Raw genomic sequence first — 71,194 nt, 5'->3', positions numbered from 1 at the left:
TCTCCACAACACTTGCAACCCCTGCCAGGCTGGTCTCATCTGCAAACTCTATGAGTGTCATAATTTAAATCACTGATGAAGATATTCAACAGAATCGAACGCAGAATTGATCCCTGGGGAACCCATTTTGTAATATCCATCCAGCTTGAGTGTGGACCTCGATAACTAATCTCTGGGAATGGTTTACCAACCAGTTATGCACCACCTTTTAGTAGCACCATCTAGGTTATATTTCGCTCGTGTGTTTATGAGAAAGTCATGCAAGAAAGTATCAAAACCTTACTAAAATTAAGATATACCACATCTACCGCATGTCTCCTATCCACAAGGCTTCTTACCCTGTCAAATAAGCTATTAGTTTTTTGGAAACAATTTGTTCTGGATCAATCCATGCTGACTATTACTTATCTTATTATCTAGGAATTCTTCAAATGGATCCCTTAATTATTTGCTCCACTGTCTTTCAAGACTCGTGCAGATGACTTTGCTGTACATGTCGCTGGAGTTCCCAGCAGAGCAGAAGAGAAGAATGTTCTGAAAAAAGGAGAATTAGTCTGAAAGAGGGCTGCTGGCTCCATAATTAAGTCTCCGCAGAGTCTCTGTTGGAGAGTTTCTTTTTCAAAATGCTCAACAAAATGACTTTCCAGAAATATATAGGTTTGAACATTCATCCTTAGCCCCTGGCGGAGCAATAGGAATGGAAACGGGGATTGGTTTTGGCTGAGGGCTCCAGGGAAGAAATTAAGAACATAAGAAAAGCCAAACTGGGTGAGACCAAAAGTCTATCTAGCCCAGTACCTTGTCTTTCATCAATGGCCAATGCTAAGTGCTTCAGAGGGAATGAACAGAACTGGTAATCATCAAGAGACCCATCCCCTGTCTCCCATTCCCAGGTTCTAGCAAACAGAGGCTAGGGACACCATCCCTGTTCATCCTGGCTAATACCCATTGATGGAAATGTCTTCCTTGAATTTATCTAGGGTTTTCTTTTTGAACCCTGCTCTCCTCTTGGCCTTCACAAAATCCTCTGATAATCCAAAGGTTGACTGTGCATTCTGTCAAGAAATACTTCCTTCTCTTTGTATTAAACGTGATGCCTATTACTTTCATTCAGTGACCCCTAGTTTTTGTGTAATGAGAAGGAGTAAATAAGACTTCCTTATTTACTTTCTCCACCCCAGTCATCAATTTATAGACCTCTATCATATCTCCCCTTAGTCATCTCTTTTCCAAGGTGAAAGGCTCAGTCTTCTTAATCTCTCCTCATAGAGAAGCTGTTTAGTGTAAACAGCCTGCGTGTAATTCAGAATGAGTCCACATGTGAAAGCAAGAATGAGCACATGGCTGGAAAAGCCTTTGCACAAAGGGTCCTAAAGCGTAACATTAGAAATGCAGCATGGCTATCAGACCAAGGTGCTGAGCACACACAGCTCCCACTGACATCAAGTGGAGCCATGTTTGCACAGCACTTCTGAAAGCCATGCCCAAAAGGTCAGGGGTGAATCTGTTTCTTGCTGTTCAATTCCTGGTTCTTCCTTCATCCATGGCTGTTCCTGCTGGCTTTAGCATGGCCCACAGCTTCCACTGAGGTACCTATGGCAAGATACCCCGAAACTGCATATTCCCCCCCGGTAACCATAACCACACAGGTAACCGCCAAATCCCCCATAACCACATCTCCCATAACCCCAAGGGCCACCGTAACCACCATAGCCCCCTAAACCACACCATCCTCCGTAACGGCCTCCATAGCCGTACAATCCCCCAGGACCGAAGGAGCCCCCGAAACCGGGTCCGACCACAGGTGCTCCTATGGCTCCACTGTGTTGAGGGAAATTGCTGAGAATTGGTCCCGGGAGGGTCATGACCACCGGTGAGGGTCTGATCACCACTTCGGAGTCAGGACACTGCCGAACGCACGGCACGTTGCAGCTGCCAGTGACTGGACTGGGCCGGGCCACCCCGCATTCTGGATAGCCCAGGCCGGAGAAACTCATCCTTCTGGGATGGAGGTAAACCTGTAACACACACCAGGGACTAGAGTAAAGAAAAGGTACAAGTGCCAGTGGATGAAAGGCTTCCAATCTCAGTTACTATTGCAGCGAGGTCTTCCTGGGGCCCGAGAGAGAGAGAGAGGAGAAGTGGCCTTAGTCCCTATGTTCATGGCCACGTATTTCTCCTTATATCCTCTTTCTACGCCTCTTGTCAACTCGCACTAAACTTCCCTCCCAAACAGCCCCTTTGAGCCCCTCTCAATGACTTTGTCTAAAAAACACCGACTGGAATAAGGGGAACTATTTCTATGCTGGTCACCTAGGATTCTGTGTTCATTTGAGACATTTCTCAAAGAGAAGATGGCTGGGATCATGGTAATTGAATCCCTTCGTTTGAGGATTTCACCTCTGCATTGCAACTCAGTTGAGTCCAGTATCACAGTGTAGTTCTTTGATGAATAAGAAACAGAGACTTTGCTTTTCTCCAAAGAAATCACTAAGGACAAGCTAGGGTACAATGGGTTAGGTCCACTGACTTCCATGGAGTGACACTAAATTACACTATCTGAGAAGAAGCACCTCCAATGGGTATTTCTGCTCAGAAGAACATAGGAATTGCTTGATTGGATCACACCACTTGTCAGCTTCATCCATTCTCCTGTCACCAACAGTGAGGAGTAACAGCAGCATCAGCGTAAAGGAGAAGACCACTCAATTGGCTCTTTCTGGACTAACCTGAACAAGTTTCTTCCTAATTCAACTGAGTGAAAAATGTCTAAGGGAGTTCCTAAAGTTACCGAGAAGATGTAAATGGCCCAATTCTATTTCCAGTTAACAGGAATTATGATTCCCAAATGCATATGTTGCTCCTAAATTCCCCAATCAGCTTCGAATCATGAATCCTCTAGCACCTGCAAGTGAATAACTGCACAACATAATTATGGAAGGAAATCCTGATCGCTGATACAGATCACAGGGAGTAAGTGCAAGATTCAGTCCTAAATATAAATGCACCCTATTGTGACATCTCTATGGTTAATAAGAGATTGAGTTGAAATGGACTTACCCAATTCACCGAGGAGATGAAGTCCGGAGAAGTGTTTAGAAGAGCACTGAGTCTTGTGTACTTTAATACAGTCCCTGGGACTGCCTGGAGGATCTGTGACATCGTTTACGGAGGAGGTCCTAATTAGTTACAAAACAAACTCGATTGCCTTGCTATGTCCTCCTTTGGATGGAGCTCTTTTCCTCAGGGGTTGTGATGATTGGCCTAATCGCAGCCTCAGTGGGTGTGACATGCACGTTGTACTCTTCATCTTTCTTTCATCTTAAAATTGTACAGGCCAACTGCGTTCCTCGTGTCATTCCACTGACTTCACGGGGGCTGCAGTGAGAATGAGCTTCAGGCTGTTTCTGAGTGGCATCAGTAGCACGACAGGCTCTGATGAAAGGAATCTAGTCTGGTCCTTTCCATTCATGCTGGTCGTGGTTAGGGGCATGGGGCAGTTCATTCTAAACCGGCTAGGAAGCTGGGAGCCACTTTTTTGAGTTCTTATGATCTAGGTCTTAACTCTATTTGAATGAAAATGAAACAGCCCCGACTTGTGTGGCTTTAAGTGATAACCTGATTCACAGAATGGTACGAGGGACCTTGGCCTCCGTTTCATTTATAACGACTCTCTTACTTAATGCACAGGTGTCTAATCCCCAGAACAATGTATTAGTGTTCCCAGAATACAGCACTTTTCATGTGTGAAACACCAGTGAGTGTTTGAGCGGGGCTTTGAAATCTTGAGGGAACTTCCAGCTTCTCACCCTGACTCTCTCTGTTGGATAGGGCTAGAAACAGAGGCAGGTTGAGGTGAAGGTCACTTGGGGATCAATAGCAGAATCTGAAATACACTTCTCATTCCTAATTCACTTCTCATTCCTCCTACCACAGGTAGAATGAGCCTCTGTAAGAGTTACTCCCAGGTCAGGGAGGTATCTGGAAGCCGTGGACGGTAAGTGTCCACCCAGGTTCAGGAAATAGAGGGTAGTATTGGCATGAAGAGTCCCACCCATTGGGGTTCATTTCTGACTCTGCCAATCACTCCTCTCTGACCTCCAACTCCATGTGTCACTGACTGGGGACTCATTTGTCAACCTCTGCAGCTCCACCAATGCGAAAAGAACATTGTGTCTGAAATACATCCCATTGAGGCCTTTGATCAGTCACAGCTCTCCTTGAATCACTGGAAATACATTCTTTCCGCTCTGTACTATTTCTTCCTGTAACTCTGTACTGCCAATTGCATTTGCATTAAAACCTATGCGGCATCATAAGATCAGTCTCTTTGTTCCTCCCTCCTCGTTTAAAGATCGAGCTGGATGAGATTCATCCCTTTATCAGCGGCAGCACCAGGTACTTCTCAAGTTGCACCTTTTCGAAGCCATGGAGTGATCGGAGCCATTGAAGGGCTTCAGTTCACAGCATTGTGAGAGCCGACCTTACCTTGGTGGAGTTCCTCCTTGGTTTACCTCTTTTAGCAAAGGCTCTTTTTCTGCAAAGACCAGACAGCTTTTTCATTTAAGAATGGAAGTTTTCCTATGGTTTGAAGAAGACCAGTCAGATGGTTCACTATAACAGTGTTTGTGAGTCTTTGCAGGATAGCGACCCAGGTTTTCAGAAGGAAAAGAAAAGTGGCCACCAAATGGCTTGGTTAAGGCCAGATTAACTAGAGCCTCAACTCCTTGATTGGCAGAGAAACTTTCAGGAGCGAATGACTTTGCTTCTAAAGTGCTTTGAAAGTTTAGCTCTTAACAAGAAAGGTTGTCTCAACCTGAACTCCACAGACCACCCTCCCTATTCAATGGAGCCTGCCTTCCCCTGGCTTTGTGGGTTTTAGCAGGGATTATTCATACAGACAATTGCTGGGAAAATTTTGCTAACCTGGCCATTAGTTATGTATACTTTATAATACAGAAAATATCATATTGCCTCTAGATATATCCATCCACCAACATTCTGAATGCTGCGTACAGATGTGGTTGCCCCCTCTCAGAAAAAGATATATTGGAATTGGAAAACTTTGAAAAGGACACCAAAAGGCAGTACAGCTTCCCTATGAGGAGAGATTAATAAGACTGGGACTTTTCACTTTGGAAAAGAGATGAGTAAGTGGAGATATGATAGATGTCTATATAATGATGTCTAATGTGGAGACATTAAATAAGGAAATCTTATTTACTCCTCCTCATAACACAAGAACTAGGGGTCAACAAATGAAATTAATAGTCAGCAGGTTAAAACAAAGAGAAGGAAGTATTTCTTCACACAATGCACAGTCAACCTGTGGAACTCTTTACCAGAGGATTTTTTGAGAGGCCAAGAGTATAACAGGGTTAAAAAAAACCCTAGATAAATTAATGGAAGTCAGCTCCATCAATGGCTGTTAGCCAGGATGAACTGGGGTGTCCCTAGCCTCTATTTGTCAGAACCTGGGAGTGGGTGACAGGGGATGGATCACTGATGACTACCAGGTCTGTTCATTCCTTCTGAAGCATTTAGCATTGGCCTTTGATGAAAGACAGGATACTGGGCTAGATGGACCTTTGGCTTGTCCCAGTTTTGGCTTTTCTTTTGTTCTTAATTTCTTCTCTGGAGCCCTCAGCCAAAACCAATCCCTGTTTCCATTCCCATCGCTCAGCCTGGGGCTAAGGATGAATATTCAGACTTTTGTATCTCTGGCATGTTATTTTGTTGAGCATTTTGAAAAATAAACGCTCCAACAGAGACTGTGTGGAAACTTAATTATGGAGCCAGCAGCCCTCTTTCAGAATAATTCTCCTTTTTTCAGGACATTCTTCTCTTCTGCTCTGCTGGGACCTCCAGTGATGTTTGGCACTTAGCATCCATCAAGAAAGCTGTCTTTTAAGACAATCTATTGGGAGGTGTAAATTCAACCAGGTCTGCTCCTTGACACTAATTTTGTACGCGCTTTGCAATGCTGGAGATGAGCTAAGAAGTTTTAGGGCAATGGGGCAGAAACAGTTCAGCGTCATATTGGGATTTTGGATTTCATTGCCCCAGTACAACTCAATTCAATTAATCTTCTCTAAGACTTTGCCCACATGTGTTCATCAACTGGTCAGCAGCCATGTCCACTCCTTGGTCAAATGACATGACCTAAAGTTGACTTCAGAAGGATATTGCAAATACACCTGACTGTGTCCGTTGTGCCCATATAGATAAATTACTCTACACCAAAGTCATTTGCAGGAGTCACGAAAGACAATGAAGCAAATAATTAAGGGATCAATCTGAAGATAATAAGAACTGACAAGTAATAGTCAGCATGGATTTATCAAGAACAAATTTCATCAAACAAACTAATAGCTTATTTGACAGAGTAAGAAGCCTTGTGGATAGGGGGCAAGCAAAAGATGTTGTATATCTTAATTTTAGTAAGGCTTTTGATAATTTCTTGCATTACCTTCTCAAAAATAGACTACCAAAATACAACCTAGATGATGCTACTAAAAGGTGGATGTATAACTGGTTTTCGTAAACCATTCCCAGAGAGTAGTTATCAGAGGTCCGCAGTCAAGCGGTATACCACAATGGGTCCCACCAGGATCAGTATAATCGCCAATAACCACAGGGACCCTGTAGCGAGGCGGTGTGGTTCCCCGCCTCCCCTCAGGGGGATGAGCCTTTCTGGACACCAAAGTGGGCAGAGCCAGTGAATCCTGCACCCGCCTCCCAGAGGTCAATGCGCAGGACAGGAAGTGCACCGCTACAGACTAGGGAACGAATGGCTAGGCAGCAGTTCTGCGGAAAAGGACCTAGGGGTGACAGTGGACGAGAAGCTGGATATGAGTCAACAGTGTGCCCTTGTTGCCAAGAAGGCCAATGGCATTTTGGGATGTATAAGTAAGGGCATAGCCAGCAGATCGAGGAACGTGATCGTTCCCCTCTATTCGACATAAGTGAGGCCTCATCTGGAGTACTGTTCCAGTTTTGGGCCCCACACTACAAGAAGGATGTGGAAAAATTGGAGAGAGTCCAGCAAAGGGCAACAAAAATGATTAGGGGTCTGGAACACATGACTTATGAGGTGAGGCTGAGGGAACTGGGATTGTTTAGTCTGCAGAAGAGAAGAATGAGGGGGGATTTGATAGGTGCTTTCAACTACCTGAGAGGTGGTTCCAAAGAGGATTATTCTAGACTATTCTCAGTGGTAGAAGATGACAGGACAAGGAGTAATGGTTTCAAGTTGCAGTGTGGGAGGTTTAGGTTGGATATTAGGAAAAACTTTTTCACTAGGAGGGTGGTGAACACTGGAATGCATTACCTAGAGAGGTGGTAGAATCTTCTTCCTTAGAAGTTTTTAAGGTCAGGCTTGACAAAGCCCTGGCTGGGATGATTTAATTGGGGATTGGTCCTGCTTTGAGCAGGGGTTTGGACTAGATGACCTCCTGAGGTCCCTTCCAACCCTGATATTCTATGATTCTATGATTAAGTATAAAAGCCCAACCCCAGAACTCACTAGAAGAACAGCTGCCGGAGAGGCCAGACACCTGTGGCCTATCTCCCTGTTCGGAGACCCCGGCAATCGGCAGCCGACCCGAAGACTGGCATGATCTGCCGATGCCCGTCACCAACCAGAGCCCGGAGGAGCTGTCAAGCCTGCCCCTTGCAAGTTACCCAGAAGAGCTGCCAAGGCTATCCCTCACCAGTTACCCTGAGTAGCCCATGGTGCTTGATCCCTTGGAGGACACCGTCCGGACCCAGGGACCTCTAGAGGGGGAGTTAGGAAGTAGCCTGGGGGAAGCCGATGACCCAAGTCTGGCTGCAACTCTGCCAGAGCCCATGTCAGTGTGTTGCGGCCAGGATCCCCACTGACTCAGCAGTGGGTCTTCTGCCGCTGCTAGGGCCCCGGGCTGGGATGCAGTGGAGTGGGTGAGTCTGTGTGTCCCCTGCCACCCAACTTCTGGGTGGCCATCTCCCCCTCTCCCAGGTGCTTCGGAGCCAAAAGTCTGGACTTGCTGTTTACCTGCGTTTGCTCAGCCCCTGCCTGAGGGCCTGAGCCATTGACTCTCTGTTGACCCACCCCATCCCAGGGCCGGGGCCTGCTCATTATAGAACAGTTGCTCAGCTCCTGTCTGAGGACCTGAGCCAGTGACTTACTACTGTCCGCCAACCAGGTGTGATAACTGTTGTGTTTTGCCTCTACAGCTGCCAGAGTGAGAGACTCCCATGGCCAGGCTAATTCCCCGTCACAACTGAAAGGAAATAGCAAGGTGGTATGGTTCTCCATCTCCCCTGAGAGGGCCAACTCCTCTACAGACCCCCATAAACGTAAATTCTTCCATAAGACTATAAGCCTCTATGACCACATTTTCCCCCATCACCACCTCCAATGTCATCTGCTCCTGGGGATCCCACTACACGTTCCTGAGGGAAAGAGCTGAGAATTGCTCCTGGGAAGATCACAACAGACAGCGGGGCTTGGATCAGCACTGTTGAGTCAGGGCACTGCCTTATGTCTGGCTTCTTCCAGCTGTCCACACATGCTTTCTGGAATATCACTCCACACATTTGTGAAGCAAGACAGCTTTCTGCCATTGAGATAAATCTGAAGCATGCAGCATGGAAGACATTAAACTTAATTTATATGGGTCCATTGAATAAAAACTTTAATGATAAGCTCCTATTGCAATTGAGGACATGAAAAGAAAAGAAAGAAAGAAAGAAAGAAAGAAAGAAAGAAAGAAAGAAAGAAAGAAAGAAAGAAAGAAAGAAAGAAAACCTTAATCAGCTCTTTTGAATCCTTGTTACTTCCTTTGTCCTAAAAAAATACTCTTTCAAAGAAGTATAAATGTGTAGAATTTTTAGCATTAATGCTTGGGATTCACAGTTCATTTTTAAAAAAACATATCACGCAGAACATGGCTGGGATAGCATTAATAATGCTGGTTTCCTTCTTAGGATGTAACTTCTACTTGCAAATGAGTTCAGTCCAGCATCACAGTGCAGTGCTCTGGTTTGTAAACCGTAACGAGACACCAGTACTAGCTGATGAAAGAACAAAAGTGCGATTTTTTCTCTTTACAAAAAAACCCACTAAACATCATCTCCTCCCTGGGTGTAAATCTGCAGTGTGCCGCTGGCTTCACTGAAGCTGCACTAAGTTAGACGAGATGAGGCTCTGCACGTATAATTACTTCTGCACACGAGAACATAATTGCCAGGCTGCAAAAGACAAGTGGCCCATCTATTGCAGTATCCTGTCTTAATGGGTGTCACTTAGCAGTTGCTTCAAAAGAAAGCAGAAGAAAAATGAATTCGGCCCTTATGTGGAAAATTTAGGGAGTTTCTTCCTAAACCCTAAATTAAAAATTGTGGGCGAGATTTTTCAGAGCTATGTAAGGGATTTGAATGTCCATATTCCAATTTAAATAAATAAGGTTTGTGGTCCCAAATACATGTCTTGCTCTGCAAATCGAAGTCTTAATTTCTAAACCATGAAGAAATCAACGCCTGAAACTTTAAAATGGGGGAAAAAATTGAAAAAGAATCCCAGCAAAAACCAAAAACCCTTCTCACTGCTATGACTCACAGAATATATGTGCAAAATTCAGTTCTAACACATCACTAACACATCATCTGAATGGTAATGGAGAGATCAACTAGAATAGGACTTCTCTAGTTCACAGAGGAGGATAACTTAAAGTGGTTAGAAGACCTCTGAGTAATGAGTGGTTTTTTGACAGTTTTTTAGGCTGTGGGAGGACTTGAGAGGCATTTGTTCCTGAAGGCCCAATTAGTTACAAACCAAACTTTGAGAACTCCTTCAATGGATGTATTTTTTTCCTCTGTGTTTTTGACTATCAGTTTGTTCTTAACTCCACATGGGATGAGGAACACATTACACGCTGAAGCTCTCTTTCCTCTGAAATCTTTATGGGCAAGCTACATTCCTGGGATCATTCTGCTGACTTCATGGATGCTGCAATGGGATACTCAGAAGCCTTGAATGGAAACAGTCCAGTGAAGTTCAGGAGCAATGGTGAAGTATGTGGCATGAGTAATCACTATGACTGTGTTTTATGGCTGACTCTGCCGCTTGCTCCCTGTGTTACCAAAGTCCAAAGAAGAACAAAAAAATCATTAAAGGTCTAGAAAATATGACCTATGAGGGAAGATTGAAAAAAGTGTGTTTGTTTAGTCTGAAGACATGACTGAGAGGGGACATACCTGTCAGGGTGGTTAAGCACTGGAGTACATTGTCTATGGAGTTTGTGGAATATCTGCCATTGGATATTTTAAGAGTAGGTTAAACAAACACCTGTCAGGAATGGTTTAGATAATACTGAGGCCTGCCTTGAGTGCAGGGGACTGGACTAGAAGACCTCAGGAGGTCTCTTCCCTTCCTACTCTTCTACAATTCTATAATTCTTGTATAAAAGTCCCTGGATGTACCATGGCTTGATATTGCAGAAACTGCAGATGAAAAGATTACATTTCCCACTACATTTTTCTTCAACATTTTTGTGGCTCTTCATTCCCAGAAGACGAACATATTCCACTAATCAATTTTTGTTATCTGACTACACAAAAGGAAAAATGTATCCAGACCATTCTGACTCTTTAAGGACATGATATAATACTCAGGTGGTGAGGGGAGGTTTAGCCATCTGGCTGTGGGTTTGGTTTAAGAGCGATCCAGCTCTAATCTTCTATATATCAGACCAGACCCATGGACTCCTGCTTCGAACAGAAGAACACAGGCATTGCTACAGAAGATCAGGCCTCTCTCCCACAGTGGTCAGTACCAGATGCTTCACAGGGAGGGGCAAAAATCCAGCAGAACAGAGGTTGGGGATCACCTGTTGTGATAAATGACACCAGCCAGTTAGCAATAAAATCCCTCTTGGTAGCTGTTCTCTACTTGCTTTACCTGAAAAGGGTTAAAAGTCACTGCTATGCATAGGTAAAAGGAAGTGAGAGGGCACCTGGAAAAAAGTGCCAACCGGAAGGCTAGAACTTTTTTAAATTGAGAAAAAATTCCACTTTGTCTGTCTGTTGTTCTCAGGAAGAGGTAGACAGGGCTGCAACCATGCTGTAAGAAGCTTGGGGCCAGGTATGAAAAATCATCGGTATCATACCTAGAAACTACTATTTGAAACCCTAGATATGTAAATAGATCAGAAAATATCTAGGAAGACGTGATCGGGTTTGTCTCCTTTTATTTCTTTATGGCTTTTGGACTCCTCTGTGCTAACCTCAAATGCTTTTGTTTTGCTTGTAACCTTTAAGCTGGACCTCAAGAAAGTTATTCTTGATGATTAATCCTTATAAGTTTTTTTTTTAAATCCAGCAATAGCCTGAGTTTCCAGATGTATTTTTGTTCTTTTTGTTTTTAATAAAATTTACCCTTTTTAAGAACAGTGTTGGGTTTCTGTGCCGTAAGACGTTTGTGCATGTGTTGTTGAATTAGCTGGTGGCAACAGCTGATATTCTTTGTTTTTCTTTCTCAGCTCTTCCACAGAGGGGTGTGTGTGCGAAAGGTTTTGAGGGTACCCCACAGGGAGAAATTCCCGCGTGTGCCTTCTTGGGTCCTCAGAGGGGTTCTGCACTTGGGTGGTGGCAGCATCTACCCATCCAAGGTCAGAGAAAAGCTGTAACTTTGGGAGTTTGGGAGTTCTGTGCTCGAAGTGCCAGAGTGGGGAATGAACCTTGACAATGGTAAACATGAGCTACTCCATCTCTATACGTGAGTAGCCAAGAGAACTGGGTCTTGTGAGATACTTCAGCAAATAAAGATAAGGAAGAAGCACAAGAAAGATAGAGATAAGGAGAACTTCTTCTTCCACGATCACATTGCTGTGGGATTAGACACGATTAAATTACAAGACTGACCAACCTACAGAATAGTACAAGATTCTTCTCTGACAGAAAGCTTTTCAGCCATTATTAGAGTGATTTTTAAAATGGAAAGTACGCCTCCAACAGGTTTGGTTCTAACCCGAGCAGCATAAAATGCCTTAGCTCAGCTTTAAGGCACAGAAGTCCACTGAATGCATCCTATGAAGTGAGCTGTAGCACACTGGATGGACTTGTGCCTTAAAAAGGCAATGTACTGGATGGACTTGTGCCTTAAAAAGGCAATGTACTTTGAGTGGGGTCAGTGTACTTAAAGGAGCAATGCGCATCTCTCTCACACACAGTGTGTGTCTCTGTCTCTCTCTGCCATGCTGTCTCCCCTCCCTCCATTCGTGCTGCCTTGTAGTGTGTGAGGCTACATAAACAATAATGTGTTAACCCTTGAGGGCTCAGCTGATTGCTAGTTCATCATTTAGCAGTAAGGCATTCGCTGGAAAATATCCCACCCTCTTCCACCCTCTGACTTCTCTACCTCAAACAAGTTTCACAATCATAATCATCATCACTGTGTACAGTATTAAATTGTTTGTTTAAAACTTAAATTGTGTCTGAGTATATATATATATATATATATATATAATATAGCCTTTTGTCTGGTGAAAAAAATTTCCCTGGAACCTAACCCCCCCTATTTACATTAATTCTTATGGGGAAATTGGATTTGCTTAACATCGTTTTGCTTAAAGTTGCATTTTTCAGGAACAGAACTACAACAATAAGTGAGGAGTTACTGTACTCAGTTCCTGATTTCTTTAGCCTCTGAAACTGGGGCTCTTTGATTTTCATTACTATACCTTTGCATTACCCTTTTATATATATTTTAAAGTTTAAGGGTCGATGCTGAGCAAGTGAAATCAATGGGAAACATCAGCTCCTGCACCTCTATCCATGAGTAGCCAAGAGCACTGGGTCTTGTGAGATACTTCAGCTAACAAAGAGAAGGAAGAAGCACAAGACAGACAGAGATAAGGAGAACTTTTTCAACAGTCACATTGCTGTAGGATTAGATGCGATTAATTGGAAGACTGACCAACCTGCAGAATTGTGCAAGACTTCTCTGACAGAAAGCTTTTTTCAGCTATTATTAGAATGATTTTTGAAGTGGAAAGTACGCCTCCAGCAGATTGCTTCTAACCCAAGCAGCATAAAATGCCTTAGCTCAGTTTTAAGGCACAGAAGACAATGAAGTCTATGGAGCTCTACTAAGGTGCAGTGGCTCAGGATCTGCCCCTTGAGCATTACAAGGGAATGTTTGTTAAAGAAATGGAAATATAAAACTTTTTTGAATGAAAATCAAATAGTCCCACAATCTGAGGCTAGGAATCATCACTGAGTATTGGTATGACATCAGAAACCTTAACGTGCATTTGTAAAGTTCATTTAATCATTTAATCCAGCATTACTCAGATGTGGTCACTAGAGGATCTATCTATCGGTCTTGTATTTCTTCCTTACCTTTATTAGCTGAAGTATCTCACAAGACGCAGTGCTCTTGGCTACTCATGGATAGAGATGCAGGAGCTGATGTTTCCCATGGATGTTTCCCATGCAGTAACTGATGTTTCCCAGGAGAGTTATAATTATACCTGTTTACCCCGCAGGTCAACGGAGACACATTGAGTTGGAGGTCAGAGAGGAGTGACTGGCAGAGTCAGAAATAAACCCCAATGATTGGGACTACTCATGCGAGTACTACCCTCTATTTCCTGAACCTGTCTGGACATAAACCATTCATGGCTTTCAGATACCACAGGGTGAAATTCACCCCTGGGCAGCGGGTCATGACAACGGCCCAGGTTCCATTTAAGACCCTGATAAGACCTAGTTTATAAATTCAATGCCTTAAGTTGTCTATAGGCTTCGTACTATCTGCCGTGCCAAAGGGTGAATTTCAGACTTAAGGTCCTGACAGGAAACACACTGGAGGCAATGAATGATTCCCATTAACTGCAAAGGGACGTGGATCTGACCCACGGGGGATGGAGCTGGTAAGAATGCAAAAAGGTGGCTCTCTCCTTCCTAGCAGGTTTAGAATGAACTGCCCCATATCCCTAACCACGACCAGCATGAATGGAAAGGACCAAACTGGATTCCTTTCATGACATCCACTTGTGCTACTGATGCTGCTCAGAATCACCTTGACATTCATTCTCATTGCAACTCCAATAAAGTCAGTGGAATGACATGAGGAATGCAGTTGGCCCGTAGAATTTTAAGATGAAGAGTGCATCGAGCACATCGTGCCCTCTGAGGCTGTCATTAGCCCAATCATCGCAACCCCTGAGGAAAAGAGCTCCATCCAAAGGAGGACATAGCAAGGCAATCAAGTTTGTTTTGTAACTAATTTGGACCTCCTCCACAAATGACATCGCAGACCCTCCATGCAGTCCTAGCGACTGTATAAAAGCACACAAGACTCAGCGCTCTTCAAAACACTTCTCCGGACTTCATCTCCTCGGAGAATTAGGTAAGTCCATTTCGACTCAATCTCTTATTAACCATAGAGATGTCACAGTAGGGTCCATTGACATTTAGGACTGAAACTTGCACTTACTCCCTGTGATTTTTTATCAGCGATCAGTTATTCACTTGCCGGTGCTAGAGGATTCATGATTCGAAGCTGATCGGTGAATCTAGGAGCAACATATGCATTTGGGAAACATAATTCCTGTTAACTGGAAATAGAATTGGGGCATTTACATCTTCTTGGTAACTTTCGGAAGTCCCTTAGCCATTTTTCACTTAGTTGAATTAGGAAGAAACTTGTTCAGGTTAGTCCAGAAAGGGCCAATTCAGAGGTCTTCTCCTTTAAGCTAATGCTGCTGTTACTCCTCACTCTTGGAGATTGGAGAATGGATGAAGCTGACAAGTGGTGTGATCCAATCTATCAATTCCTATGTTCTTCTGAGCAGTAATACCCATTGGAGGTGCTTCTTCTCAGATGGTGTAATTTAGTGTCGCTCCATGCAAGTCAGTGGACCTGAACCCATTTTACCCCAGCTGAGGAACTTGTCCTTAGTGATTTAGTTGGAGAAAAGCAAAGTCTCTGTTTATTCATCAGCAATATTGATGACCCCCCCCCCCCGATCTGGAAACTCAAAGAACTACCCTGTGATACCAGACTCAACTGGTTTGCATGCAGAGGTTAAACCCTCAAACAAAAGGATGCAATTACCATGATCCCAGACATGTTCTCTTTGAAAAATGTCTAAAATGGACACAGAATCCCAGGATTCCAGCATAGAAATAATAAAAAGAAAAGGAGGACTTGTGGCACCTTAGAGACTAACACATTTATTTGAGCATAAGTTTTCGTGAGCTACAGCTCACTTCATCGGATGCATTCAGTGGAAAATACAGTGGGGAGATTTATGTACACAGAGAAATAGTGACACTTATTCCAGTCAGTGTTTTTTAAACAAAGTCATTGAGAGGGGCTCAAAGGGGCCTGTTGGGAGAAAAGTTTAGTGCGAGTGGACAAGAGCCATAGAAATAGGATATAGGAACAAATACATGGCCATGAACATAGGGACCAAAGCCACTTCTCCTCTCTATCTCAGGCCCCGTGCAGACTTCACTGCACTAGTAAGCAAGCTTTGAAGCCTTTCTTCCACCGGAACTTGTACCTTCTTTTGACTCTAGTCCCAAAAAGATGACTTTCTCCAGCCTGTGCTATCCACAATGTGGGGTGGCCCAGCCCTGTCCAGTCACTGGCAGCTGCAACAAGCCATGCGTTAGGCAGTGCCCTGACTCTGAAGTGGTGATCAGAACCTCACTGGTTGTCGTGACCCTCCCGGGACCAATTCTCAGCAATTTCCCTCAGCACACTGAAGTGGGAGCCGTAGGAGCACCTGTGGTCAGACCCTGTTTCGGGGACTCCTTCAGTCCTGGGCGATTGTACGGCTATGGAGGCCGTTACGGAGGATGGTATGTTTTAGGGGGATATGATGGTTATGGCAGCCATTACGGTTATGGGGGATTAGACGGTTACCTGGGCGGTTATGGTTACGGGGGGATATGCGGTTCCAGGTTACCTTGACATAGGTACCTCAGTGGAAGCTGTGGGCCATGTTAAACCCAGCAGGAACATCCATGGAAGAAGGAAGGAACTGAACAGCAAGATACAGATTCACCCCTGACCTTTTGGGCATGGCTTTCAGAAATACTGAACAAACAGGGCTCCAGTTGGACTCAATGGGAGCTGTGTGTGCTCAGCACCTTGGTCTGATTACAAAGCTGCATTTCTAACGTTACGCTTTACGACTCTTTCTGCCAAGGCTGTCCCAGGCATGTGCTGATTCTCTTCTTCACATGTGGACTCATTCTGAATTACACTCCAGCTTTTTACACTAACCCCAGAGGGTGAAGGAAACAGGGGCCTTAACACAGGAACCTCTTACATTTATTATCACTTTAAGTTCCTGGAGAGTGTGAAAAAGAGACCTTGGTGTCAAGGAGAATTAGGCCCTACATGTTTTATCCTTTTCATTCCTCTGTACCTCTAGCATCTTGCTTTGACCTTTGCTGCAGCAGATGTCTAATGGAGAAGCTGCGTAGTCTCTGCTTCTCTTTGGCTTTGGCTCATTTCCCACCGACTGGGGTAAAGCAAGACACTTAAAATGGTTACAAAGGGGACTTGTTTGTCAACCTCTGCAGCTGCCACAATGCAAAAAGAACATTGTGTTTGAAATACATCCCACTGAGGCCTGTGATTGGTCATAGCCCTTTTTGAAACACTGGAAACACATGCTTTCTGCTCTGTAGTATTTCTTTCTGCAACTCTGTACTGCCAATTGCATTTGCATTAAAAACTCTGTTGCATCGTAATATCGGTCTTCTGGTTCTTTTTGTTCCTCCCTCTTTTTTTGAAAATTGCACTGGATGAAATTCCTCCCTGTGGAGCTGGCAGCACCAGTCACTTCTCCAGTTGCATCTTTTCAAGGCCATGGAGTGATAGGCGACCTTGACATGGTTTCATAGTATTGTGAGGGCCATCCATAACAGGGTTACCTGTTTCATCATAGAGTCTTTTCCTTCAAAAACTTACCCAGATTTTCACTTTAAAGAATGCAAGTTTTTCCTTTGGTTTCAAAAATACGCATTTCTTGGTTTGCAGTAAGCGTCTGCATGAGTCTTTGCAGGATAACTGCCCAGGTTTTTGTAAATGTCACCTTGCCTCAGTGCATCACAGCTCAAAATACCAGATTCAGTACAAACTTCTGAGAAATAGAGCAGACTCACCCCACCGTGTTGGTTATTCTGTCACTAGATTATACCAAGCCAGTAACAAAAGTAAACTTCTGTCTCACCCCACTGGTTAACAAGAAGTAAAAAATGCAGTCTTCTTAGTCATTCCAGCCCTAATTTCACTACCCTGACATCAGACTTTATGATGAATGGTTATTGAAAACCAGTATCATTATATAGAGGGGTTTACTAATCCCAAGAGATGAGCCGCAGAGCCAGGCCAATACATAACTCGGATCTTACCCAATAATCACGGTGCTGCCAATGCTTTAGGAACCAAAATCTAAAGGTTTATTCATTAAAGAAAAGAAGAAGAGAGTTAAAATGGTTAATAGAGCATATACATTCAAGTGTTGCAATGTTCTTACATCAGGTTTGTGGCAGTGATATATAGACTGCTGGCTTGTAAAGTTTTGCTGGTAACTTCCAAAATATTGGAAGGTCCTCAGTACATAGTTCAGTCTGATCCTTTCAGGTGTAAATCCATAGTCCAGAGAATGAGGGCAGGAAAGAGGCAAAATGGAGTCATCCCAAGGATCTTTTATACCCTTTGCCATGTGCCTGGAAATTTTCTGGTTCAAAACACAGCTCACAGCTTCTGTTTTTGGAAAGTTACTGGCACAAGATGGAGTCCAGGGTCATATGAGAATATTATATGTCCTTACATGGCCTCCTGACTTACAGGGGGATAGCCATTAGCCTCTTGAAGGCTGAAGCGTCAGTAGGAAGAGCCATCTGGGCAGAATGAGTTTCTTCTATGGCCCATTGTGATAGGTAATGGTCTTTGATGGACCATCAACACAAAGCTGTCTAGCCTAGATGTCAATCTTATCTAGGGTGACCAGATGTCCCGATTTTATAGGGACAGTCCTGATTTTTGGGTCTTTTTCTTATTTAAGCTCCTATTACCCCCCATCCCAATTTTTCACACTTCCAGTCTGGTCACCCTAATCTTATCTGGTAGGTTTTGCCCAGGAATACAGTACATATGTAAGTTACCAGTACATAGCCAAACTTCATCACTTCTGAGACAAAAATGATACCTGCATATAATCAGGATAATGATACTTAGCAAATAATAACTTTTCTATTTACACCTGACTTGAGATACTTCATACAAGATTTCTTGCAGTTGTCTAACAATGGCAATATCATTGATATAAATGGTCTTATTTCAATCCTACACCATCACAGTAAGGAAAAGAAAAGTCACTACCAAACGGCCTGGTTAATGCAAGGTTAACTCAAGCCCCAACCCCTTGAATGGCACAGCAACTTTCAAGACAGGATGCCTTTGCTTCTAGAGTGCTTTGAAAGTTTCCCTCTTTACTAGAAATCTCATCTGAACCTGAACTCCACAAATAGCCCTCCATGTTCTACAGAGCTTGCCTTCCCCAGGCTTTGGGTGTTTCAGCAGGGTTTATTCATTCAGACAAAGACTGGGAAATCTTTACTAACCTGGCCATTTGTTGCTTGCTTTGGAGCCCTCTGATTAAATCAATCCCGATTTCCATTCCTATCTCTCCTCCAGGTGTGATGTTATTGAGATGAACTGTGACCGTATAGATCACTGTTGCAACCAAGGTCCTCTAGTTGTGTAGGAGCAGGATTTTTTATAATTGTAATGTTGCCGGCACCCAGTGCCGAGAGGCTGAACAACAGCTTGAGTTGGTTCATTACCCGGTGTGCTGCACCCAATAATCACAACGGGGTGGAGAAGCAGAAAAGTTTATTTGCAGCTGCAAAAAGGTACAGGGAGAATAAAATCTCAAATCCTGCACAACAGAGCAGGAAGTTACACAGGCTTTTATACATCCTTTTTCCCAACATACTTATCCAATAGCAAGCTGCCCCAAGTATCCATATAGCCAGCCAATCCAGTTCCCAGCTAGTTCCCTGATTCTCTGTATCATTTGTTAAACTATACATAAAGCTGCTTTATTCAGCATTGTTCTTCCATATCTCCCCTGTTTGGCCTTGCTTAGTTTCAGGCAGTCTGACTCTGCAACATACTGTTGCAGATTCTCAGCATAACTGCTGTGTGTGCCTCCAGGCGGGGGGGCCAAGGACACTTGGGCCTAGTACGCAGAGCTGCTGCGAGTGCCTCCAGGCGGGGGGGGTGGGGGCAAGGACACCTGGGCCTAGTGCGAGGGGGCTTCATCGACACTCGTGGTCTTCCATCCCCTCGAGTTACCTAGTGGCCATGCCCCAGTGTCCCCAACAGTAATATGAGAATTAATGTATGATTTGACTTCATCCTGCCAGTCACCCTTTTTGAAAAGCAAAAAGGAATGACCCTTTGGGACTATGGGATTCTGTTTCCCATACGCATTACAAATTGGGCCCTTTTAGTTTTTTGTTTTAAGGTTTAGTTAGTAAAAGACAAAATCCTGTATTGGGTCTATGTTAAGTAAATTAAAGGCGCATTGAAGGCCTAGGCCTCAATGTGAATTGTTTTGGTTATAAAATTTAGCAAGGTTTAATTTACAATGTCTTTTCGCTCAATATAAAATACTGCTGTTTATATTCTCAAAGATCTCTGTAAAAGACTGTTTGTGTGAATAAAAAATGCATGCATCAAAAAAAAAAGGTATAAAGGCCATTGTTAACCAAATGGTCAAAAAAAAAGGAGCAAAAACACTTATCAAAACTTATTGACACCAGAGAACCATCAATGTGCATCCATAATTGAAAAAGGGCAGATTGACAACCCTAAGGTAAAAGCTGGCACCCCTAAAAACAATTAATTAAATCAAATCCAGGACAGAATAACCCTCTCGGAAATGTTTTAAAATGTTAACAAAAAAAAAGCACCAATTAAGGAGTAATCAGTCATAAACTAACACAGCAAAATCCATAAACTTCAACAAAAAAACCAAACTATAAAACCAGGGTGCTTTGCCATAGAACTTTGGGTTCATCTTGCCACACTCCAGGAGCATCAGTGGCTGACCACTAGATTGATCCAGACTCTGGACTGGTAACTATAAATATTGACTGGCGGGACGGTGTGCATGGTGTGTGTATGTAACTAAAAAGCATATGCTAACTGCTGTATTCTCAATAAATGCAGTGTTTTGCCTTCTCCCCTGTAAAAGATCTCATGTGCTTTGTATAGCATAACAGTTGCACCAAATCTTCTACAAAGAAGGTCAAGTAAGGTGTATATGAAAAGGTTATGATTTGCTGTTTATAATTATGCTATCTGTATGCATGTATCATTTTTGTATTTAAAGTTATAAGTATTGACTCTATACTGTCTGTATTTCTAACTTGTGTTATGCTTCTGGGTGACACCCCAGACAGTTTGGCATCAGCACTGCCTAGCCTGCTTGATGGCCCATTAAGGACCCTCAGCTATACAACTGACCCATTGAGAGAAGGCAGATACACCTTATGACTCAGCAAGACATGTAGGGACATGCCTATGGAAACAACTCTAAGGTTTTCAAGCCATGTGCTGAGCAGCTTGTGTTTGAAACAAAGGAAGCACAGGCCGCATTGCAAGAGGATATAAAAGGCAGCTGCACCTCCTTCATTTTGTCTTTAATCCTGCTTCATATCTCTGGAGGATCTTTGCTACGAACTGAAGCTCTGAACAATGGACTGAATGACCCATCCAAATCTGTGGTTGTATTCCAGGGACTTGATTTGAGCCTGCAGTTTATTCAGTCATTGCTACAAGCCTGAACCAAGAATTTTGTCATTACTATATGTAATTGATTCCTTTAACCAATTTCAGTTCTCATCTATATTTCTTTCTTTTTATGAATAAACCTTTAGATTTTAGATTCTAAAGGATTGGCAACAGCGTGATTTGTGGGTAAGATCTGACTTGTATATTGACCTGCATCTGGGGCTTAGTCCTTTGGGATCGGGAGACCCTTTTTGTTCTTTTACTGGGATATTGCTTTTCATAACCATTCATCCCCATAAGGAGCAGTGCCAGTGGTGATACAAGGGAACTGGAGTATCTGAGGGAATTGCTTGTATGAATTCTGGTTAGCCAGGGGAGTAAAATCAAAGTCCCCTCTGTTTGGCTGGTTTGGTGTGCCTTGGACTGTGACTGCCCTGCTCTAAGCAATTTGTCCTGAATTGATACTCTCAGTAGTGTCCCTCCAGAGGCCGCATTGTTACACCAGGTGCTAAGGATGAATGTTCAAACTTATATATCTCCGGCATGTCATTTTGAGATCATTTTGAATAATAAACTGTCAACATAATGACAAAGTCAGCAGCTCTCTTTCAGAATAATTCTCCACTTTCCAGGACATTCTTCTCTTCTCCTCATGACATGTAGCACTTAGTATCCATCTAGAAAGCCGTCTTTTATGAGAACGTAATGGGGGTGCAAATTCAACTGGATATGCTTCTGGACATAAACTTTGCACCCACTTTGCAATGCTGGAGATAAGCTGACAAGATCTAGGGCAATGAGGCCAAAATAATTCAGCTTCATATTGAGATTCTGGATTTCATTGCTTCAATAAAACTCAGTGAAATTAATCTTCTCATTCTTTTCCCTCATGTGTTTATCAGCTGGTCAGCAGCCATGTTGCTAAAAGCCATATGTTAGCTAAGCCTGTAGAGCAGACTCATTAATCTTTCTCTCTAAGTGGTCTCGGTGCCACTAGATGGGACAGAACACCACACCCAAAAGGTGTGTGGATTACAGATTTACTATGGCTGGATATGCAGGAACTACAGATATAAAGATTAAATTTCCCACTAAATTTTTCTCTAACATTTTTTTGGCTCTCCGGTCCCAGAAGGTGAACATATTACTCTAATCAAATTTTTGATTTGACTACACAAAAGGAAAGAGTTATACACATTTTTCTGTATCTTTAGGGACATGATACAATACTCAGGTGGTGAGGACACTCTTTGTAACTTGGAGGAACACTCAGCACCCCCATGTTCATCTTTGTAAATGTTTGTGTAGTATCCAAAGCAAAGTTTGTCATGTCGGGTGTCTTTGGAAGGTTCATAATGCACTGAGCGTTGTTGTTACAGTAATGTTATAGTCATGTTATAGGTTATAATTTAATGTATGTAGTTATGAGGCTGAAAATGTACGCTCATGGCTTAAAATAAGCCCAGGCAAAAACTATCCAAGAGCAGAGAGGCAGTTCACACCTCATCAGGGAGAGTATGGGACAAACCCAGCCCAGCCTAACAGGAACAAAGGATGCTGGCCTAGGAAGCAAAAAAAGGATCTGTTGGACTCTCAAGTGAGTCACCTCCATCCTTTGGACTGCAATGAGGTAATGAGGCAGTTTTGGACTGTGATGAGGTAATGCTTACCTGACTTTGAAAGGGAGGGGAGGCAAAGCCAAGAGGGAAGAAAGAACATGATAAAAAGGAGAGACATTTGTCATGCTGTCTCTCTCTTCCACCTACAGCTACAGACACCACACCAAGTGACTGAAGCACTGATTAAAAAGGAGAGCCTGGCTGAACAGCAACCAGCCAGCCTGTGGTGAGAAGCATCTAAGTTTGTAAGGGCACTGAAAGTGTTAAGATCAGCTTAGAATGCGTTTTCTTTTATTTCATTTGACCAAATCTGACTTGTTGTGCTTTGACTTATAATCACTTAACATTTATCTTTGTAGTTAATAAATCTGTTTGTTTTTTCTACCTGAAGTAGTGCATTTGGTTTGAAGCGTCAGGGACTCCCCTGGGGATAACAAGCCTGGTACATATCAATTTCTTTGTAAAACTGAGGAACTCATGTAAGCGTGCAGCATCCAGCCAGCACAACTGGACACAGCAAGACAGAAGTTCCTAGGGTTGTGTCTGGGACTGGAGATATTGGCTAGTGTCATAGAATCATAGAATATCAGGGTTGGAAGAGACCTCAGGAGGTCATCTAGTCCAACCCCCTGCTCAAAGCAGGACCGATCCCCAATTCAATCATCCCAGCCAGGGCTTTGTCAAGCCTGACCTTAAAAATATCTAAGGAAGGAGATTCCACCACCTCCCAAGCTAACCCATTCCACGGCTTCACCACCCTCAGTTTTTTCCTAATATACAACCTAAACCTCCCCCACTGCAACTTGACACCATTGCTCCTTGTTCTGTCATCTACCACCGCTGAGAACAGTCTAGATCCATCCTCTTTGGAACCCCCTTTCAGGTAGTTGAAAGCAGCTATCAAATCCCCCCTCAGTCTTCTCTTCCACAGACTAAACAATCCCAGTTCCCTCAGCCTCTCCTCATAAGTCATGTGTTCCAGTCCCCTAATCATTTTTGTTGCCCTCCCCTGGACTCTTTCCAATTTTTCCACAACCTTCTTGTAGTGTGGGGCCCAAAACTGGACACAGTACTCCAGATGAGGCCTCACCAATGCCGAATAGAGGGAATGATCACGTCCCTCAATCTGCTGGCAATGCTCCTACTTATACAGCGCAAAATACTGTTAGCCTTCTTGGCAACAAGGACACATTGTTGACGCCTATCCAGCTTTTCGTCCACTGTAACCCTAGGTCCTTTTCTGCAGAACTGTTACCTAGCCACTCGGTCCCTAGTCTGTAGCAGTGCATGGGATTCTTCCATCCTAAGTGCAGGATTCTGTGATTGTCCTTGTTGAACAACATCAGATTTCTTTTGGCCCAATCCTCCAATTTGTCTAGGTCACTCTGGACCCTATCCCTACCCTCCAGTGTATCTACCTCTCCCGCCATTTTAGTGTAATCTGTGAACTTGCTAAAGGTGCAATTAATCCCATCATCCAGATCATTGATAAAGATGTTGAACAAAACCGACCCCAGGACCGACCCCTGGGGCACTCCACTTGATATCAGCTGCCAACTAGACATTGAGCCATTGATCACTACCAGTTGAGCCAGACAATGTAGACAGCTTTCTATCCACCTTACAGTCCATTCATCCAATCCATACTTTTTTAACTTGCTGGCAAGAATACTGTGGGAGACCGTATCAAAAGCTTTTCTAAAGTCAAGATATATCACATCCACCCCTTTCCCCATATCCACAGAGCCAGTTATCTCATCATAGAAGGCAATCAGGTTGGTCAGGCATGACTTGCCCTTGGTGAATCCATGTCGACTGTTCCTGATCAACTTCATCTCCTCCAAGTCCTTCAAAATGGATTCCTGGAGGACCTGCTCCATGATTTTGCCTGGGACTGAAGTGAGGCTGACCCGTCTGTAGTTCCCCAGGTTCTATTTCTTCCCTTTTTAAAATATGGGCACTATATTTGCCTTTTTCCAATCGTCTGGGACCTCTCCTAATCGCCATGAGTTTTCAAAGATAATGGCCAATGGCTCTGCAATCACATCAGCCAACTCCCTCAGCACCCTTGGATGCATTAGATCTGGCCCCATAGACTGGTGCATGGCCAGCTTTTCTAAATAGTCCTTAACCTGTTCTTTCACCACTGAGGGCTGCTCACCTACTCCCCATACTGTGTTGCCCAGTGCAGCAGTGTGAGAGCTGACCTTGTCTGTGAAGATTAAGGCAAAAAAAGCATTGAGTACTTCAGCTTTTTGCACATCATCTATCACTAGGTTGCCTCCCCCATTCAGTAAGCGTCCCACACTTTCCCTGACCTTCTTCTTGTTGCTAACATACCTGTAGAAACCCTTCTTGTTACCCTTCACATCCCTTGCTAGCTGCAACTCCAATTGTACCTTGGCCTTCCTGATTAATGGTCTCAAGTTGCAGTGGGGGAGGTTTAGGTTGGATATTAGGAAAAACTTTTTCACTAGGAGGGTGGTGAAACACTGGAATGCGTTACCTAGGGAGGTGGTAGAATCTCCTTCCTTAGAAGTTTTTAAGGTCAGGCTTGACAAAGCCCTGGCTGGAATCATTTAATTGGGGATTGGTCCTGCTTTGAGCAGGGGGTTGGACTAGATGATCTCCTGAGGTCCCTTCCAACCCTGATATTCTATGATTCTATGATTACACCCCTGCATGCTCGAGCAATATTTTTATTCTTCTCCCTAGTCATCTGTCCAAATTTCCACTTCTTGTAAGGTTCCTTTTTGAGTTTAAGCTCACCAAAGATTTCACTGTTAAGCCAAGCTGGTCGCCTGTCATATTTGCTATTCTTTCTGCACGGTGGGATGGTCTGTTCCTGCTCCTTCCATAAGGCTTCATTAAAATACAGCCAGCTCTCCTGGACTCCTTGCCCCCTCTTATTAGGGTCCCAGGGGATCCTGCCCATCAGTTCCCTAAGGGAGTCAAAGTCTGCTTTTCTGAAGTCCATGGTCCGTATTTTACTGCTCTCCTTTCTTCCTTTTGTCAGGATCCTGAACCCAACCATCTTATGATCGCTGCTGCCCAGGTTGCTACCCACTTCTACTTCCCCTACCAATTCTTCCCTGTTTGTAAGCAGCAGGTCAAGAGGAGCACGGCCCCGAGTCGGTTCCTTCAGCACTTGTATCAGGAAGTTGTCCCCAACACTCTGCAAAAACTTCCTGGATTATCTGTGCATTGCTATATTGCTCTCCCAGCAGATGTCAGAGTGATTGAAGACCCCCTTAGAACCAGAGCTTGTGATCTGGAAACTTCAGTTAGTTGTCCGAAGAAAACTTCATCTACCTCATCCTTCTGATTCTGTGGTCTATAGCACACACCCAGCATGACATCACCCTTGTTGCTCTCACCTCTAAACTTAACCCAAAGACTCTCAACAGGCCTTTTTCCAGTTTCAAACTGGAGCTCTGAGTAATCATACTGCTCTCTTACATACAGTGCAACTTCTCCACCTTTCCACAAATACCTGTCCTTCCTGAACAGTTTATATCTATCCATGACAGTGCTCCAGTCATGTGAGCTGCCCTACCAAGTTTCTGTTATTCCAATCATATCTGAGTTCCTTGATTGTGCCAGGACTTTCAATTCTTCCTGCTTGTTTTCCAGGCTTCTTCCATTCGTCTACATGCACCTAAGATAATTAACCAATTGCCCTACTTTCTAAGTATAAATAGGAGGCTTCCCACTAGGTACCCTCCTCCTTGTGTTTCCTCCCGGTATCCCACTCCCCCACTTACCTCTGGACTTAAGTCACCATCCCTTGGCAAATCTAGTTTAAAACCCTCCTCACTAGGTTAGCAAGCCTGCCTGCAAAGATGCTTTTCCCTCTCTCTTAGGTGGATCCCATCTCTTCTAGCAATCCTTCTTCCTGGAACAACATCCTATGGTCAAAGAATCCAAAGCCCTCTCTCTGACACCACCTGCGTAACCATGCATTCACCTCCACAATTCGACAGTCCCTACCTGGATCTTTTTCTTCAACAGGGAGAATGGACGAGAACACGACTTGCACCTCAAACTCCTTTATCCTTCTTCCCAGAGCCACATAGTCTGCAGTGATCTGCTCAAGGTCATTCTTGGCAGTATCACTGGTACCCAAGTGGAGAAGTAGGAAGTGGTAACGATCCAAGGGCTTGATCAGTCTCAGCAAACACTCCATCACATCCTGGATTTTAGCTCCAGGCAAGCAGCACACTTCTCAAGTCTCCTGGTCTGGTCAGCAGATGGATGATTCTGTCTCCCTTAGGAGGGAGTCCCCAACCACCTAATAAACCCTTCTGTTTTACAACACTGGCTGAGAGTTACAGCTGACTGAGAAATTGGGGTACATGGTACACTGGAGGCAAGTAAGGCTTCCCTGGGTGTCCCACCCAGGTGGACTCAATAGGGGGAGCTCACAGGGTGAATGAGGTGCTGAATGCTCTGAACTCAGACTCAGGAAGTGCCAGAGCCAAAGAAGCTTCTTGCCATGGTGTAAGAGTGCCTAGAGAGGGGAGTCACACTGCACCAGAGTTGTGCCAAGTTTCACTCAGAGCAGATCCAGAGCACCCAGACTGCAATTCCCGTGAGACACCTAGAATTACTTCTGCACATGAAAACCTAGCAATAGCCATGCTGGAAGAGACAAGTGGCCCATCTAATGCAGTATCCTGTCTCAATGAGTATCACTCACCAGCTGCTTCAGAAGAAAGCAGAAAAACAATGAATTAGTCATTTATGGAGGAAACTTAGGGAGGCCTGTAACTCAATAGTGGAAAAAAATTGAAAAAACCCCAGCCCTCCCCATTGTTAAGAATCACAGAGTGTCTGTGCAAGATTCAGTCCTAAATTAAAAGTATCACTAGCGCATCGTCTGAATGGTTGTGGAGAGAGCGACTTGAACAGGATTCTCTAGTTGACAGAGGAGAATAATTTAAAATGGTTAGAAGACCCCTGAATCATGAGTATTTTTAGACAGATTTTTACTCTGCTAGAGGACTTGAGAGACCCTTTGTTCCTGAAGGCCCAATTAGTTAAAAATCAAACTTTGAGTAACTTCGTCAACTGATGTAATTTTTTTCCTCCATGTTTTTGATGATTAGTTTGTTCCTAACTCCACATGTGGTGAGGTGTGCATTACACTCTGCAGCTCTCTTTCCTCTGAAAATGTTATGAAAAAAGCTACATTCCTGGGATCATTCAACTGACTTCACTGATGCTGCCATGGGATATTTGGAAGCCCTGAATGGGAACTGTCCAATGCAGTTCAGGAGCAGTGGTGAGCAGGGGGTGAGTAATCACTAGGACTGGTTTTATTGCTGACTCTGCCACTCGCTCCCTGTGCAACCTTCTCCTCAGCGTGCTTGTTCACCTCCACATCAACCAGATCTCATAGCGATATTCTGCTCGATGATCAGAGGCTTCCTCAAATCAAAGGACTTCAAAGCACTGCAGACTCATTAGAGTTGTGTGTGTGCACAGGGCTGTATTATTTTAATAGTCGAAGTTTTTTGTGGGATTCGAGGACCCCAGGTTATGGATTAGGATTCAAGGGTTCTCACAACAATTTTTTTGGTGGCCTCTGAGAAACCCGTTTCTCCGTCCCTGCTTCCGGCAGCCCTTCAGCGACAGCCTGCCCTGGGGAAGGTGGGTTGGGAACTCACTGGCCACCTGTGGAGTCCCAGGGCCCCTGTGCCCCAGCCGGGTGGGAGTGGGGGCAATGCCCAGGGGAGCGCCCCGGTGACTTAATGCCTCAGCTGCCTCCACTGACAAGAGCCGCCTGCGGCATCACGCGCACCAGCCCTGCGTGTCTCCAGAGGCATTACCCAGAGCCTGCGAGGAGGCTCCGCGGTGCAGGGCGCCTACCCATGCTGGCAGCACCAGCATGAACACTATGGCGGCGCATCTCGCTGCCCTTGGTAACAGCTATTCAGCGGCAACAGGTGGGTGTTGCAGAGACAGGCCACTGCTTTCCCACCCCATCTCCGCCCATGCTTTGGAGGCTCTCGTGCCCACAAAAAAATCCACGGGTGGCCGCATGCAGGCATGGTGTCCACATTTGAGAAACATTTCCTTAGACTCTCCAGTCTATCTTGCCACTGAGAGAAGCTGGACTTAGTGATAAATGGTCACTTACTTACAGCAGAAAACACACCACATTCAGGTTGCTTCCAGTCCCGAGAGACCGGTCATTCTCCCCAGATCAATTGGTACCTTAGATCTTACATCAGAGCCTGATAAGAAATCATCTCGTTTCCGGCCTAAATTTATTCATAGCGAGTTTATACCCATTAGGGCAGCGTTGGCAGTGTCGTGATTTGACACAGAGAATAACAGATACAAAAGTCTTTGTAAGAACCATCCCCATCTCTGAACCCTCATAGTATAAAGCAGAGACTTGAGCTACTCAGTCACCTGGCCTTCCATTAGCCTCCATGGGAGTTTACAACAGACACTTTGTAAAAAGACACATGGTGAAAAGTAACAGGAGACAAACCATTTAAAAATGATTATTAGTGCTAAAGAGAATGTCACATGATGATGGAAAAGAATCAGAGGAAGAGCTGCTTTCTTCTAACGCTGAACAAGGAACTCTATTTGAAAACAGGACCAAATTCTGCTCTCAGTTACACTGGGGCAAGTTTAAAATAACCCCATTGCAGTTGATGAAATCGCTCAAGAAGCATTTACACTGCCTCAAGCAGCTTCTCTCTCTCTCTCTCTCCTTCACTGCACAACTTCTGTTTAGGACTGTCCCAAGTCCCCTCTTGCCTGGCTTGCTGCTAGTTTTAAAGAAGCAGTACAAGATCCTGACACGTACAGCATCACAGAATCACAGAAATGTAGGGCTGGAAGGGACCTCAATAGGTTACTAGTCTAGTACCCTGCACTGAGGCAGAACTAAGTATTTTCTAGACCAGGGATCTCAAACACATGGCCCACGGGCCACATGCGGCCCACAGAGCTATTTGCTGTGGCCCGCCAAGCTTCCCGTGCCCCCACCCCATCCCCTCCAGTTATTTCCTGTGGCCACCAAGCTCCCCTCCCCCACCACCACCCCAGCGCGCCATATACCCGCTCCTCCACCTACCTCCAGGCGCTTCCCACCGCCAAACAGCTGTTTGGCGGTACTTAGCAGTTTCCAGGAGGGCGGGGGAAGAGTGGGGAGTCATGTGCTCAGGAGAGGAGGCGGAGAAGAGGTGGGGCAGCGGTGGGGATTTGGGGAATGGGTTGGAATAGGGGCAGGGAGGGGGTGGAGTTGGGGTGAGGACTTTGGGGAAGGGGTTGGAATTGGGGCAGGGAAGGGGTGGGGCAGGGCCTCATGGAAGGGGTGGAGTGGGGGTGGAGGCGGGGGCAGCTGGTGGGCGATGTCAGTGATGCAGCTCTCGGGACAATGTATTAGTCTTCATGTGGCTCTCCTGGTAATTTGAGTTTGAGATCCCTGTTCTAGACCATCCCTGACTTCTGCTTGTCTAACCTGTTCTTTAAAATCTCCAGTGATGGAGATTCCACAACCTCTCTAGGCAGTTTATTCCAGTGCTTAACCACCCTGACAGTTAGGAAGTTTTTCCTAATGTCCAACCTAAACCTCCCTTGCTTCAATTTAAGCCCATTGCTTCTTGTCCTATCCTCAGTGGTTAAAGAGCAACTTATCACCCTCCTCTTTATGACAACTTTTCACATATTTGGCAACCGTTACACGTCCCCCCTCAGCTTTCTCTTCTCCAGACTAAACAAATACATTTTTTTCAGTTTTTCCTTGTAGGGGTCATGTTTTCTACACCTTTCATCACTTTTGTGGCTCTCCTCTGGACTTTCTTCAATTTGTCCACATCTTTCCTGCAATGTGGTGCCCAGAATCGGACACAATACTCCAGCTGATGCCTTATCAGAGTGGAGTAGAGTGGAAGAATTATTTCTACTGTCTTGTTTACAACACTCCTGCTAACACATCCCAGAATGATGTTCTGGGTTTTTTTGCAACAGTGTTACATCATCTCAATTCTATATGCCTGCAGAACTTAATGCAAATGAAACTTAATCTCTTGGTACTTAGCATATATATGGGACTTTTAATTTTCAAACTGATGAACAAACATTACTGAACCTACGCTCCTATGTGAGGAAGAAGACCATTAATAACAGATGAGGAAACTAAGGCAGAGATTCAATTACTATTACCAGACTACAAAGAGAGTCAGTGTCAGAGAAAGGATTAGCGCCCAGGAGTTCCTGGATTCTATTCTTGGGCTCAGCGCCCTGGAAGTGTCTGTATTGTGTTTTGCTTAAGACGATCAAGAATTTTCACGCATTAGTTGTCTGTCTCTCCAGACAGGGCAGCCATTCAAATGATGACTACGAGATTATACACTCTGGAAAGCCAAGAAAAGAATTGTTTCTGTGTTTGATGGAGTCAGAACAAAACCCTCAATTTCCCACCATGTTGAACTCTGTATCAACAGTAACCATAAGGAAACTTTTCTAAACTAACATGAGCTGACAGTGTCACAACCTTGACTCTCAATATTTGGGTTTCAATCAGGCACTTGACAAAGTGCTACAAATGGCAACAAACCTTTCAGGAAATGGGAGGGGAAAAATCCCACAGTCATTGAAGATATTGTTGCAGGGATTAGAAAGCGGATGGTAAACAAGGAATATATAAAGGGTAAGACCTCCAAGTGGGAGAAGTATCACGTTGCAACAGACCTTTAAGGAAATTGGATCAAAGCCAACTGCAGTATGTTAAGGCCTGAGCCAAATCCAACTGAAGTCAGTCGCAAGCCTCCCATCAACTTCACTGGGCTTTGGATGTGGTATTTTATAGGTAATCTGGAAGAAGGTGTAAACTGAATTGGGATCAGATTTGCTGACAATCCCCAATCAGAGCGGTGGCAAAGACACAGGGGGCAGAACCAAACTCTGGGGAGACCTGGGGAGACTGGGACAATGGGCTGCAGGCAAGAAGGGGTGATTCTGAACCCGCCATTTAAAAGCTATACCATTATTTCATGTGCTTTCTTGCCAGTCTTGAAAAACCAGCCCTGCCTCCTGAATCAAAGGAGATTTGGCGTATCAAGCTATTCCTAACTCTTCCACTGTAATGAAAAGGGAATTAGCAAAGCCAAATCCATCTCACAGCCTTTATTCATACAATAACATCCCCGACCCCTAAATATTCCGAGCATGTCAGGACTTAACAGGTCTCTGCAATAACAGGGTGCGTGGCTGAGGAAATGCAATACGAAACGGGCCCTGCAGGAGACGATGGTGTCTAGATCTTCATCACTCATTCTGGATTCAGCTTTTTCCTCTTTATGGAGCAGGAAGGCATTCTCGGTGGAGCACCCTCCACTGTGCTTCTGGCCTCTTCTGGCTGCCCATCACAGCTTGAGTTGACTGATCATCAGAGCATGAGGCAAGGCCCTTCTTTTTGGACAAGCCATTCTGCCCCAGCTGGCCGTCGCTGAGCCATGGACCATTTTCTGGGCTCAGAACTGTGGCTGGAACTACTTCTGCTGCCCTGAGCTGCCAACCTCATGTGGCTTCCTCGCTTCAATTACCTCTCCAGCAGCCATAAGGGGGCGGAGCGGTGTTCCCAGGATGATGACAGTAGGGCCACCAGTCCCGCCAGAGGCCGCAGATCTTTCTTCCACAATCACAGCACCCCCTACCGGCTCCTCCTCCTCCTTCTATTGGAAGGCTGTTCCAGCACCTCCCACCTCTGGTGGTTAGAAACCTGCTTCTCAATTCCAGCCCAAGTTTACTCACAACCAGTTTCTCCCCATTTGTTCTTGACCCACTCCGGGTGATCTGATGCGTCTGCTGAGGGTTCTGGGTGCAGCCCCATGCAGCACCCGTTGTATTAATCCCACAGGACTACAGGGCTACAGGAAAGGAGCCCATGGCAAGGCCCGCAGCAGAGGAAAAGATCGGTGTCGCTTTCCACGCAAGAGTCTGAAAGTAGCACTGTTCTTTCCACTCCCTGGGGGTCCAGAAGATGCCAAGACTGCACCCCAGTGGAAAAGGGGATGAATATCAACCCCCGAGAGTGACTGGCAGGCACCACCTAGCCCATTCCTCTAGTGCTTCACCCAGCCAGCCAGCATTGCTTCTGTCCGCTCCACTCACACCCAAACCCCAGCCTTGGCCAGGTCCTGGGAAAGCAGAGAGACAGCCGTCGGGGATGGACCCCAAGAGCGTGTAGAGCTGTGCTGCATGCACGTAAACACTGGACCCCTTCCTCAGCGTGTCATTCACTCAGATGTTGGCTCGCAGTGTTGGGAATGTACCGGTTCCGGCAGAGACATGCCTGAAGTCCCTGAAGGGAGGATGTACGTTTAGTATCTCAGGAGTGCCCCCAGTGAGCCGGCTGCCTTCCTGGCCAGTGGGTCTACAAAGCCCTGGAGAGTTTATAACTGAAACGGACAAAGCTCATCAAGCTCCGGGTCTGGGGTGGTATTTTTCATGAGCCTCACTCTGTCCTGTACCGACTTGGAAGAGGGAGTGGAATCTACTAAACCAACTCAAAGCCAGTGCGCCCCTCCCCAGCCCCCCGCTTTGGGATGCCCCCTTCCCTCTGCGTCACAGCACTGCTTTCCTCCTCCTCACGGCTGCAGTGACGCTTCTTCTGCCCAGCCCTAATGGCATTCACCCATTGGCTCCAATGATGCTTTTTCCACCAGCATGAGCCCTCCCCAGGGAAATTGATACTCCCTTCTCCTAACCTCAGTGATTCCCCCTTCCACTTTGCCCTAGTCCCAGTGCCCCACCCCTTCCCATCTCCTAAATTCGGGGACTGGATTGCAGAGCATTGTGATGGGATCCTACACCAGCAGCTGACATTTGAGTGGCCCGTGAGCTCTGGCTTCTCTGTTAAAAGTAAAGTTGGGCAAATTATCTGCAGAAAATAATTTATGAGATGAAGTTTTCCCTTCTTGGTCTGGAAATAGCCACAGGGAAAAAAGTTGTTCGGCAAAGACTTTGGGCTTGACTCTAACCAGAGCAGATGCAGAGGGCCAGGTAACAGGTGATCGGAAGAAAGGACAGCACGTGGGGAACTCGATCCCTGATTAACAAGAGCACCACCGTGTGGCTGCCAGGTTACTCCAGACCAAAAACCTGCAACCAGGGCATCATCTCTGACTCCATCCTCTTCCCCACCTCACAGAACCAAACCACGTCCAAATCCTGCCAATTCTTCCTCCGTGACATTGCCAAGGTCTTATGTTTTCCCTCTGCCCACAGAGCACCAGCTCTTCTCACCTTCGCCTCCTTCTGCTTTCATAGCAGCAGCCTCCTCCCCTCTGGCCTCCCTGAAGCTCGCACTGTGTCTCCCCCTCAGGCCCATTGTTCTGCCCCCTGCCTCTGTTTCCCCTTCTCCACCACCTCAGTTAAGCTTCTTGTCTTCTCCTCTGTGGCCCTTCACAGCTCTGCTCCCGCATGCTTGTCCATGCTTGTAGCTTATTGCATCATCTCCAACACACACAAACACACACACACACACACACACAAAGACACCAGGTCACAACCCCCCCCACACACACACGCACACACCCCGCAACACATCCACCACCCACTTCTCCCCAAAAGCAACGTTGCAGGGTGGGGCGCTGCACGGGCACAGAGAGGAGTAGGGTAGCAGTGAGGTAAGGGGGGAAGCTGGGATTGTAAAATCCTTTGTGACTAGACCCTACTGAAATTTGGTGTTTCTTTTCCAGGTCTTCTGTGGGAGCACAAGTTCTCTACGATGCAAAAGACGCTTGTGTGTTTTTTATACAAGGAATGTCCCATGCTAAGGATTGTATTACAAAACACTACTGTCTCTGCAAGAAGAACAAGTGAGCAAGGTGGCGTCTGATGAAATTGGAAATGATTTCTCATGCCCTGGAGAATTAAACTGGATTCCCTGCTCTGATAGCCCTCTTATTTCAGAGAACTACAATTAAATTATTTGTAAATACAATAAATAAAAGTTTCTTAACTTAAAGTAGGTGCAGTGTGTGTGTTCTTGTATATTTCCTTCTGTTCCTTTCCTTTGACTTTTTTCCATCTCTTATTCCCACCTTCATTCCACTATCATTTATCAGTGTTGATAAATACAAAGTAATGCACATTGGAAAGCATAATCCCAACTATACATAGAAATGATGAGGTTTAAATTAGCTGTTACCACTCAAGAAAGAGATCTTGTAGTCATTGTGAATAGTTCTTAGAAAACATCCACTCAATGTGCAGTGGCAGCCAAAAAAGTGAACAGAATGTTGGGAATCATTAAGAAAGGGATAGAAAATAAGACAGAAAATATCATATTGCCTCTATATAAATCCATGATACGCCCACATCTTGAATACTACGTGCAGATCTGGTCACCCCATCTCAAAAAAGATAATTTGGAATTGGAAAAGATTCAGAAAAGGGCAACAAAAATGATTAGGGGTATGGAACAGCTGCCGTATGAGGAGAGATTAATAAGACTGGGACTTTGTAGCTTGGAAAAGAGACAACTAAGGGGAGATATGATTACGGTCTATAAAATCATGACTGGTGTGGAGAAAGTAAATAAGGAAGTGTTATTTACTCCTTCTCATAACACAAGAACTAGGGGTCACCAAATGAAATTAATAGGCAGCAGGTTTAAAACAAACAAAAGAAAGTATTTTTTCACACCTTGGCTGCTAGTTTGCACTTCCTCCTATGTGCTCCAGGCAGGCTTCATGAGCCAGCCTCCAGCTGTTTCATGAGCCTGCTGATTAACCGTTTCCTTCCTGCTCCAAACCCTGACCTAGAGTGTTGGGACTTTCTGAGCCAGTCATTCTCCCACCACTTCCAGGACCCAGATGAACAGCATGTCTCATCATGAATGGACTTGACAATGATGGTACCCTACAACAGTGGCTCTCAACCTTTCGAGACCACTGTACCCCTTTCAGGAGTCTGATTTCTCTTGCATATTCCTAAGTTTCACCTCACTTAAAAATTACTTCCTTAAAAAATCAGATATAAAAATACTAACATGTCTCAATAGACTATTCCTGACAAATGGCTGACTTTCTCATTTTTACCATAGAAATATAAAATAAATCAATTGGAATATAAATACTGCACTTACATTGCAGGTATAGTATATAGAGCAGTAGAAACAAGTCATTGTCTGCATGAAATTTTAGTTTGCACTGACTTCACTAGTGCTTTTTGCATAGCCTGTTGTAAAACTAGGCCAATATCTAGATGATTTAATGTAACCCCTGGAAGACCTTTGTGTACCCCCAGGGGTATGCATGCCACTGCCCTAGAAAACCTTAGCTCAGTAGGCAGGCAGGCAGACAATCACAGCCCTTTAGCATGAGCCAACCAATCCCTCAGCCTACTGATATCAATGTATTAAACCATTAGGTCAAATATTAGTAGGGGAGAGAGAATAAAAACCATAGTTTTACCAGTTCTCCTTGAGAGTCCATCTTAACGAGTTTGGCACCCTGCTTCTTACAATGCTCTACACACTCTGGCCACTTTGCACTCATATTGGAGAAAAGGTAGCAGGTGTTACCATGCTGCACCCAGGTGTCCAGACAGGAGTCGCATCTGCTGCCTTGGAAGACAAAACACAGCTGGTGGAGTTCTCCCTTTCCGGACGGCTTGGGTGTGCTACAGTGTCTTGTGTGGTGTGTGTAGGTCGTTTACCAGAAGAACGCATCCCAGGCTGTCTGGCTACATGCTGGGATGGATCCTACCTCAGGTCACTTGCTCCCCATCTGTATTTGGTTGTTTTGTTAAAGGGGGCACCCCTGCCCTCAGCTCATCCCTCACCTTTGCCTTCTGCCTGCTTCTTCACTGAATCTTTGATCTTCTGGCTCTGTCCTTGGAGCATCGCCATCTTTCTCCTTGTTGCTTCCAAAACATGCAAATCTGAAATACACAGGGACAGATAATGCCAAATGCACCCTGTGAAACTAACGATGCAGCATGGGTATGGGTCATTTGAGTGAAATCTTTGTCCTTTACACTTTGACAGTGAAGCCGCGAGATATGTCTTTGAACATTTCACATTCTTCTGGGCACTTGCAAAGACCAGAAAGGAAGGAAAGTGTGTTTCTCAAAACTATATTAGCCATCTGCCTGTGTTAGGGCAATGAAGAGCTAGAGAGATGGAAAGGGGAATGGATGCCCATGGAATTGGAGAAGCCATTACAGGGGGCTGATCATGCCTCACCCTTCATATATGGATCTCCCCCACCCATGAGGAATGGGGAGCAGCCCAATTTGCAGCAGCATTTCCTGGAACCCTGCAGAGGGCTGTCTGACAGTCTGAGAATCTATGCAGGAAAGGGCACTGGTAGGGCCGTGGAAGCACTGGGTGATCTGGAATGGAGAGATGCACATCATCCTCCCACAACAGCCCTCAGGAGTTCCCCAGATAAAAACAATACAAAGGCCAGATTACTGCTCCACAGCTAGTAGGGAACCCCCTTTTCATGGGGGGCGAGGGAAAGCCGCTAGGGAGTCGGATGACAAAGCCAGTATGGGGGCACGTGAAATAACATGCTCCTGGTGAAATCAGGGTCTCCAGCAGATACTCACACTTGCCAATCAAGCCCAGCAGTACAATGAGCAACACCAGGCTACAGACCCCCAGAATCAACGTCATCAGCCGCCAGTGATGAGGCCTGAAAGGAACTTCTAGTGGAAAGGAAAGGGGAAGACAAGAGTCAAGCACCACTCCTGAGACTCTGAGCCTGATTCTCAGGGCAGAATCAAGCTCCCAAAACCAGAAGTAATCAACCAGGGCTGAAAACTCCCTTCAAAAACACCCCCAGCTTGTGGGATGCTCCATAAACGCTGGTATCTCCACGTGTAGACATCAGGGCCAGGTTAGCCGATAATACCAAAACTCTAGCCAGGGTTCTCCCAGGCTAGGGGGCCCTACCACTGCAGCAGAGTGTTTCCTGCTCTCTCGCCAATGCCGTACAGCGTGATGGATGAGCTGCTCCACGTTGAATTCCCTCCTCCATCTGGGAGAAGTAAGGGGAAGGCTGGGGCAGGGAGATTGCATTGCAATGGCTCTGGAAGCTGGTTAAGGGTATTATCAGGGCCCTCAACATTGCTTGGGCCAACCCTGGAGACAGCATCCTTTGTTTATCCCAAGATGTGCCCTGCCAGTTTGGATCAGCCTCCCTGTACCGAAGGGCTGTTAATTCTCCATGATCCACACAATCCATGGCCTCTCCACTGAGGGAGCCAGTTAGTGCCAACTGTAATGCTGTTCTCTGGGATGAGGGCAGACTGCCCCACTGGAACCAGGAGAGACTCCCCATCAGTTTACTGCACACAGGCCAGCGAGCCACCATCGGAGGGCTGTGAGGAATCTCTACATTCAACTGTGACACTGGGGACAATGGGCAGGATCTGGCAGACGGGGTGTGCTTTTGGGCGGCAAAAGCCAGGAGATCTTAGGGCAGCAGGTTCCATTCCTCCCCTGGTCACAGCCCCTTTTTCTGTTCAATAAGGGACAATTTCCAGAGAAACATGGAGACTCCATTGCCAGGCCACAAATCATGTGGACAGTAAAAGAACGCCCTGCCCCTGCATCCCTGCTTCTTTCTGGGCTTCGGTGCACCCCCCTCCCCCGCCCAGGCTTCATGAGGGGACGTTGACAGGCCCCTCAGCACCATGCACATAAATCACATTTGGTGCCTAATGCTTGAGGATGCCCTGGACAAACCTCCAAGCCCCAGCAGCCAGAGGGCTTGTCTACTCTTGAAATGCTACAGAACTGCACTGCCCAGCCATAGCACTTCAGTGTAGACACTGCCTATGCCAGCAGAGGGGCTCTCCCATTGCTGTAGTTAATCCACCTTCCTGACAGGCAGTAGCTAGGTTGACAGAAGAATTCTTCCATCAGCCTAGTGCTGTCTACACTGGGGGTTAGGTCGGCTTAACTACGCCACACAGAGGTGGGGATTTTTCACATCCCTGAGTGACATAGTTAAGCTGACTGAATTTTCTAGTGTAGACCAGGCCTGAGTCCTCATGGGAGTTGCTGCTGTGATGTAAAATCCCCATGCTCTTCACATACTTACTGCCAAAGGGGAAGACGGGCTTCTTGGGGGCCTCTTGGCTGGCCCCTCCCTCCTGGGGCATCTCCTGTTTGCCTTCCCCATTCTTGGGGGCCTCCTGCCTGGCTTTTCCCTTCTTGTGGGTCTCTGGGATGATCTCTCCCTTCTTGGGGACCTGCTGCCTGGCTTCTTCCTTCTTGGGGGCCTCTTGCCTGGGTTCTCCCTTTTGGGGGGCCTCTGGGCTGGCCTTTCCTTTCTTGGGGGCCTCCTGCCCAGATTCTCCACTCTTTGGGCGTTCTTGGCTGGCCTCCTCTTTCTTGGGAGCCTCTGGCCCAGCTTCCCCCTCCTGGGCAGCCCCTGGGCTGGCAGCCCCCTCAGCCACTGGGGCAGGTTTGATTTTTGCCTGTTTCGACAGCATTTTCTCCCTATTTGGCCTCTTAAGTGGCAGGAGCTGAAACCAGGAACAACCCAGCACAGGGGCTCCTCAGAAAGGGATGGGGACAGTGGTGCGTGGGTGGGAACAGGGGGAGCTCAGGCTGTGACCATGTCAGGAGCCACACAACGTCTCCTCACCCCCCCCGCCCCCACCAACACCCACCAGGCACCCTTTACCCTGAAACACCCAGCGGGGGTCCTCTGCCCCTCCGATGCCCCTTGTGACCTCGTCCTCCCCTCACCAGGCCGTGCTGCCCCCGCTCCCCCCAACGGGCTGCGTTGTTCTGAGGATCGGGGCCTGGCGAGGCCGGGCAGGGGCAGTGGGGGGCGGCTGCCCTCGGTTCCCACAGAGGCCGAGCTGCCCGGAGCCCTCCCAGGCGGTGCCCAGCCAGGAGCCCATGGGTAGCCACCCGCCCAGCCGCCCCTTAGCGCCCAGAGCCGGCTGGGACCGTCCTGCCCCCGCAGGGCTCACCACAGCCCCCATGGCTCTGTTACCAGCTGGGGCCGCCCTCCTTGGCCCGCCACAGCCCATTGCGGGGGGGTGGGGGGGGCTCAGCATGGCCCCCCCGGATGCTCCTGGAGCAACGAAGCAGCGACGTGGCCTGAATCTCTGCTCGCCCGGCCCGGGGAAATCCGGAGCCAGGCCATGGCAGCCAGGGGAGCGGCCGCTCCAGACGCACAGCTGGCTGGCGAGAGTCACCCCGGGACTCGACCCCTGCCCTGCCCTGCGCCTGGCTGCCTGGCTGGGGCAGGATCCCCCCCGGCTCCATCCACACACCCTAGTCCTCGATGGGGGGACCCCCCTGGCCCTCGGGTGCTGAACGCAGAGGGCCCAGCCACATGGCTGAGCTCAAGGCAGCGGGCTCCACCCGCCGAACAGCCCCGGGGCCGCCTGGGCGTGTGCTGCCATAGCCCACGGCAGCGAGCGCCCCTCTGCCGGCCTCCCGATGGCCATGGGGCACTGCCAGGCTGTGAGCCCGCAGCTGGGGGCTGCCAGGGGGTGGCGCCAGGGGTGTCCCATGGCGCCAGGGCCATGGAGGCGGGAACCCCGTATTGCCACCTCTCCTGGTCCTGCTGCCCCTCTAGCGCCCGGGGGGGGGGTTAATATGTTGGATGAACACAGGAGGAAAACTTGCTCATTTCCCCTGATTCAAAATGGCTGCCACCTCCCATTGCTGTCCATGGGGCTGAAGCCAGCACGGCGGCCGCCATTTCCCTCTGGGCCGGCGGCAGGGGGCCCGTGGAGCTGCCCTAAGCAAAGATGGCCGCCATCTCCCCTTGTTTTCCATGAGGTAGAAGCCAAGATGGCCTCCCCTGCGTGGGTCGGGGGCCGGACTGGGAGTGGGCGCAGGACTCGGCTGCGAGGCGCTTCAGAGAGAGACCCTGGGAAAGGTGGATGGGAAGAGTGAGGGGGTAGCAGGGGGCAGGGGATGTGGGGGTAGGAGGGAGGCGGAGGGAGGGGACAGGGGATGTGGGGGTAGGAGGGAGGCTGAGGGAGGGGGCAGGGGATGTGGGGGTAGGAGGGAGGCTGAGGGAGGGGGCAGGGGATGTGGGGGTAGGAGGGAGGCGGAGGGAGGGGGACAGGGGATGTGGGGGTAGGAGGGAGGCTGAGGGAGGGGGCAGGGGATGTGGGGGAAGGAGGGAGGCGGAGGGAGGGGGACAGGGGATGTGGGGGTAGGAGGGAGGCGGAGGGAGGGGGCAGGGGATGTGGGGGTAGGAGGGAGGGGGCAGGGGATGTGGGGGAAGGAGGGAGGCGGAGGGAGGGGGACAGGGGATGTGGGGGTAGGAGGGAGGCGGAGGGAGGGGGCAGGGGATGTGGGGGTAGGAGGGAGGCTGAGGGAGGGGGCAGGGGATGTGGGGGTAGGAGGGAGGGGGACAGGGGATGTGGGGGTAGGAGGGAGGCTGAGGGAGGGGGCAGGGGATGTGGGGGTAGGAGGGAGGCGGAGGGAGGGGGACAGGGGATGTGGGGGTAGGAGGGAGGCAGAGGGAGGGAGCAGGGGATGTGGGGGAAGGAGGGAGGCGGAGGGAGGGGGACAGGGGATGTGGGGGTAGGAGGGAGGCGGAGGGAGGGGGCAGGGGATGTGGGGGAAGGAGGGAGGGGGCAGGGGATGTGGGGGAAGGAGGGAGGCGGAGGGAGGGGGACAGGGGATGTGGGGGAAGGAGGGAGGCGGAGGGAGGGGGACAGGGGATGTGGGGGTAGGAGGGAGGCTGAGGGAGGGGGCAGGGGATGTGGGGGTAGGAGGGAGGCTGAGGGAGGGGGCAGGGGATGTGGGGGTAGGAGGGAGGGGGCAGGGGATGTGGGGGTAGGAGGGAGGCGGAGGGAGGGGGCAGGGGATGTGGGGGTAGGAGGGAGGGGGACAGGGGATGTGGGGGTAGGAGGGAGGCTGAGGGAGGGGGCAGGGGATGTGGGGGTAGGAGGGAGGCGGAGGGAGGGGGCAGGGGATGTGGGGGTAGGAGGGAGGGGGCAGGGGATGTGGGGGTAGGAGGGAGGGGGACAGGGGATGTGGGGGTAGGAGGGAGGCAGAGGGAGGGGGCAGGGGATGTGGGGGTAGGAGGGAGGCAGAGGGAGGGGGCAGGGGATGTGGGGGTAGGAGGGAGGTGGAGGGAGGGGGCAGGGGATGTGGGGGTAGGAGGGAGGCGGAGGGAGGGGGCAGAGGATGTGGGGGTACTGCCAGGAACTGCCGTGATGGTGCAAGAGGCTGGATCTCCCAAATGTCAGGGCTGGGTACACGGATAGAGCTGGGCAGGAACCTTAGGGCTGAGGATGCAGACCAGCCCTGCCTTCATATATGGTCCTGGAGCAGAGAGAGGGTCCCGGGGCAGCAAGAGGCAGGGGAGAGGGAAGTTGAGAAAGTGGTGATGTGGGACCCAGTCAGAGGAAAAGCCCTGGGGCAGTGGCTGGTACATTAGATTAATAGATTGCAAGGCCAGAAGGGACCACTGTGATCGTCTAGTCTGACCCCTGTATAGCACAGGCCACAGAACTGCCCTACAATAATTCCTAGAGCAGATATTTGAGAAAAACGTCCAATCTTGATTTAAAAATCATCAGTGATGGAGAATACCGCACAACCCTTGATAAATTATTCCAATGGTTACTTACTCCCACTGTTAAAAATTTACCCCTTATTTCCAGTCTGAATTTCTCTAGCTTCAACTTCCAACCATCAGATCATGTTATGCCTTTGTCTGCTCGATTGAAAAGCCCATTAGTAAATACTTTTCCCCTGTGGAGGTAGTTTATAGACTGTGATCAAGTCAATCCTTAACCTTCTCCTGGTTAAGCTAAATAGATTGAGATCCTTGAGTGCTGGTGCCGGGTCGAAGACAGCAATAGGAAATGGATGGCAGTTTCCCTATCATAGAGGTGAGGGATGCTAAGCGGGGTCTCCATCCAATCAGGCAAAGAGAGGCGTGCATTTCTGAATGCATTAAAGGTTGACTTTTCAACCTGAAATTGTCGCATACATTGGCAAAGGAATAGAAACAGACTAAAAAACACTATTTGATTTTTTTTTAAGAAAACATGATTTCTTGGGCCAGTTTCATGATTCTTGAGGGTCTGACGCATGACTTTTGATCTCTTGAGGTGAGACCCTCTCCTGTTGGTGGGTTCTCTCACCTGCAGGCCCCCATGCCTGTGCAGCAGAGGAAGGTGAAGGGCACTCCATCTGACATAAATGTCATCTACGAGTCCAAGGATGAAGGGACAGCCAACGCGCAAGCCGGACCAGCTGCTGTCATTGCAGGTGCAGGGGTCTCCTCCCACAGCAAGGGGAAGGGTGACCCAACCACTCAGCCTCCTTTCTCCCCCTTCGCCCCTGAGACGGGTGCCCTGACCCCCTCCCTGGTCTGTGCCCAGCCTTGCCAGACCCTACCTGCCAAACGCCTCCCTCTTCTCATGTGACAATGGTGAAGAATAACAGAAAGAGGTTCTATCGCAATAAGGGAAATAGGGTGATCCCTAAAGCTCCTCTGCCTCTTTCACTGCAGAGTGGCTCCCCACAGCCTTCCCAGCCCCACTCCTGCCTGGCCCACCCTGATCTCTAGGACCTATGCTCCTGTCGACACTGCATCCTATCTGCCTCCTTAATCCACTGACCAGGGCCAGAATTGGCAGGGAGGCTGCCTGGAGATGTGATCAAGGAGGATTTCTGCTGGAGGATAGTATGGAGGTGCCCCTGTCTGGGGAGATCAGGAAAGGTTTCTGTCAGGAAGTCACCCCCATTTTGCTGGGTTCTATGGCTGCAGGCTGCCTTACCTGGACAGCTAGGACACAGCACACAAGGATTCCCTGCGCCATCCAAGAGGCAGGTAGCCGGGTGCTGGAAGACCATGAAAAGAGGGCACCTTGGCTGCCAACCTGTTTAACTTAGTTGTGTAGGACAAGGTCGTTATTATTAACGTAGCTCCTAGAGGCCCACCCAAGCTCAGGGCCCCATTGTGCTGCTGCTGTATGAACACAGTGGGAGAGAGTCTCTGATCTGAAGCGCTTAAATAGACATGTGGGAGAAAGGCAGTATCGTTATCCCCATTTTACAGACAGGGAGCTGAGGCACAGAGAAGAAAGGCCAGGTTCACAAAGGGGCTTAGGGCCTAACTACCTTTTCAGCCACCTGAGTCCAATATTTAGGTGCTCCTGATGTTCTCAGAACCACTGCTCAGCTGCTGCCTAACCCAGAAGGTACTTAAGTTTACTAGGTACCTATGTTTCTGCTGGTAGTTGGCTTTGCTTATGCCTAGCTCATGGCACTGCCCCACAGCGAATGAGCTGCTCAGAGCCCTAGCTCAAGCCAAAGCCCTGGGAGCCCTGAAACAAGATTCTCAAACTAAATGTTCCTCCATCTGTCTCACTAGTGGGGCATGGTCCCCCTCAGTGCATACCTATGGCTTGGAGCCTGCACAAAAGACAGCCAGGTGTGTGTGTCCCAGAATACCCAGTAGCCCAGTGGATAGGGCACTCGGCTGGGATGTGAGAGACTCTTGAACCCAGGTCTTCCACATCCCAGGTGAGAGCCTTAAACACCAGCCTATCCGGGGGGGGGAGATGCAGCTGCTCTCACAATCCCTTTCCATTTGTGTAAATAAATAACTATTTATTGGAGCAGGGACTGAACCTGACTCTCCCCCATCCCAAATGAGTGCCCAAACCACCAAGAGTCAGTCTCTCACTTTCCCTGGCCCAATGAATATTTAGTGATTTGTACCACATGGAATAGTTCCAACATACAAGACTGGGAGAGCCTCACCTCCGAATAGCCAACAGCCTAGCATTTGGGGCATTCACCTGGCTTCAAGCATCTGCTGCAAATCAGGCAGAACAGGAATTTAAATCTGGGTCACCCACATCCCAGGTGGGAGCCCCTACCACTAGGCTATTGGCTTAGGCACCTAACTCCAGAAGAGGGTTCCCAGCTGAGGATCCCAAGCAGAAGGAAGTGCATGTTCATGTTCTCCATTTCCTTCCTGTTAGCATCTCCCAGTGCATCTCCATGGTGGCTCTCTACCACCATCCTTGGGCCAATCTGCCTGATCTTGCTGATTCTGGTGATCATGATGACTCAACAGGGTGAGTGTTTCATAATTCATAGATTATAAAGCCAGAAAGGACCATTCTCATCATCTGATATGATGTCCTGTAGAACACGGGAGTAACTGAATTAATTATTTTTGAACTACAGCAGATCTTTTAGAAAAAAAATCCAATCTTGATTTCAAAATTGTCAGTGATTGAAAATCCACCATGGCCCTTGGTAAGTTGGGCCAATGGTGGTTTACCCTCCCTGTCGGAAAACTGAGGTTCTAGCCAGAATTTGTCTAGCTTCTATTTCTAGACATTGGGTCTTGTTATACCTTTGCTACATTGAAGAGCCCTCTAGTATTAAATTTCTGTGCCCCATGTAGATATAGACTGTGATCAAGTTACCCTTTAACCTTGTCTTTCTTAAGTTAAATAGACTGAGCTCCTTAAATCTATCACAGTATAATGCAAGTTTTCCAATCCTTTAATAATTCTCCTGGCTCATTTCCTGAACCCTGTCCAGTTTTCAAAATCCTTTCTGAATTTTGGACACCAGAACTGGGCACAGTATTGCAGTAGCACTCGCACCAGTACCAAATACAGAGATAACAGAACCTCCCCAGTCCTACTCAGAATTCACTTGTTTATACATCAGAGAATCACATTAGCCCCTTTTGGCCACAGTGTCACACTGGATGCTTATGTTCAGCTGACTGTCCACCATGACCCTGAAATCTTTGTCAGGGTCTTACGTTTGGCCATATTAAAACTCATATTGTTTGCTTGTGTCCAGCTTGCCAAATGATCCAGCTTGCTCTGGATCAGTGACCTGTCCTCTTATTCATTTACTGCTCCCCCAGTCTTTTTGCCTTTTGAAAACTTTATCAGTGGTGATTTTCCATTCTCTTCCAGGTCACTGATGAAAATGTTAAATAGTGTAGGGCCAAAACCCAATCCCTGCGGGAACTCACTAGAAACACACCTGCTTGATGATGATTCTCTGTTTACAGTTACATTCTGAGACCTATCTTTTATCCAGTTTTTAATCCATTTAATGTGTCCTATGTTAAATTTATATTCTAATTTTTAACAAAAATGTCATGTAGTATCAAGTCAAATGCCTTACAAAAGACTGAATATATTATGTCAACACTGTTGCCTTTATCAATCAAACTTGTAATCTCATCACAAAAAGATACCAATTAATTTGACAGGATCTGTTTTCTATAAACCTGTGTTGATTGGCATTAATTATATTACTCTCCTTTTAATACTTTATTAATGGGGTCCCGTATCTGCTGCTCCACTATGCTGCCTGGAATTGATATCAGACTGACAGTCCTATAACTATGCAGGCCATCCTGTTTACTTTTTTTAAATATTGGCACAACATTAGCTCTCTTACTGTCTTTGGGAACTTCTCCAGTGTTCGAAGAATTATTGAAAATCACCATAAATGGTCCAGCCTGCTCCTCAGCCAGTTGATTTAAAAATGTCTGTCTTAGTAGCTATTATTTGGATAATAATATTTGGAATGGAAGGAGTGTCATCATCATGATCTGGTATGAGTACATCTATTTCTTCCCAAATATACAACAGAAATATTTACTGAACACTTCTGCCTTTTCTGCATTATTAATTCTATCATTTCAGTCTAGTAATAGACCAATCCCATTGTTAGGATACTTTTTGTTACAAATATATTTTTAAAAGTTCTATTGTACTTAATTATGCTGACCATTGATGTCTCCTGGTGCCCCTTTGCTTCCCTTATCAGTTTTCTACAGTTCCTAATTTGTGATTTATATTCATTATTGTTGACTTCCCTTTTCTTCTGCTTATTATGTATTGAAGGTTTTTATAGCTGCCTTCATAACCTCTCTAAAAAAGGCTGGTGTTTTAACCAGCATGGCCTTCTTCCCTGATTGTGGCATAGTGATTTTGGGGCATGTAGTAAAGAGTTCTTAAACACTTCCCTATTACCATTCACATTTTTTGATTAGGTTCTTCCTCCCAGCTGATTTGGCTCATAATTATTTTCAGTTTTGTGAAATTGGCCCTTTTGAAGCACTAAGTATCTATATTACTGGTTTGGACATTATTCTGTTTGCACATTATAAATTTGATCAGGTCATGATCACTTGTGTGTAATCAACTACTTATTTTTATTTCTGTGATCAGTTCATCTTTATCTGTCAAGACAAATACAGACTGCTTCTGTATTGGCTGCAACACTTTTTTACTTAGAAAATTGTCATCTATATTATTTAGAAATCCAGTAATGTTTTAGTACTGATCCAGTGATGTTTTAGCATCAGACCGCCATCACATGTCACTGAAATTGAAGTCCCCGGTGATCACACAGCTTTTTCCCCCCTACATATTATAGTTAGGTATGTGAGGATCCAGTCATCCTCTTCTCCCTAACATGATTTGCTGGTCTGTAGCAGACACCAACTAACACTCATCTTATGCTTTATCTGATAGGACATTGATCCATAACTATTCAGTCCTCCATCAGCCATTCTTTTATTTTGACCAGGATTGACATCAAGTTGACAGGGCAATATAATTACCCGGATCATCCCATTTACCCATTTTAAATATTGGCACAACTTTCATTTTCTTCCAGTTCTCTAGAACTTGCCCAGTATTCCAAGACTTATTGAGAATCAACATTAATGGTCCAGAGCTTGCTCTTCTAAACCCATTTGATCCAAGTAATCCAGACCTGCTCATTTTAGAATGTCTGACATTAGTAGCTACTATTTAACATCCTCCTGAGTTACTGTTGGAATGCAAAGTATTTACTCATCATCATCATCATCATCATCAGACTATATTATCTGAATTTTCTCAAATAGAGAACAGAATATTTGACCGCTGTCTTTTTTGCATTTCACTTGTTAATCTGTAATGTAAAGTGATTATTCAGCCCCATCTTTCTTACTCAATCTTCCAACTGCTGCTTTCCATGGGGCTGGGGATTTATCAGTTACTTGTAAGACATGGCTCAAGCCCCGTCACTTGTACACTGCACAGTCCTCCCCCCGCAGGACACTTACAGGTGACAATGAACGATGGACTGAGTTAGAAACAGAGGAGGAACTGGCAGTTTGTGGGGCCCTCACGGGAGTAACATTCACCACCTCATTTGTGACCCCTCATGCCAATGAGCCCCTCAGGCTCTAGCAAGCTCTGTGGCCTCTGATGTCCCCGTCTGTGAACCTGGAAGCCAGGAATCAGTCCTAGCTCTGTGTTCCAGTTGGTGAGGTGGGTAGGGCTTCTAAGGAATTGACCCTCTGGCCTGGCCCTCTAATTGTCCTGTAGACTGAAACTCAAGGGAGGCAGGGCCAGAATATCTTCATTGGCACTGGGGATCAGATTAGGCCTGATTCCTGCCATTTTAATGCCCAGTACAAGACCCTCCTCTTGGAGTGAGACCTCTACCTAAGGTTCTGCCATGGAAAACATCCACCTAGACTGATCCGACCTGCAGACGTGGCTATAAATGGGGTGCAGAGTGACATCCATCTTTGAACATGTATAATCGTGACCCCCTCAATCAGTACAGAGGTACAGTCATAGGCACAATGAAGTGCAGGTGGAGAGACACTCAGGACCTCGCATGGGGAATCAGAGCTGGGACATTAGCTGTTGTATTGTGAGGTTCATGGTAGATCAGGGTCCTCTGGATAGACCAAAGGTGCCACAATGGGGGATTCTGGTTTTACAGACCAGCTCTGAACTCCTTCTGGACCATCAGAAGTCAAAGGTTATTTCCGTGGTCATTGGAATGGTAACTGTAGGTGCCTAGATACCATGGTGATGGATGGGGGAAGGAGACCAAAGCCCTGAGTTAAGTGGGGAAGTGGGATACCGGGAGGAAGCATGAGCTGGAGAGCACGAGAGGGGAGGGCTCCTGTCTCATACTGAGAAGGAGGGATGATCAGCGATTTATCTTAAGTGCCTATACACAAATGCAAGAAGCCTGGGAAACAAGCAGGGAGAACTGGAAGTCCTGGCACAGTCAAGGAATTATGATGTGACTGGAATAACAGAGACTCGGTGAGATAACTCACATGACTGGAGCACTGTCATGGATGGATATAAACTGTTCAGGAAGGACAGGCAGGGCAGAAAAGGTGGGGGAGTTGCATTGTATGTAAGAGAGCAGTATGACTGCTCAGAGCTCCGGTATGAAACTGCAGAAAAACCTGAGAGTCTCTGGATTAAGTTTAGAAGTGTGAGCAACAAGTGTGATGTCGTGGTGGGAGTCTGCTATAGACCACCGTACCAGGGGGATGAGGTGGATGAGGCTTTCTTCCGGCAACTAAGGGAAGTTACTAGATTGCAGACCCTGGTTCTCATGGGAGACTTCAATCACCCTGATATCTGCTGGGAGAGCAATACAGCATGCAGAGACAATCCAGAAAGTTTTTGGAAAGTGTAGGGGACAATTTCCTGGTGCAAGTGCTGGAGGAACCAACTAGGGGCAGAGCTGTTCTTGACCTGCTGCTCACAAACCGGGAAGAATTAGTAGGGGAAGCTAAAGTGGATGGGAACCTGGGAGGCAGTGACAATGAGATTGTAGAGTTCAGGATCCTGACACAAGGAAGAAAGGAGAGCAGCAGAACATAGACCCTGGACTTCAGAAAAGCAGACGTTGACTCCCTCAGGGAACTGATGGGCAGGATTCCCTGGGAGAATAACATGAGGGGGAAAGGAGTCCAGGAGAGCGGGCTGTATTTTAAAGAATCCTTATTGAGGTTACGGGAACAAACCATCCCGATGCGTAGAAAGAATAGTAAATATGGCAGGCGACCAGCTTGGCTTAACAGTGAAACCCTTGCTGATCTTAAACACAAAAAAGAAGCTTACAAGAAGTGGAAGATTGGACAAGTGACCAGGGAGGAATATAAAAATATTGCTCAAGCATGCAGGAGTGAAATCAGGAAGGCCAAATCACACTTGGAGTTGCAGCTAGCAAGAGATGTTAAAAGTAACAAGAAGGGTTTCTTCAGGTATGTTAGCAACAAGAAGAAAGTCAAGGAAAGTATGGGCCCTTTACTGAATGGGGGAGGCAACCTAGTGACAGAGGATGTGGAAAAAGTTAATGTACTCAATGCTTTTTTTGCCTCTGTCTTCACGAACAAGGTCAGCTCCCAGACTACTGCACTGGGCAGCACAGCATGGGGAGGAGGTGACCATCCCTCTGTGGAGAAAGAAGAGTTTTGGGACTATTTAGAAAAGCTGGATGAGCACAAGCCCATGGGCCCAGATTCAATGCATCCAAGGGTGCTGAGGGAATTGGCTGGTGTGATTGGCTGGTGTGAAAACTCATGGCGATTGGGAGAAGTCCAGAGGATGACTGGAAAAAGGCTAATGTAGTGCCCATCTTTAAAAAAGGAAAGGAGGAGGATCCGGGGAACTACAGGCTACTCAGCCTCACCTCAGTCCCAGGAAAAATCCTGGAGCAGGTCCTCAAGGAATCAATTCTGGCTCTGACTCTGGCTGTATAAATACCTGCTTAGGTACAGATAAGCAGTTCCTCCCTCTCCCCCTTACACCCTCAGATTTGACCTATGACCTCTGGGTTGTGAGATGTTGCTGATCTCCCTCTACAAACATACAGCCTTGAGTACATTTGGAATATCCCCAATGTAAATATTGATGGTTCTGTTACTGGGAGGGGGGATGGATCCGGTGACCAAATAGGTCTCTGTCATCTGTCATGTAATGAGTTAACATTTGTCAGCCCCATCTGAAATGTACGATATGCAAGTTCTAAGCATTTGTTTGGATTATTTGTCGATAAAATGCAGGGAGCGCCCATCTCTGATATTTTCTGTAGAGAAGCCAGTTTGAAATCAGTGGTGCTGATTTCCCTCTCATTCACCCTGGGGTGAATAAGGAATGACTTCTCTGATATCAGTGAAATTTGGCTAGTGTAAAATTGGTGCAAGCAAGAGGAAACCCATGCCTCACATTCCATGTCAGTCAGTAGGTGGCACTGTACCCCGACATGCTCACAGTCCATCTCATGCTGTAAAACACCCCAGGATGATCAGTGCTGGAGCAATGCACTGGCTCTGAGCACTCCATTGTCTTATGATTTTTCTTGTGTCTTTAAAGTTTACCAGCTGTCCCAGAAATCAGAGCAACAGCTGGAGGTCACTGAAATGGAAAACATAGTCCTCTTGGACACTCTGCAGCAGCTGACAACTGGCAAGGGTAAGGAATTACAGCTAGAGCCTCTGAGGAAAAAACTCCACCCATCCACCAGTTCCTCCCTCTCCCCCTTACACGCTCAGTTAATCTCTCCTTTACCTATACTCCTACCTATCTCTGATCCCTCCCCGCCTCCCTGGATCCTTCTCTAAGCTCTCACTCTCTCCCTATATTCTTCTCTATCTTTCCTTCCATCCTTATTTATTCTCTCTGTTCCAGATCTTTATCTGATCTGTCTTCCTTTTACTGTGTTCATCACCATGGGAACTCAGTGCCTACTAATTCTTGTCTCCATCTCCCTATAACTCCTGTTCTCAGAAGATGGGCTATAACTGTCCCTCACTCCTGACCCACCCTCCTCACTGAGATGAGAACTCATGATACCAGTTTACTATGCATCCTACTTATTGCTTGAAGAAAGGAGCTGATGGTCAAAGGCAGTAGGGCCAGCTGAACTGCTCAGGGTGAGAAGACGTGTGCAGGGATGGGTCAGCAGTTCAGAATTCTGAGCAAGGGGAATTTCCCATCATCCTTCACACCCAGCAGTGCGGAGCTCCGGTAACAAAATGATCTTGGAGAACGAGGATTGAAAGTCTGTCTGTTTTTCCTTTTCTTCAAGAGGACAACTGCAGCATGTGTGAGGTGGACTGGGACCAGCAGGCAGCCAGCTGTTACTCCTTTTCTAAGAATGCGAAATCCTGGCATAACAGCTTAGATGCTTGTACTGCAATGTCGGCCAGTCTGGTGAAGATAGACACGAAGAAGGAGCTGGTACAGAGCCGCCTCCTCTTCTCTTCTTTATTGATATTGGTTGCTGATAAGACAATTGCATACACACTGACGCTATGTTTACACTACTCAGCTTTTGGCAACACGCAGTGTAGCCACTGTTTGTCGGCAGGAGAGAGCTCTCCTGCCGACAGAAAACTTCCGCCCCCAATGAGTAGCGTTTGTGTTGTCACCAGGAGAGCGCTCCTGCCCACAACGTGCTGTTCGCACCATAACTTGTCGTCTGCAAAACTTTTGTCTTTCTGGGGGGGGGGTATTTTTTTAACACCTCTGAATGACAGAAGTTTTGTCTTTCACTTGCCAGCATAGACGAAGCCTTAGTATCTGTGGCAGTCTGGGGAGGAGCGAAGGGGGGGATGACTGGCTAGGACATGAGGCCTGTCATCTCCAATGCACCAGTTCCAGCCCAGACCCAAGTCAGTAGTGACATCTTCCATTGAGTTCCCAGTGAGTGTTAACTGGCCTGCTTGTTGTCATCCTCGTTAGAGTCCAAGGATGGAACAGGCTATGGGAGATAATACCTCTTCTCCTATAGAAGTCATCATGCAGAGCACGAGGAGAAGGGAGCTTGCCCTCGGAGTTCAGTTTCTGCTTCTGTCATTGTAGATCCTTTAAAGAGCACAAAGTGCATTTAAAGAACAGTTAGGTCTTATTAGTTAGCATTAGTGACTGGCAGACCCATTGCAAATGACTGAACTTTGTGAATTAGCAAGCAAGTGAAAAAGTCAAGCTAACTATCTATGGAACTCACTTCTGCAGGATACTGAGGCAAATAATTTAGAGAGATTTAGGAAGGAATCCAATTTCTACCTGAATGAGAAGAGCATTTAACAACGTGAGCTCGAATAAGAGAGCTAGGGCCATTGATCCTTGTGCTTCAGGGCATAAACAAATCAGCTAACTGGGGAGTCATGGAGGAATGACCTCCATGCTGCTGTATTGTACAGTGGGCAAGATGCATTATGGGTCTTTTCCTACCTCGTGGTGAAGCATCCAGCAGTGGCCCCTCATGGCGGTGAGCTACTGCATGAGATGGGCCATCGCTGTGCTCTGGTTTGGCAGTTCTTGGGCCCTTGGTTCCTGCTTTTATTCCTCCTTGCCAAGAATAATCTATGTGGAACTCTTGTTTGGGAACAGCACAGAGGGGTAGGATGGTTTGGGGGTTAAGTCAGGAACTAGGAGCCAGGAAATCTGGGGTCTGTTCCATTGGTTCAGTACGTGACCCTGGGAGGGTCACTTAGGCCAATGTTATCAATCACGGAGGCCTACAGAGTCAGACACCTCTACCCATAGTTTAGACAATTAAATCGTTGGCCTGATTTCCAGAGGGACTCAGCCCCTGTTCTCACCCAGATGCTTTCAAAGGGGAAAAAACGATTATTCGGGGATTGATTGTTGTCCTTTGCTGTTCGGAGCAGGCGTTCTTGAAAAATGAGATCTCCAAACGCGTGTGCGTGTACCGGGGACAGCAGTTCAGCTTCAATTTCTGGACAGGGCTGAACTACGACAATGACATCGGGAACTGGACGTGGGCTGACGGCTCCCCTTTCTCCTTCCAGCTGTACGTCTCGCCTCGCTGCCTGTGCCCATTCAAGGGCACTGATCCAGTTCAATACTGGCTCCTCCTCCATAAATGGGGATAACCGTTAAAACCGGTCATCAGAACCTTTTTTCCCGCAACAAATGGCTTTTCATAAAAAATTTTCATTTTTTTCAAAATTTTCCAATTTTCAAACTGAAAAGCTTGTGGTAAAAATTTCCACTTTTCAGTCAAAAGGTTTTGGTTTTGATTTTCAGAAACCAAACATTTTTACCAAAATGAGAATATTTAGGGGGAAATTTAAAAAAAAAAAAAAAAAAAGGCCAGGTGGAATATATGTAGTTTCTGAGCAGCTCTAACCACAATGATCCCCCTTTGCAAAGTGCTCTGGGACCTTTGGCTGTAAAGTGACAAGTATCGTTTATTACAGCATACCAGATTTATAGTAAATCTCAGGAAAAACTTCCTAACTGTAAGTCCAGTAGGACTGTGGAGCAGACGCCTAGGAAAGTCGTGGAATCTCTTTCACTGGAGGTTTTCAAAAAGAGGCCCTCTGTCTTGGGTGGTTTAGACACAATAAATCCTGCATCTTGGCAGGGGATTAGACTAGATGACCCTTGAGGTCCCTTCTGTGATTATTGGTGTCCCCAGGCTGTGCCTATTCAGGTGACTTTGCGCAAACCTCATACCGGATAGCTGTTCACAAGCCACCACCCATGCAGCTCAGTCTCCTACGCTATGGCTATGGTGGCTAGGAGGCTCTCATTGGCTCATGACTATGCTGGCAGAGGCTCCAAGGAATGAATGAGCCACATAGACTGAGCTCCCCTAGGAATGGGGCACATCCGCAATGAGGGGAGTGGGAGAAAAACATGCACCAGCAGGGAGGTGGGAGAAAACTTGCACTTCTGCTGGCCTTCAAACAAGCCCCCAGGCCTCTCCAAGCCCATCATAAGAAGCAAGCACGCCACAGACCAGGACACACCTCATGATTTAAATCACTAGTCAGGAAGACTCGTTTTAATCATGGTTTTCTACATAAAAGTGCATTCTTGTTGGTAGTTATAACCTTAATACATATTCTTCACAACACAGAGACAGATGTAGGTTTCATTTTTAGAAGGTACACACTATACATTTTTAAACAGTGATTTATTTTGAAAACTTTTCAGATAAGTTTTACAGCTATATCAGAAAATGAATGATTGTTTGGATATTTCACTTACCAAAGGTAATTGAAACAGATATTTATGAAGTCATTGGGAGGTGCACTATCTCCAATTCAACAGGTTAATCATTAATATTTGGAGGATTTTCTTGCCATGCTGTATTAGGAGGAGAACATCACCAGACAGACATTTAAATTGTTTTATTTAACTAAAACAACAATGTTAAGTATTCTGGATATTTTTCTTCAACAGCAAACATACAATATTTTAACAAAAAAGCATATGTCCCTCACTTCTCACTTTTATCTCCAGACTTCTTATCCTTGTCCAGATCTATTCCGCCCCAACAATCTTCTATTCATTGAACTTTTTGAAACTTTGCACTTTTAGAGAGAGGTAAGGGATTGACCTGTGTTCACAAATTTGCAGAGAGACAATAGGGTTGAGGTCTGTTATTTCTCACCTCTATATATTATTTGTTTATTTTAAAACATTTTTGTGGTTAACAAACATGTTACCTCTGGAGACACAAATCCACAGTTTGAGTACTGCAAAACTAAGCATCTGTTATGGTGTCTTCTAGGCTGAGCACTGAGTCCCACTGGGTAGATAGAAAGATTAACCTAAATAATCTATACCGAAGCCCCTGCAACCCCATCAGATTGGGTCCCTAGTCCATGAACTATTGGAACTCATTTACAAAACTTTTCTTAAACATTACATTAATATATTGTCTCATTCTATAGAATTAGAATTTATAATCCCTGTTCCATGATAAGATATCTTTAAGCTATAATGTATCTTAATTAAAACTATCTTTAGATAGGTTTTTTTCCTCAAAAAGCATTATATCAAATCCGATGTAAGTAAAAAAAATCCAATTTAAATAAAAAATCCGAATTTTTTTATTTTTATTTTTTAAATCATTGATTTTTTTTTCCACTCTGGGACACACTGACTCCAAGTGGCACCAGATTCTGCCAGAACAACAGATGCAAAACCTGCAGACATAGCTCCACTGGCACAGTGATCAACACCCCTCACAACACACCTTTCAAGATCCCTGGGTCCTGTGTGGTGTACCTCATCTAGTGTATATGTGCCCAATAATAACTATGTGCGTGAAACCAGGCAGTCACTACACGCTCAAATGAACTCACATAGGGAAATGAGAAAGGACAAAAACACCCTAATTCGTGTGGGCGAACACTTTGCACGAAACAATCACTCAATCTGACTCTCAGTCTCAAAGGAAATCTGCACAACACCTTCAAAAGGCGAGCCTGGAAACTTAAATTCATAAGTTTGCCAGATACTAAAAATCCTGGACTGAACAGAGACAATCTGTGACTCACTAACAACCCTTCCCCTCCCTCCCCCCCCCCCGCTGCCTTTTTTCCTCCCTTTCTTTATTGCCTAGCACTGGAGGGTTATTAAAAGGCCACTTCACCTTGAACTGTCTCTTGAAATATGTATATAGTGTAGTTGTAGCTGTGTTGGTCTCAGGATATTAGAGAGGCAAGGGAGGGGGAGATAATAGCTTTTATTGGACCAACTTCGGTTGGTAAGAGAGACAAGCTTTGAGCCACACAGAGCTCTTCTTGAGGTCTGGGCCTCAAAAGCCTGTCTCTCTCTCCAACAGAAGTAGGTCCAATAACAAATAGTAGCTTGGCCACCTTGTCTCCCTTGAAATATTATGTTAACTACTTAGCCCTGGTCTACATTGGGCGCGGGGGGGAGGGGGAATTGACCTAAGATACGCAACTTCAGCTACGAGAATAGCGTAGCTGAAGTCGACGTATCTTAGGTTGACTTACCTTGCGTTCTAACGGCGCGAGGTCGACTGCCGCCGTTGCCCCGTCAACTCCGCTTCCGCCTCTCGCCGCAGTGGAGTACAGAAGTCGACAGCAGAGCGATCGGGGATCGATTTTATCGCGTCTACACTAGACGCGATAAATCGATCCCTGATAGATCGATCACTATCCGGCGGGTAGTGTAGACATACCCTTAGGCTAAACAATCTGTTCCACCTCGTATTTAACTGTGACCTTTATACCTTTTCCAGAGCTGAAGAAGAGCTCTGAGTGGCTCGAAAGCTTGTCTCGCTCACCAACAGACGTTGGTCCAATAAAAGATTTTACCTCACTCACCTTGTCCCTGCTGGACACAGAAACGCACATGGTGATGGGAGCCATATAAGAACCTACCATTGGCAACATGGGCCTGACTATGCAGTGCCTGGCCCTGTGTGTCAGGCAAAGTGGGTGTTAAATACATTCAGTTTTGGTTTTCCTCCCCCTTTGCAGAGGTGTCACTGATGACCGAGATGACGGGCAGGGAAGACTCACCCAGGGTTGTCAATCTGACCCCCTCTCATTTATGCACTATGGTAAATGCACTTTGAAGACAATTCTTACCAAGGCAGCCGAGAAGGGGTAAATGCCCCAGCCTGTAGCTGTTCCCCCAGGGCTGGCAGTGAGATGGGGCTTGTGCTTGGCAGGTTCCGCGTCCAGGGAGCTGAAGGCTGTGCATACATACAGAAGGGGGACATCCGCCTGCAGAGCTGCACCAAACGGGAGGTTTATATCTGCGAGAAGCCTGCCAAGTTTGGGGGGAACTGAGAAGCAGTGCAGGTGCAGCAGAAGGAGTGGCCTCAGGGCCTCTGCAGATCTTCCCCATCCTGGCACCATGTGGGTGTCACGCTCAGCCTGTTCATCACAACTGCACTGAGCCCAGTGGGGACACCTGGCCAGGAACCTGCTACCAAGTTTTCCCTGTTGACGTTAGTTAAAGGTGTGTTGATAACAGCTGTAAGTTGCTCAGTTATTGACTATGCTTGAGGCATATTGACAGCCACCAGCTTCCCAAAGGCTCCATTTGTGGCTTCTGCTTCCACCCCTAATATTGGAGTTTTGTCACATCATATAATGTGGGGCTGCAGGCTCAGTCGGTAGAAACAGGAGGAGTGGGAAAGGCAGCCCTCGAGGCTCTGGTTAGAATGGCTACCAATGGTCCGTGGATATTGGCTGGAGCAGCAGTTACCCAGGGTGGGATGTAAAAGACCAGATTGTCTCCAGCAAACCAGGGCTATTGGCACTTTCTGACAAAAGAGTCCGGTCTGGACAGCTCAGGATTGTATGAATCCATACACAGATAACTCCCTACCTCCAGGGGGCAACTAAGTCCTCACCCCATCAAATGAGATTGATGTCAATATATCTTAGGTGAATATTATTAAAGAAAAGAGATTTTAAAAGTATTTTTACCAGTTCTCCTTGGGATTCCACCTTAGTGAGTCTGGCTCCCTCCTTCTTGCAATATTTGACACACTCTGCTCCGGTTTTCTGGTGAGAGGAGATGAAGTAGCAGAACTCACCACAAGGCACCTAATTGTCCAGACCCAGGCTGCATTTGCTGCCTTAGAAGACAAAGCAGCTGGTGGATTTTCCCCTCTTTGGAGGGATCAGGTGTGCTAGTGTATTAGGTGGTGTGTGAATGTGATTTACCAGCAGAACCCATACTAAGCTGCCTGGTTACACACGGGAATAGTCAGCCCTCCGGTGGTACTCACTCACCATCTGAATTTGGTTCTGTTTTTACAGCGTGCAGGCCCCATCACTACATTGATCAGTCACCTTAACCTGCTCTCAGGTGCCTTACAAACTCCTTCAGTTTCTTGGCCTGCCTTCGAAGAATTCCCATCACTCTCCTTGTTGTGCTGGAAATATGAAATTCACATTAACAATTAATGCAAAATGTACCAGGTTGGTTTGAATGAATTTATTTTGTCCTTTGCACTTTTACAGCCACAGGGTGAGAGGGGGTCTTTGAATAGCTCACCTTCTTCTAATAACCATAAAGAAAGCAAAAATATGCTTTTCTGAACTTCCTTTGCTATCTGCTTATTTTAAGGTAATGAAAGCAGAAAGACAGCGGGGGGGGAGGGGGGTGGATGAATGGATCCAGTGGGATCAGAGAAACAACTAAAAGTTGCAAAAAGAAAAGGAGTACTTGTGGCACCTTAGAGACTAACCAATTTATTTGAGCGTAAGCTTTCGTGAGCTACAGCTCACTTCACTGGATACTGTAGCTCATGAAAGCTTATGCTCAAATAAATTGGTTAGTCTCTAAGGTGCCACAAGTACTCCTTTTCTTTTTGCAACTTTTAGTTGTTTCTCTGATCCCACTGGATCCATTCATCCACCCCTCCCCTCCCCGCCGCTGTCTTTCTGCTTTCATTACCTTAAAATAAGCAGACAACAAAGGAAGTTCAGAAAAGCATATTTTTGCTTTCTTTATGGATATGGGAGGATTTGGGGGGGAAAGACGTTTCCAAACAGACTCTTTCCTAATAATAATAATACCGGTTAGACGTTTGGTGGTGGCAGCGAAAGTCCAAGGGCAAAAGGTAAAATAGTTTGTACGTTGGGGAAGTTTTAACCTAAGCTGGTAAAAGTAAGCTTAGGAGGTTTTCATGCAGATCCCCACATCTGTACCCTAGAGTTCAGAGTGGGGAAGGAACCTTGACATGGTGGTAGAGGTGGGATTCACTTGAAATCACTTTGAGATCAATTTGAGATTTTTTAAACCAGAAGCAGAGATTGGAAAAGAGATTTTTTTTCCTTTGGGCTGCTGAAAAGCAGGTTTTTGGCTGAAAGCAGTAAGCGTTTTTTTTTTTTCTCTGCTTCGGGGCCAGAGCAGAGACAAAAGGGAATTGTCTTTTGTGACCTGGAGTTTTCTCTACCTAAAGGCAGGGTAGTTAACCTCCTGCAGGGAAATTCACCAGTCTTCACAGACCTGAAGAAGTTTTTTTTTTACCTAAGAGCAACTAGAGGGGTTTTCTGCCTACTTGCCTGGAGACAGATGTGTTAGGGGTTTTGGGGGGGGGGGTTGTTTTTGGTTTTTGGGGTTTTTTTTTAGGATTTTTCTGTAGGCTGACAATCACTATCAGAGAATATAGATATCATATTACAGCACAGCAAAATTTTACAAGCCAAGTTTTTTTGTTTGTTTGTTTTGTTTTATTTCTAACTCTCGGGTGTAAAGTTAGTTAAAAACAGAGAGGTTAGGATGACAGACTCCATGGTTCAACAAAAGCTGGAATTAGCCAGATTTGAGGCTGAGGAAAAACAAAAGGAACATGAAAGACAGATAGAACTCATGTGGATGGTAATGGAGGCAAGGGCCAAAGAAATGGAGGAGAAGAAAAAAGAGAGGAAGCATGTGGAGGAGGAGAAGGAAAAAGAGAGGAAGCATGCACTGGAGATGGAGGAGGCAAAGGCTCTGCAGAATATACCAACAAACCCTAGCAATCCTTCTCCAGGTACCACTTCTGTCAAGGTTCCTTCTCCACTCTGAACTCTAGGGTACAGATGTGGAGACCTGCATGAAAACCTCCTAAGCTTACTTTTACCAGCTTAGGTTAAAACTTTCCAAAGGCACAAACTATTTTACCCTTTGCCCTTGGACGTCCACTGCCACCACCAAACGTTTATCTGGGTATATTCTATTAGGAAAGCATTGTTTGGAAACGTCTTTCCCCCCAAAATCCTCCCAACTCTTGCACCCCACTTCCTGGGGAAGGTTTGATAAAAATCCTCACCAATTTGCATAGGTGACCACAGACCCAAACCCTTGGATCTTAAGAAAAATTAAAAAAAAAATTCAGTTCTTGAAAAGAAGAATTTTAATAGAAGTAACAGTAAAAAAGTAACAATAAAAAGAATCACCTCTGTAAAATCAGGATGGTAAATACCTTACAGAGTAATTAGATTCAAAACATAGAGAATCCCTTTAGGCAAAATCTTAAATTACAAAAAGACACACAGACAGGAATATCCATTCTATTCAGCACAGCTTAATTTCTCAGCCATTTAAAGAAATCATAATCTAATGCATATCTAGCTAGATTAATTACTAAATTCTAAGACTCCATTCCTGTTCTGTCCGCGGCAAAAGCATCACATAGACAGACTCTTTGTTTTTCCCTCCCCCCAGCTTTTGAAAGTATCTTGTCTCCTCATTGGTCATTTTGGTCAGGTGCCAGCGAGGTTATCCTAGCTTCTTAACCCTTAACAGGTGAGAGTATTTTTCCTTTGGCCAGGAGGGATTTTAAAGGTGTTCACCCTTCCCTTTATATTATGACAACTTCCCATCCCAGCAAGTTCCCCACCTACAAGGCAGGCAATGATACCGAGGCCTTCTTAGAAAACTTCAAAAGGGCCTGCCTTGGGTACATCATCTCTACAGACCAATACGTGGTAGAGCTGAGGCCGCAGCTCAGTGGACCCTTAGCTGAGGTGGCAGCTGAAATGCCTAAGGAACACATGAACCAGTATGAACTGTTTAAAACCAAGGCGAGAGTCAGAATGGGGCTAACACCCGAGCATTCCTGTCGGCGGTTCAGAGCCCTAAGGTGGAAACCAGACATGTCATTTACCCGACATTCCTACCACATTGTGAAACATTGGGATGCCTGGATATCAGGAGCAAGTGTTAAATCTCCAGAAGATTTGTCCTTCCTAATGCAAATGTAGCAGTTCTTAGAGGGTGTTCCTGAGGAAATAGAAAGATACATCCTAGATGGGAAGCCCAAAACTGTAATCGAGGCATGGGAGATTGGAGCCAAATGAGTGGAGGTGGCAGAAAAGAAAAAAACTGGTCGCAGTTGGAGCGGATAACAGAAGGGACAACCTCAGACCACACCCTACTACCAGGGGCTGCCCAAGGCCCCACCTACCCCCCAAGGAACCCTCCAGCCACCTTATCATCCCGCAACACCATTTTCCAGCAAGCCACCTCGCCCCAGTGACCCGTCAGCTGGACGATGTTTTAAATGTAACAAGCCAGGGCATGTAAAGGCCAACTGCCCCAAGAACCCCAACAGATTACAGTTCATTGCACCAGAATCACACCAGAGGTCCTCAGGCCCAGATACCTCCCAGATACCCTTGGAGCGGAGGGAAACTGTGAGTGTGGGCGGGAAGAAGGTCACCGCATGGAGAGACACCGGAGCACAAGTGTCGGCTATTCATGCTTCCTTAGTGGACCCCAGTTTAATCAACCCAGAGATCCAAGTGACGATTCAACCCTTCAGGTCCAACTCTTCCTATTTGCCTACAGCCAAGTTGCCTGTCCAGTACAAGAGCTGGTCAGGAATGTGGACTTTTGCAGTCTATGATGATTATCCCATCCCCATGCTGTTGGGGGAACACTTGGCCAATCATGTGAAGCGAGCCAAGGGGGTGGGAATGGTCACCCACAGCCAGGCTAAACAAGCCGTCACGCCTAGCTCTGTTCCGGAAACTTCTACCAGGACCCAGTCAGAGGTGATGGACCCGGACACCAGGCCAATGTCTGCAACAGCAATAGTGGATCCAGTCCCAGACACCCAGACAGAGCCAGAACTGGAACCAGCGGAACAACCAGCACCAGACCCATTGCCAGCACTGAATCCAGTACTTGCAACCCCAACACCAAAGGGCCCCACTGAACCTGAACCGGCAGCAGCCAATAACCCTACACAAGAGGCTCAGCCGGAGCCTGAACCCCAACACAGTGCACCAGCGGAGAGCGGTTCACAGTCAACGGAAACAACCCCATCCCCTACATCGCTTCCAGAGGGACCAAGCATAGGTCCACCATCCAATTTGGAACTGATGTCTCCAACATCAAGGGAACAGTTCCAAACTGAACAGGAAGTAGATGAAAGCCTCCAGAGAGCTTGGACGGTTGCACGGAGCAACCCACCGCCTCTAAGCTCTTCTAATCGATCCAGGTTTCTTGCAGAAAGAGGACTTTTATACAAGGAAACACTTTCTGGTGGACACCAGGAAGACTGGCATCCTCAGAGGCAGTTGGTAGTTCCAACTAAGTACTGAGTCAAGCTCTTGAGCTTAGCCCACGATCATCCTAGTGGCCATGCTGGGGTGAACAGGACCAAAGACCGGTTGGGGAGGTCATTCCACTGGGAGGGAATGGGCAAGGATGTTTCTACCTATGTCCGGTCTTGTGAGGTATGCCAAAAAGTGGGAAAACCCCAAGACCAGGTCAAAGCCCCTCTTCAGCCACTCCCCATCATTGAAGTTCCATTTCAACTAATAGTGGATATTCTGGGTCCTTTTCCGAAAAAGACACCCAGAGGAAAGCAGTACATACTGACTTTCATGGATTTTGCCACCCGATGGCCGGAAGCAGTAGCTCTAAACAACACCAGGGCTAAAAGTGTGTGCCAGGCACTAGCAGACATTTTTTCCAGGGTAGGTTGGCCCTCCAACGTCCTCACAGATGCAGGAACTAATTTCCTGGCAGGAACTATGGAAAGCCTTTGGGAAGCTCATGGGGTAAATCACTTGGTTGCCACTCCTTACCACCATCAAACAAATGGCATGGTGGAGAAGTTTAGTTTGGAGAATTTTGGGGGCCATGATACATAAATTGGTAAATGAGCACTCCAATGATTGGGACCTAGTGTTGCAGCAGTTGCTCTTTGCCTACAGAGCTGTACCACACCCCAGTTTAGGGTTTTCACCATTTGAATTTGTATATGGCCGTGAAGTTAAGGGGCCGTTACAGTTGGTGAAGCAGCAGTGGGAGGGATTTACACCTTCTCCAGGAACTAACATACTGGACTTGGTAACCAACCTACAAAACACTCTCCGAACCTCTCTAGCCCTTGCTAAAGAAAACCTACAGGATGCTTAAAAAGCAAAAAGCCTGGTATGATAAACATGCCAGAGAGAGTTCCTTCAAAGTAGGGGACCAGGTCATGGTCTTAAAGGCACTCCAGGCCCATAAAATGGAAGCATCATGGGAAGGGCCATTCACGGTCCAGGAGCGCCTGGGAGCTGTTAATTATCTCATAGCATTCCCCACCTCCAACAAAAAGCCTAAGGTGTACCATATTAATTCTCTAAAGCCTTTTTATTCCAGAGAAGTAAAGGTTTGTCAGTTTACAGCCCAGGGAGGAGATGACGCTGAGTGGCCTGAAGGTGTCTACTACGAAGGGAAAAGTGCTGGTGGTGTGGAAGAGATTAACCTCTCCATGACCCTTGGGCGTATGCAACGACAGCAGATCAAGGAGCTGTGCACTAGCTACGCGCCGACGTTCTCAGCCACCCCAGGACTGACTGAATGGGCGTACCGCTCCATTGACACAGGTAGTGCTCACCCAATTAAAGTCCAACCTTACGGGGTGTCTCCTCAAGCTAAAACTGCTATAGACCAGGAGATCCAGGATATGTTACAGATGGGTATAATCCACCCCTCTGGCAGTGCATGGGCATCTCCAGTGATTCTAGTTCCCAAACCAGATGGGGAGATACGTTTTTGCGTGGAATACCGTAAGCTAAATGCTGTAACTCGCCCCGACAACTATCCAATGCCACGCACAGATGAACTATTAGAGAAACTGGGACGGGCCCAGTTCATCTCTACCTTGGACTTGACCAAGGGGTACTGGCAGGTACTGCTAGATGAATCTGCCAAGGAAAGGTCAGCCTTCACCACACATCTCGGGCTGTATGAATTTAATGTACTCCCTTTCGGGCTGCGAAATGGACCCGCCACCTTCCGAAGACTGGTAGATGGTCTCCTAGCGGGATTAGGAGAATATGCAGTCGCCTACCTTGACAATGTGGCCATATTTTCGGATTCCTGGGCAGAACACCTGGAACTTCTACAAAAAGTCTTCGAGCACATAAGGGAGGCAGGACTAACTGTTAAGGCTAAGAAGCGTCAAATAGGCCTAAACAGAGTGATTTACCTTGGACACTAGGTGGGTCAAGGACCTATCAACCTCTACAGACGAAAGTGGATGCTATCCAAAAGTGGTCTGTCCCAAAGTCAAAGAAACAGGTTCAATCCCTAGGCTTGGCCGGTTATTACAAGCGATTTGTGCCACAGTACAGCCAAATCGCTGCCCCACTGACAGACCTGACCAAAAAGAAACAGCCAAATGCCGTTCAGTGAACCGAAAAGTGTCAGAAGGCCTTTAACCAGCTTAAAGCGACACTCATGTCTGACCCTGTACTAAGGGCCCCAGACTTTGACAAACCATTCCTAGTAACCACAGATGCGTCCGAGCGTGGTGTGGGAGCAGTTTTAACACAGGAAGGACCTGATCAAGAATTCCACCCTGTAGTGTTTCTCGGCAAGAAGCTGTCTGAGAGGGAAAGCAACTGGTCAGTCAATGAAAAAGAATGTTACGCCATAGTCTACGCTCTGGAAAAGCTACGCCCATATGTTTGGGGACGGCGTTTCCACCTGCAAACCAAACATGCTGCGCTACAGTGGCTTCATACCACCACGGGAAATAACAAAACACTAATTCGATGGAGTTTAGCTCTCCAAGATTTTGATTTTGACATCCAACACATCTCAGGAACTTCTAACAAAGTGGCTGATGCACTCTCCCATGAAAGTTTCCCAGAATCAACTGGTTAAAATTGTCCTTGAGATGTGGAAAATATTGTTAGTCTTTATGTACTTGGTAGTATATTTAGAGGTGCATGTGTCTTATTAACTCTGTTTTTTCCTGGAGCTTCAGGAAGATCCTGATTTTAAGGTCAGGCTTGACAAAGCCCTGGCTGGGATGATTTAACAGGGAATTGGTCCTGCTTCGAGCAGGGGGTTGGACTAGATGACCTTCTGGGGTCCCTTCCAACCCTGATATTCTATGATTCTAAGAAATCCCAGCCAGCGTTTCACCCTATCTGTGATTTGGGGAGCGTGTCATAAATATAAAGGGAAAGGTAAACATCTTTAAAATCCCTCCTGGCCAGAGGAAAACCCCCTCACCTGTAAAGGGTTAAGAAGCTAGGATAACCTCGCTGGCACCTGACCAAAATGACCAATGAGGAGACAAGATACTTTCAAAAGCTGGGGGGAGGGAAAAACAAAGCCTCTCTGTATGATGCTTTTGTCAGGAACAGAACAGGAATGGAGCCTTAGAACTTAGTAAGTAATCTAGCTAGAAATGCATTAGATTCTGTTTTTTTAAATGGCTGAGAAAATAAGCTGTGCTGATTGGAATGGATATTCCTGTTTTTGTGTCTTTTTGTAACTTAAGGTTTTGCTAGAGGGATTCTCTATGTTTTGAATCTGATTACCCTGTAAGGTATTTACCATCCTGATTTTACAGAGGTGATTCTTTTTACTTTTTCTTCTATTAAAATTCTTCTTTTAAGAAACTGAATGCTTTTTCATTGTTCTTAAGATCCAAGGGTTTGGGTCTGTGGTCACCTATGCAAATTGGTGAGGATTTTTATCAAACCTTCCCCAGGAAAGGGGGTGTAAGATTTGGGAGGATTTTGGGGGGAAAGACATTTCCAAACGGACTCTTTCCTAATAATAATAATAATACCGGTTAGATGTTTGGTGGTGGCAGCGAAAGTCCAAGGGCAAAAGGTAAAATAGTTTGTACCTTGGGGAAGTTTTAACCTAAGCTGGTAAAAGTAACCTTAGGAGGTTTTCACGCAGGTCCCCACATCTGTACCCTAGAGTTCAGAGTGGTGATGGAACCTTGATAGGGGGTAACTGCTTTCATGACAGTATCTGTTAGGCTATAGGTATTCAGCCCTGTCTGCAAAGGCCTATAGTTTAAGAATTTAGGTATACGTTTATCACTTAGCAAGTTATAGAGGAATAAAAGAAAGAATCAAAATCGTTGTGTGCCTGTGTAAGGGCCTTCTCTCACTGTCACAGTCTGAGGCCCTGTTCTTAGGCTAAGGCCTTTGGCTAAGCAGAAGAGGCAGCCATAAGCTGGAAGCGACCGGTCACGTCGTCACCGGCCACACTGAAATAAGGCAGTTTTGGGCTGTTAGAAAGGTGATCCAATCTATCACCTCCTGAGAAAGGGAAGAGCCTAGAAGATTTCAAGACAACTTTATTCACTCCAATAAACATCGAATTGTTTTCACCTTCGGACTTCGTGTATTGTTGCTCTCTGTTCATGCGAGAAGGACCAGGTAATTGAGCGGGTGAAGGAATAAGCCCTCAAACAGTACCTCCTGGCCCATTCAACCCTGCAGTCTGGGAATCTATGTAGGGAAGAACACTTGGAGGGTCATGGGAGCAGTGGGTGGGCCGGGATGAAGGCATGCACATTGTCCTGTCCACCCCACACAGCCTGCCCCAATATGGCCCTGTGGAGTTCTCCAGGTAAAGAAAATACAAAGCATGAATTATCACACGATGGCCATGCTAGGGAACCTCCTTTTCACAGCAGTCAAGGGACAGGCATTAGGGGCTAGGGTGACAGAGTCAGCATGGTGGTCACATTAAAGAATATGTTCCTGGTGAAATCAGGCTCTCCTGTGGATACTCACATGTAGCTTTTACTTTAAATTGAATGAATTGATAGTTCTGCATTAAATTACTGTGAGTGGTTCCTGCTGCTACAGTTTAAAGATAAATAGCGGGGAGATCTGGAGACTCTAGGAACACACAAAGAATGAGCACAGTAACCGCAAACACAGTTACAAGTGAAAAATCTTGTTTGTATTATAAGTTACATTCACATACCCATTTACACAACCTGAGGGAATCCATGCCCTGGCCAACGCCATACAAATACCCAAATATTTCATAGAGTCAGGTGGGTCTCTCCACAGTCGGTAATCAATAGAGGGGTGGTTCCTGAGAGGTCATCTCAGTGAGGTCTTCCGTGGGCTTTCCTCCCACTTTAGCCTAACCATGGAACCTCTTCTATCCTGTTATGACCAGGCCCACACCTTAAGCATCTGCATAGGAGTGTTAATCTTTCTTTTCTTATTTGTACTTCCACACCCCATGAATAATGGAGTTTTTCATAGATGGTTGTCTTAGTTCCCCTTATTAGCATCTATGCACAACATGTGTCCATGGTAACCTGCAGTCAGAATGGGAGGTCCTGCCATGTTACAACCAAGTGTCTTGCGGTCTTGATGGGTACATTACAACATATTTCCCATATCATCAACCACTGGTCCATTCTTTCCAGTGATCTTGTGATATTACTAGCATAGGGTTATTCTTAGGTCACTCCCTTATGTCAAGCATTCTTAAGCCTTAAGCCTTATGTATGGCTAAGCTGAAATCTTACAGGATCTTATTTATATCCTGAACACACACACTCATCAATCCTAAATACCCGTCACTCTTATACTTCTATAATCCTACAATTTAAATTTATTTAGCATACATTGATTATACATGAAATAGTATATGAGTTGACAATAACACTAAGTTAGACACTAGCAAGTGGATGATAAAATGAACTAATTGGCTACACACACTTGCCAATCAAGCCCATCAATATGATGAGCAAGACAAGGCTACAGACCCCCAGAATGAATGTCACCAGCTGCCACTGATTGGGACATCAGGAGCTTCTAATGGATAGAAAAGGGAGAAAATGAGGCTCTAGATGGTGACTGAGCCTCTCTCCTGAGCCTCCACGTCTGATTCGCATGGCAGAACCAGGCTCCCACATCCGGAACTAACCAACCAGAGCCGAAAAACCCACTCAAACATACACCCCTCTGATTGGATGCACAATAAATTCTGGCAGCCAATGGGCATTGCTTGGAGCAAAGAAGCACTTCCTTTGTCTGTCAGAGGTGCGAAATACAGGGGCAAGTATCAGGGCCAGTTCAGTCACAGCTGCCAGGTCTGCAGCAGGGGCTCCCTAGTCATGGGATCCCTCTACTAGTGGGATGGTGCCTGCTCACAATCTAGTGTGTGGAGTATGAGCTGCTTCATGCTGAAGTCCCTCCACAAGATAATATATGAGGAATGTGGTGGAAGAAGTTTTCGCTCTGGTCTGACCCTTACAGCAGGGGTCCCAATGGAAGGGTTATAAGGGGCAAACAAAGGTGGTTAAACCTGAGATGGAGTGTTAGGGGGCTTTCCTTTCACCCCTTCCCCTGGTTCTTGTCACGCAGACAGAAAGCAGAAGACCAGAAGTCCGAAGTGCAGACAATGCAATGTTTATTGAGCTTAGGTCCAAGCAAGCATATCCATAGCTCTACACGATGGCAGAGTCTGTTTCCCAGTGTTACGTTCCCAGCTCTGATGACGCAGAGACTTACCTGTGTCTCCATTCCCCATTCCCACCTCCTCCTTCTTAGCAGGGCCAAATATACCTGCAATGCACGCCCTCGGTCCCACCCCTTACAACTTATGGCATGTTCTGTTTTGTGGGGTCACAAGTCTGGGGTCTTTGTCCCAACTCTTTTGTATCCCATGGGAGGGGCAAGGAGTGAGGTTGTGTTCTGGCCTTTTATGAATATGTTGAATAGGACTGGTGCCAGTACAGACCCCTGGGGAACACCGCTATTTACGTGTCTCCATTCTGAAAACTGACCATTTATTCCTACCCCTTGTTTTCTGTCTTTTAACCAGCTACTGATCCATGAGAGGACCTTCCCTCTGACCCCATGACTGCTTACTTTGCTTAAGAGCCTTTGGTGAGGAACCTTGTCAAAGGCTTTCTGAAAGTCCAAGTACACTATTTCCCCTGGATCACCTTTGTCCACATGTTTGCTGACTCCCTCAAAGAATTCTAATATATTGGTGAGACATGATTTCCCTTTACAAAAGCCATGTTCCCTTCCCCAACAAATCATACCCATCTATGTGTCTGACAATTCTGTTCTTTACTATAGTTTCAACCAATTTGCCTGGTACTGAAGTCAGGCAATTGCCTGTAATTGCCAGGATCACCTCTGGAGCCTTTTTAAAAAATTGGTATCACATTAGCTGTCGTCCAGTCACTTGATACAGAAGCTGGTATAAGTTAACAGTTCTGCAATTTCATATTTGAATTCCTTCAGAACTCTTGGATGAATACCATCTGGTCCTGATGACTTATTTCTGTTTAGTTTATCAATTTGTTGCAAAACCTCCTCTAATGACACCTCAATCTGGGGAAGTTCCTCAGATCTGTCACCTAAAAAGAGTGGTTCAGGTGTGGGAATCTCCCTCACATCCTCAGCAGTGAAGGCCAATGGGAAGAATTAATTTAGCTTCTCTGCAATGGCCTTATCTTCCTTGAATATTCCTTTAGCACCTCGATCGTCAAGTGGCCCCACTGATTCTATGGCAGGCTGCCTGCTTCTGATGTACTTCCAAAAAATTGCTTTTAATTTTTTACTCTTTGGCTAATTGCTCTTCAAGTTCTTTGTTGGCCTGCCTAATTATGCTTTTAACCTTGACTTGCCAGAGTTTATGCTCCTCTTTGTTATCCTCAGTAGGTTTTAACTTCCTCTTTTTAAAGGATGCTTTTTTGCCTCTACCCACTTCTTTCACTCCGTTGTTTACCCACGGTGGCTCTATTTTGGTTCTCTTGCGATGTTTTTTAATTTGGGGTGTACTTTTAATTTGAGCCTCTATTATGGTATCTTTAAAATGTTTCCATGCAGCTTGAAGCTATTTCACTTTTGTAACTCTTCCCTTTAATTTCCGTGTAACATTTTTGAGCAGATTTATGTAGTTCCCCTTTTGCGTAGTTCGCAACGGAAGATGACCAGGGCCTGTTTGATTTAGTAATCACCCCCATATCAAGCATGCTTTCCACTTTCTCCTGAATTTGCTTCTGCATTTCTCCTTTAGCACAATACACTTTGCTAGAAGCAGGGCAGGGCTCTGTAGTTTCAATGGAGTTTACAGTCTTGTTCAGTTAAACCTAGCCAGCTGGAAAATACCTGCCTGTAGTGTTGTGAAAGGGCTAACATCTCCTGCTTTTGGGTGGGGTTCAAACCTTTCCACATCTCAATGCTCACTCACCAGAGGAATTTCTTCCTTACACTCGCTGACCAACACAATTAAGGGGACAGTAAACACTCCCCCAGCACAAGAAGTCATATTCACTGCCATCTCCCTTTCGTGGTAAGCTTTCAGTCCTTTGCGGGTTGGACTAGATGACCTCCTGAGGTTTCTTCCAATCCTAATCTTCTATGTTTCTATTGACTTGTCGTGTTTGTACAGCTCCACAACATAAGGCTTCCTTATATTGTAAGTGACCTCATTCACTCTTTCAACCACTTCAAAAAGGTCCGTTCCAACAATGTCGCCTCTTGTTCTTCCTCACTGGAATTAACACTGACGTCAAATCCCCTGTGTCCAAAGATCTTTCTTCAGCATGCCTGTCATACCAAGCTTTATGAACCACCTGACTCCTTTCAAGGTTTTGCTGTATTAAATCCATCATAGCCTGTAAATTCTCCATACAGCAAGTGACATACTCCCCTACAGGTTGCCCTGGCTCCTGTGTACTATCCTCCCAAGAGCGGCAAATAAAATCATGGGGCCCCTTCACATGTCTCCCACAACAGAGCTCAAAGGAGGCTGTTAGGGTGTCCACTCACGCTTGTGGTGCCTCCTCCTGGCCACAGTGGGAATTAGCTCTTTCCAGGTGCTACACCCTACTCTGGCAGTCTCTCAACCCGCCTTCTTCTCTCACCCTGCGGCCCCTCTTGCTCCAGGAGCTGCAACTGCTTGTTTGTGACTTGGCCCTCTGACCAGGTCACTAGGCTTCTCCCCATCCAGGGTATCAAAGTCTTTTGGGGCAAACTGTCCCAGGCAGCGCGCTTGCTGCTGTCTGGACCACACCAGTGTCCCATGAATCGTAGGGGAACATGGGCCCTCCCTCTATTCCGGGCTCCAGCTCAGGTGCCCTCTCATCCAACTGGTTTCCAGCTATGCATTTGTCATTGTTCTTGGCATGAGCTGACACCTGGTCTGCCGGCGTCACAGTGTCCCATCAAAGCTCCCAGCCTCCCCTCCACACACACACACACACACACTAAGAGGGGGATGCTGTGCCTGGCCATGTCCAAGGGCCCAATACATGATTGGTTAAACAACCACAAACTAACAATAACTATTAAAGGAATGGTGTCATATTGGAAGAAGGTCTCCAGTGGGTTCTGTAGGGATCTGATCTGGGTCCGGTGTTGTTTAACATCTTTATTAATGAGCTGGGTGTAGGAATAGAAAGTGTACTGATCACAAAGCTAGAGGGGTTGCAAACACTTTGGAG

General features: G+C 46.3%; 2 protein-coding genes across 5 annotated transcripts; one reads left to right on the top strand and one right to left on the bottom strand.

Annotated features, from left to right (window-relative positions):
- Positions 1-32,561: 32,561 nt before the first annotated feature.
- On the bottom strand, positions 32,562-39,324 carry LOC125637062 (uncharacterized). Its single transcript, XM_048851159.2, has 7 exons — positions 39,196-39,324; positions 38,815-38,940; positions 38,514-38,754; positions 37,015-37,113; positions 36,244-36,342; positions 35,874-36,025; positions 32,562-32,591 (listed from the first exon to the last, which is right to left on the bottom strand). The coding sequence occupies exons 1-7, from the start codon at positions 39,322-39,324 to the stop codon at positions 32,562-32,564; spliced, it is 876 nt and encodes a 291-aa protein (XP_048707116.2).
- Positions 39,325-40,161: 837 nt separating this feature from the next.
- LOC125630626 (natural killer cells antigen CD94) lies at positions 40,162-57,989 on the top strand. Of its 4 annotated transcripts, XM_048836820.2 has the most exons (7): positions 41,585-42,291; positions 42,514-42,673; positions 44,398-44,493; positions 50,581-50,679; positions 51,296-51,447; positions 52,884-53,026; positions 56,675-57,989. In XM_048836820.2, exons 1-7 carry the CDS (start codon positions 42,265-42,267, stop codon positions 56,793-56,795), a joined length of 798 nt encoding a protein of 265 aa, XP_048692777.1. In that variant the 5' UTR covers positions 41,585-42,264; the 3' UTR covers positions 56,796-57,989. The 4 variants fall into 4 exon arrangements, with proteins under 4 accessions (XP_048692774.2, XP_048692773.2, XP_048692777.1 ...); XM_048836817.2 differs by lacking the exons at positions 41,585-42,291; positions 56,675-57,989 and adding an exon at positions 40,162-40,216 and having other exon boundaries at positions 51,296-53,117; XM_048836816.2 differs by lacking the exons at positions 41,585-42,291; positions 56,675-57,989 and adding an exon at positions 40,214-40,316 and having other exon boundaries at positions 51,296-53,117.
- The last annotated feature ends 13,205 nt before the right edge of the window (positions 57,990-71,194 follow it).

The sequence above is a fragment of the Caretta caretta genome, chromosome 1, assembly GCF_965140235.1.
Source record: "Caretta caretta isolate rCarCar2 chromosome 1, rCarCar1.hap1, whole genome shotgun sequence".
Lineage (NCBI taxonomy): Eukaryota > Metazoa > Chordata > Testudines > Cheloniidae > Caretta > Caretta caretta.
Note: the sequence above shows the minus strand (reverse complement) of the source record. Positions and strands in the feature narration are given on the sequence as shown.

Coding starts and splice junctions, on each gene's coding strand:
- LOC125637062 (XM_048851159.2), bottom strand. CDS start 39,324: ATGGGCTCCTGGCTGGGCACCGCCTGGGAGGGCTCCGGGCAGCTCGGC. Junction 36,343..37,014: donor GCTGGGCTTGATTGGCAAGT/GTGAGTATCTGC, acceptor TGTGTATTTCAG/ATTTGCATGTTTTGGAAGCA. Junction 32,592..35,873: donor TGGACTCTCAAGGAGAACTG/GTAAAACTATGG, acceptor CTGCTTTCCCAG/GACCTGGCCAAGGCTGGGGT.
- LOC125630626 (XM_048836815.2), top strand. CDS start 42,265: ATGGATGGCAGTTTCCCTATCATAGAG. Junction 42,292..42,513: donor GCAGTTTCCCTATCATAGAG/GTGAGGGATGCT, acceptor TGATCTCTTGAG/GTGAGACCCTCTCCTGTTGG. Junction 50,680..51,295: donor GCAGCTGACAACTGGCAAGG/GTAAGGAATTAC, acceptor CTTTTCTTCAAG/AGGACAACTGCAGCATGTGT.